We start from the raw sequence: 72,089 nt of genomic DNA, 5'->3' as shown, positions 1-72,089 counted from the left end.
CATGCTAAGTGTTGGTTCAGGGCTTGCAAACACTCGAGGTTCCTAAGTATAATGTAAAGATACACATTTGTATCTAATTAGGACTTAGATTTATTATTTGATAGGGACAATTGTTTCTAGTCGTGAAAACACCCGGATACAAGTGTTTGGAGGGACCTGGGTGGCGTTTAGGGACACATATAGCTAGGACAATGAGTTGGGACTTCAAAGGAACACTCCTTAAGGATTTTACATCCATATGACCCTCTTGCCATGAGTTTACGGCCGTAAACTCATGGTGGGGTGAGTGAAGGGCAAAAATGGCTTAAATCACTTAAGGGAATTTTCTAGTTTTGGATTTAAAGGCTTGGAATGGATTTAAATCATCAAAATGACTTATTTATGGGAGTTTACGGCATAGCATAGGCTCCTGGCCGTAAACTCCTTAATACTCATGAAAATGGTGTTAAATGATGCTAAAACAAATCACATGTGATTGGCAAAATTGTTTCAAGGCTTTACATGCATTTTCTTGATGTTTTGAAGAGGTTTTTGGAGTTTACGGCCTATGAGACCCCTCTCGTGGCCGTAAACTCTTTTAGAGAGTATTTCCATGTGTTCTAATGCCAAAAACTTGTTTGTAAGGACTTCTAAAATTCATTCCAAGGTTTTAGGGGTGTTATAGGGGTTAAACAACACTTTAAAATGAATTTTTACCATATTTTAAGGAGTTTACGGCCCAAGCTCTTGCCTTGGCCGTAAACTCACAATAACCCCTCAAAAATTATGTTTCAAGTGTCCAAATGCTAAAACCAATATTCTATAATTCATATCTAAGCCTTATTAGAGATTTGGAAGGGTTTAAGGTCAAGAAAACCCCATAAATATGAGTTTACGGCCCAAGCTTGTGCCTTGGCCGTAAACTCCTTCAAATCCATCAAAATCCATGTTTTAAATGTTATAATTTCAATTCATGAAGCCATTAAGCCATATCTAAAGTCCAAAATTGTCTAGGAAGGGGTTTAAGGGCTCAAAACCCTTCAAACTTAGTGTTTACGGCCTAGGTAGCTTCCTGGGCTGTAAACTCATATATTGTGTCCCATTTCATGTTTAAATCTTGAATTTGGAAGCCAAATATGCTATACAATGAAGTTAGGAAGGTACCTTAGGGATTTGAGGCCTTAAAATTAAGTTTTGGGCCCTTAAACTTGGATTTTAGGAGAGAGGTTACAGAGAGGGAAAAAGCTTCAAATGAAATGTTAAACACGTTTATATAGTTCCCAAAACTTGGACACCGTGGAATTCTACCCGATACCGGCCTTAAACGAGGCTTTAGGTCGCACCCGACTAAGTTCCCGTCACCCGGCGGGGACGTTTCTAAAAATTATGAAATAAATATTTTTGGGCTAAATTCATGAGTTTCTAAAGGGTTTGGACACTCATTGGATGAAAATAAACATATAACTTTAATTAACTTTAACCCAAAAACGACATCGGGACGTTTCGGTACACGACAAGTTATACGGGTAGAATGGGTTTTTCGGCGATGGAAAACTTCGGGTTGTTACATTATCCCCCGTTAGAGGGAATTTCGTCCCGAAATTCAAAGAATACGATATAGATCATGAATTGGAATAAGACACCAATGGATTTGTTGCCTCGGATCTTCACTTTCTCAAGTGGAATCAGGTCTCTACTGGGCGTTCTAACGAATTCTCATTATCGAGACGTGTCTTTGTCTCGCACATTGACTCTCTCTCAATCTATGATATCAATTGGTTTTCTCATGGAAGTTCCAACCCTGGACGACTTCGGTTTCCTCAAGGAATCACTAGGGTTTCGTTGGGTGGATGCTTCTAAGGATTCGAGACGTGGGGGTCTAGATAGATGTTATCAAGCTCTAAAGGCATCCGAAATCTAAAGATTGCAGAATCGATTTCTACGAAGATCTCGAAGGGTCTGATGTGAGACTAAACTAGACGCTCAAAAGAAACTCCCGGAAATCCTTCGGGATAGACATTTAGAGGGAGGAGCTGCTAACTTCCCGTTTCTCAATAATCATAGAAACGAGGGATGCGTGGTAATTTATATCGGGAAAACTTTTGAGTTCTAAGGTATGGAATGATACGAAAGTTTGATGCCGAAGATCACGAGAACCAGATCGAGAAAAGATCTAGACGAGCGACCCTTTCGAAACCAAGGATAACAACATGAATGAGGCTCAGTCAATTCATGTTAAACATAACATCAAAGTATTTTTGTAGAAAGTTTTCCCCCTATTTAATTTGAATGGAACAGAATAGTCCTCCAGACTGAGGATTTAATCTATAGGTACGAAGTTAGTGATCTCTATCTCACTGGTTAGTCGCCCCGACGGTACACATTTCGATTACATACGAAGGATTGAGTTTAGAAAATGTTCGAATAGATAGATAACAGGTTTCTCTTTTAGTAGGTATAAGAATTATCGAAGAGAAGTATACCTGTGGCGACAGAGGGATCAGTGGTTGTAGCTGCCTTGGGGCAATTCCTTTTGAAGTGCCCAGCTTCACCACAATTGTAGCAGGCCGGACTAATTCCCGCTCCGGATGATTGGTTCGTTGACTTGGCTGGTTTTCTGCAGGTTCGAGCAAGGTGGCCCTTATTGCTACAATTGTCGTAGATCCTTTCGTGACATGGACCAGGAATGCGGTGGTGGTAGTTGCACTTACTACACCAAGGAAGGGTACCAGTGTATCCACTGGCGGGAGTTTGGGCTGTGGAACCGATAACCGAAACAGCAACAGGGGCAGTAGCAGCATGGACTGCTACCGTTTGCTGTTTCTTAGAAGACCCTTGCATACCCTGGGCCTTCCGCTTGTTCCGGGATTTCTTTTTGCTTCCGCCTCCACTGGTAACTGGCTCGGGGGTGGTAGCTTCCTCATCAGAGCTGTCTTCGTGATCGATCAAGATTTTTGCAAGACATTTGGCACTGTCATATGTGTCTGGCTTTGCAGCCAAGACATTCCCTTTGGTTGGCTGGGTGAACCCCCAGATGAACCTCTCTATCTTTTTACTCTCCGGGGTAACCATTCCCGGACAAAGTAACGCCAGATCGTCAAATCTTGAGGTATAAGCAGCTATGTCGGAACCCTTCATCTTAAGGTTCCAAAGTTCGTGTTCTAGTTTCTGGAGTTCGCCCCGAGGGCAATACTCTGCGAGAAGAAGCTCTCTCATAGCTTCCCAACCCATAGCATTGGCTACAAGTAAAGTTAAGGATTTGACTCGGCCGTTCCACCAAGTCAGGGCTTTGTCTAGAAAGGTGCAGGCAGCAAACTTGATTCTATCAGACTCCAAACAGGCGCATATTTCAAAGATTGATTCGATTTTCTCGAACCATCGGGTTTAAGCAATGACACCCCCTGTGCCATCGAAGAATGTCGGCTTTGCGTTCATGAAGTCTTTATAGGAACCCCATTTTTGGTGTCCCTGGCTATCATCTGGGTTTTGGGTTCCACCCCCTGAACCACTAGGGTTCAGTTGAGGTAGAAGAGCTGATATGGTAGCAAAAATGGTTGCCTGAAGTGTTTCCAAATCGATTTGAATAGGAGTTGGTGGCGGAGGAGGAGGATTGTTGTTGTTCATTGAGCTGGGTCTCTTTCTTGGAGGCATCTTGATCTAAAAAGATCAGAAAAGAGAGGATCATAAGTCCTCTGAATTGAATCAAGAGATATGGGACAGGAGATATCTCATCAAGATAATATATAACATTATACTAAGCGATAAAGTAGAAAGGAGTTATCAAGACATAACATTTTATCGCTAGAGGAATGATCAAGGAATAATGCGTATACGAGGATTTCTACAAAGGATCGGCTCGAGAAACACTCCCATAGTATTTTATGGTTCGCTGCAGCGACGATTCGTTGTTTGGGATATTGGGTAAGTTTTAGGCATGCTACGTACTACAGTCACTGCCAAGCACATGTTGGTCGTGTCTCGAATGAATATAGTTGGCCATGCCATATTGATCCCAGACACGACTACATAACTGCCCAGGTTTAACCGCAGTGTACAACACCCATTTACTTATGTTTTGTTCTACTTGTAGTTACGGATTTCAACGGTTCGATATACTTGTATACTTTTGAAAATACTTATAGTTTTGAAGATACTTTTAATTCAAAGCACTGAGGCCCTTTAGTGTTTATAGTTTTATACCATGTAAGGTTTGGTATACTCTGTTCACTATAAACAAGGGCTCTGATACCAATATGTCACACCTCGAAAATCAAAGGCGGAAACATTTCTGGATGAGAAGGTATTGGTCTGTTGTTGACTTGTTCGAGAACTACCAGCTTGTTAATCACAAGCACTCCTCCTCAAGCATTATTTAGCTCCTGACCTAAGAGCTCCATAAACTTAGGTCGTTGCTGATCGAGCATTTCTTTCATAATTACACGAGCTTCATTCATTGGGATTTGAAAGATGGATGGTTCGGTGTTCTGAGGTGTTGGACCTCCTTTGTTATTGACGACTCTTCCATTCCTAGTGATTGTCATGTCATTCTATAGTCGTAGAGGCAAGAAGTTTTAGGATAACGATATACTATTTACTATATATATATATATATATATATATATATATATATATATATATATATATATATACACACACACAATTAGCACATATTCAACAATAAAGGTGTCACACCCCAAAACCAAGAACTGTGGAAACGTTCTGGGGTGGAGGACATCATGTAAAGTATCACAACACAGTATAACCGTAAATAAGCAAACAAAATCATCCATTGCATTAAATATATAATTTTAATACAAGTGTTCTGTACAGTTATAGACACCAAAAAGTAAATCAAAATAATAAGATGAGTCTTGGATGCGCTCCATCTTCTCAAAAGCTGGCCTCGGTACCTGTCTACTGATGACCTGAGAGTACAAGTTATTTTGAAAGAGTTTATCAGCATTAAGTTGGTGAGTTCATAAGTAATTTTGTGTCGGTGTTTGTATCAAAACGTTTGAACGTGGTTTTAAATATGAGTTTGTAAACATTGGTGATAAAAGTATGTGAATATTTGTAAGTGTTTGTAAAAGTTTGAATCTCTCAGAAAAACCTATATTTTCTATTAAAAGTAGCCTTCTACCAAGGCGTAACTGTTTTGTATGTTCGTTTATCGTAAAAGTGTGTAATTTTCCCAAGTGTAACTATCATTAACCAAAATATAGCTTGTACATTAATGTTTAAGTGAAATGATCACTAAATGTATATAAAGGGTAAATTATTGTAGTACTGTAGTGTTGTATTATAGGAACTACTGTTGTACTAACTACCTTAAACCGGATTTATATTAAGGTATCATGTGATTAATTCTACCATACTATCGACTAGGTAACAATGACAAATGTAGGTTGTAAAAAGGTATGACGGTTGGCACCCGCAGACCTGCAGGTCCGGCTGTAGCTAGCAGCAAGGTGTAGGATAGTCAATCCAGTATAGATCTATACGCAAACTCACGCTCTCCCTCCAAGAGATTCTGGCTACAACTCAGGCCATGACATTTAAGGCATGCTCCGATACAGTGGATCACAATTTTGTCAATGTATTCATGTATATGTAATGTATTGTAACTCGTTCTAGTATCGTTTTATATGTTCACTTTCTAGTATAGTTGTATATGTTCTTCCTCTAGTATAGTTGTATATGTTCTTCCTCTAGTATAGTTGTATATGCTCTTCCTCTAGTATAGTTGTATATGTTCTTCCTCTAGTATAGTTGTATATGTTCTTCTCCTAGTATAGTTGTATATGTTCTCATAGTAATGTAATGTATGTGTTCTCATAGTAATGTAATGTATATGTTCTCATAGTAATAAGTATTGACTCATGAATGAACTAACTCATTGATCTAGCAATAGTATAAGTATGATCCTGTGCTACCCCGATGGTAACTTACTAATGATGTAACTAGTACGCATGAATATGGAAGCACTTTTATGTCTATATATGTACACATGATATATAATTAATATTGAAACGACTTTCAGACGGCTACCCGATATCCCACCAGACCACATCTCAAGCGCGAAAAGGAAATAGGGTGGATGGCCTTCCGAAGCCTTTTAAACATTGCTTATATAAGTATACATATACGGGCATGTAATTTATAATAAGTGTAACAAAGTTTAAGTAAAAGTATTTGATAAGTAAAAGAGTTTGTAAAGCAGTTTGAAGTAGAACAATTTGATAAACAGTTTGAACAGTAAGAAACTCATTGGTTTTATAGTTATTAATCACATGTGATTGATGTAATAACTATAAGTATTCAACTTGTATCCCCCCCATTAAAGCATTTAAAACATTTAAAAGTATTTCAAAGGTTAGTTAAGGGGTATGAACTCACTTGTGGTGAGTGGATTGGATTGAAGTGTCGGGTACGGTGCTAGGTGACAAATGAAGACTTGTACACACGCACGAGCCTAGTTATCATATAATGAACATATATATATATATATATATATATATATATATATATATATATATATATATATAACTAATTAGCCAAATTATAACTAATAAAATAAGTTGGGACACTCTAGAACATGAAAACACTTTGTTTCAAGTGTTAAAGATCACAAGGGTTGCATCCAAGTGTTGGTAGGGTAAAGCTAGGGTGTTTAGGGTTCAAGGGTAAAATCCCTTGGATTATACGGTTTTGATGGTCATAAATCAAGGAGTTTACGGCAGTAAACTCTAGAGTTTACGGTCGTAAACTCTATTCCTAATGACCAAGTGTTGTTTTGTGGTCTAACAAGCCCTTTGAAGCATTTCTACTAAGTGGTTTGGTCTTTGGAAGGAACCAGGGCAACAAAACACCTCGTTTGAGGAGTTTACGGCCTCATGGCATTTCCCTTTGCGTTTACTTCCATAAACCCTTATGGAGAAGGGTATTGCCATGTTTTCAATTCCTTAACACAACAAGGTAATTATCTAAGCTAGTTTTTAAGCCTAAGGAAGGAAAATAACCCATTTATACACACTTTAGGGTGTTTACGGTTTTAGGAGATCCCCAAACCGTAAACACCTAATAATGTTGGATTTTGGTGTTTTTCAAGGCTTAAATACATCAAAGGAAGGTTTAAACATATCAAGGAGGGCTTAGACATCAAACTAGGGATTAGATAAGGACTTAGGCACACTTTGGTGCCCTTTATGGTGTTTACGGCCCAAGCATCTCCTTGGACCGTGAACACCTCAATCCTTGTGTTCTTGGAATAATTTCTTGATGTATAAATGTAATACTAGCTTAATAACACTCAAGTATGCAATTACTTACTATAATGAAGCTTGATTTGAGCTAAAAGTCCAAGAACACTTAGTGTGTGTTCTTGGTGTTCTTGGTGTTTTGGAAATCTAGACAAAATACATAAATGAATGGATGAATAGATGCACAAATACTAGATTAAGTGTTTTACTAATTTGAAATGGTTAGAACACTTACAACTTTGAAGATTTGGAATTAAATCTAGGATGATACTTGAAAGAGTTTTTGGAGTTTACTCTTTTGTGAACTTGGGGAGTAAACACAAATGACTAAGTTTTGGGGAGTAAACTCATACATAGGTATGAGTTTATGGTTTTTGGGTGACTTTTCAACCCAAAACATAAAAGTTTGGTCGGGAATTTCTAAGATGCGAGGTGTTTGCGGTTTTTAAAATTCAAAACCCGAGACGGCACTTTCTTTCACCCGTTCGTTTAAAAAAATATTAAAATAATCAAACGGACTTTATATTTCTTAAAAATAAGAAATAATGACATTAATTTATGATTCGAAGTGGTTGACTTTTAGGGTTTGACCGAATGGAAATTTCGGGTTGTCACATCATCCCCCTGTTAAAGGGAATTTTGTCCCGAAATTAAAGTCTAGACAAATAAAGTAGATACAAATAACTAAGCAAAAAGATGAGGGTATTTCAGTTTCATCTGATCCTCAGGCTCCCAAGTGAATTCCGGTCCTCGCTTGGGGTTCCAGCGAACCTTCACAATCGGGATACGGCTTTGCTTTGTCTGCATGACTTCTCGGTCCATGATCTCTACTGGTTCTTCCACGAAGTTGAGGCTCTCGTTGATCTCGATCTCGTCGAGTGGGATTACAAGAGTCTCGTCAGACAAACACTTTTTCAAGTTAGTTACGTGGAATGTAGAATGTACATTATGAAGTTCGTCTGGTAGATTGAGTTTGTAAGCTACAAGGCCGACTCTTGCGAGAATCTCAAAGGGACCTATGTATCTCGGATTAAGCTTTCCACGCTTACCAAAGCGTATCAAGCCCTTCTAGGGTGAGACTTTATGAAGGACTCGGTCTCCCACCTGGAATTCCAAAGGTTTCCTTCGCTTATCCGCGTAGCTCTTCTGTCGGTCTCTAGAGGCTTTCAATCGTTCACAGATCTGAACGATCTTCTCTGTCGTTTCCCGAATGATTTCCGGACCTGTGAGAGTACTGTCAGAAACTTGCCCCCTAGCTAATTGGGTATCACCCACTTCAGCCCAACACAGAGGGGATCTACACTTTCAGCCATAAAGGGCTTCAAATGGAGCAGCCTTGATGCTCGTGTGATAACTGTTATTGTAGGAAAACTCGACAAGGGGTAAATGAGTATCCCATGCCTTTCCAAAGTCAATCACACAGGCTCTCAACATATCTTCAGTGTTTGGATGGTCCTCTCACTTTGTCTGTCGGTCTGTGGATGGTAGGCTGTGCTCATGTCCAGCCTTGTTCCCAGGGAATGTTGTAGCGATTGCCAGAATCTTGAGGTGAACCTACTATCTCTATCGGAGATAATGGATATAGGTACACCATGCAGTCGTACGATTTCCCTAATGTATGTTCTCGTAAGCTTCTCCATCTTGTCAGTTTCTTTGATAGGCAGGAAGTGTGCAGACTTGGTCAATCTATCGACGATGACCCATATGGTATCAAGTCCACCCATTGTCTTGGGCAACTTGGTTATGAAATCCATAGTGATCCGCTCCCACTTCCATTCTGGAATCTCTGGTTGTTGTAATAAACCGGAGGGCTTCTGGTACTCGACCTTAACCTTTGCGTAAGTAAGGCATATACTTACGAAGGTAGCAATCTCTGCTTTCATATTAGGCCACCAGTATAGCTTTTTAAGATCCAGATACATCTTATATGAACCTGGGTGGACGGAATACCGAGTGTTGTGCACCTCGGTCATGACCAAGTCTCGAAAACCACCGCGCTTCAGTGTCCAGATCCGGTTCATGAAATGTAAGGCTCCGCTACCCTTGGCTTCTAAATTTTTATCCATTCCTCTAAGGGATTCACTCGTCACGTTTTCAGGTTTCATGGCTTCAAGCTGGGCCACCTGAATTTGCTTAGACAAATGTGAATGGATAGTCATTGTCAATGACTTGACTCTTCGACCAGAATATTCCTTCCGACTTAGGGCGTCTGCTACTACGTTGGCTTTACCCGAATGATAACGAATTTCGCATTCGTAGTCACTGAGTAGCTCGACGCACCATCGTTGTCTCATGTTGAGCTCCTTCTGATCGAATATGTGTTGTAAACTCTTGTGGTCGGTAAAGATAGTGCTTTTCATTTCGTACAAGTAATGTCTCCAGATCTTCAGAGCAAACACAACCGCTCCTAGTTCAAGATCGTGGGTCGTGTAGTTAACTTCGTGTGCCTTCAACTGTCTCGAGGCGTAGGCGATGACCTTACCTCGCTGCATCAGAACACACCTGAGCCCTTGATTCGATGCATCGCAATAGACTACGAAGTCTTCTATCCCTTCGGGGAGGGATAGTATTGGTGCGGTGCACAAAGCTTGCTTGAGCGTTTGGAAGGCTCTCTCCTGTTTCTCTTCCTAGTCAAAGGCCATGCCTTTCTGGGTCAGTGTTGTAAGAGGCTTCGCAATTCGGGAGAAGTTCTGTATGAACCTGCGGTAGTAGCCAGCGAGACCTAGAAATTGACGAATTTTTGTAGGCGTCTTCGGTGCTGACTAGTTCTCAATGGCCTTAATTTTGGATGGGTCCACATGGATTCTCTCTTCGCTTACTACGTGTCCTAAGAATTCGACTCTTCGGATCCAAAATTCACATTTAGAGAACTTCGCATAGAGCTTCTCCGTTCGTAAAGTTCGTAGAACTTGTCACAGGCGATTGCCATGCTCTTCCTTACTTCAAGAGTAGATCAGGATGTCATCGATGAAGATAATAACGAACTGATCCAAGTAAGGTCGGCATACTCGATTCATCAGATCCATGAAAACAGTGGGCGCATTGGTCAATCCGAATGGCATCACCACAAACTCAAAGTGTTCGTAATGAGTTCGGAAGGCTGTCTTCGGAACGTCCTCCTCAAGCACTCGTAACTGGAGATATCCGGATCTTAGATCAATTTTGGAGAAGTAGTTCGCCCCTTGCAGTTGGTCAAATAGATCGTCTATGCGAGGCAGAGGGTAACGATTCTTGACCGTCAGTTTGTTGAGTTCTTTGTAGTCGATGCACATACGGAATGATCCGTCTTTCTTCTTAGCGAACAAGACCGGTGCTCCCCAAGGTGAGAAACTTGGTCTTATAAAGCCCTTGCTGAGCAGTTCGTTAAGTTGACCAGATAGTTCCTGCATCTCTGCTGGTGCTAATCGGTAGGGCGACTTGGCTACTGGGGTAGCTCCTGGGACTAAGTCGATTCTGAACTCGACCTGTCGTTACGGAGGTAATCCTGGTAGCTCTTCTAGGAAGATGTCGGGAAAGTCGCTCACTACTGGGATGTTCTTTAGTTCTTTCGTTTCGAGGCTCGTATCGACGACGTGAGCAAGGAATGCATGGTATTCTTTACGTAGATACTTCTGTGCTTGAATACTTAATATAATACGAAGACTCGCACCGGTTTTGTCGCCGTAGACGATAAGAGTTTCGCTAGACGGGAGGTTTAGACGGACTGCTTTCTCGTAGCACATGATGTCAGCGCGGTGAAGACTTAACCAATCCATGCCGATGATAACGTCGAAGCTTTTAATCGAGACCGGCATAAGGTCGATTGGGAATGAATGGTTATCTAGAGTTAGGGTACAACCTAAGTATATGCTATTCGTGCTTTCAGTTTTTCCATTATCCATTTCTACTGTGAATTGTTCTTTAAGTGTGTGAGGTTGTTGTTTAAGCATGCGAGCAAATTTATGGTTCACGAAGCTTCGCTCCGCTCCACTATCGAACAGAATGCATGCATAGGAGTTATCGAGGAGGAACGTACTAGTCACCACTGTCGGGTCAGCAATTGCTTCCCCATGGCCTATTGCTCGTACCTTCCCTGCTCCGCTAACATTCTTCTCTTTGGGGCAGTCCCTCTTATAGTGGCCTGCTTCACCACATCCATAGCAGGTCGGGCTCACGCCAGAGCCGGGGACTTGGGCGATCGGCCTTGCCGGAGATTTACAGAAACAGAGTGTGTGTCCTTTCCTGTTGTAGTTAGAGCACTGCATTTCACGGCAAGGGCCGTTATAGTGGTAGTTGCATTTGTTGCACTTAGGCAACTTCCAGCATATTGTCCCACCGGAGCAGTAGCAGCAGTAGGGGTTATTGCGGCATGCACTGCCACAATTTGCTGCTTTCTGGCAGCTCGTTGTTTCTTCTTCTTTTCCTCCCAGAACTTCCGCTTAGCGTCAGAAGGTTTGGAGGGTTCCGAGATGGCTAAGGTTGTTGTTGCTGCTGGGGCTTTGACTCCATGGTCGATGAGTCGTTGTGCCAATCGCTTGGCAATGTCGAAGGTAGCAGGGTTTAATGATAGGACATTCCCCTGATATGGAGGCACTAGCCCCCATATGTACCTCTCGATCTTTTTCCCTTCAGTGGGAACCATATTGGGGCAGAGGACCACCAGTTCGCTGAACCTGGTGGTATATGAGACTACGTCGGAGACCTTCATGGTTAGGCTCCACAACTCCTGCTCCAATTTCTGGATTTCGCCCCTCGGGCAGTATTCCTCAATCAGGAGGTCCTTCATGGTATCCCAATCCATATCATTCGCCACTACGAGAGTTAGCGCTTTAACGTGGCCGTTCCACCACGTCAGGGCTTTTCCTTCAAAGGTGCATGCGACATATTTGACTTAACTCGCCACAGGGAACGAACAAATTTCGAAGACTATTTCAGTCTTCTCAAACCATTGCGAGAAGGAAATGACTCCGCCGGTTCCATGAAAGGACTTCAGCTTGCAGTTGGTGAAATCCTTGTAGGAGCACTCTCTCGAGCGCATAGGGATTTCAACAGGAATTGAGTCAACATAGGTTCCACCTCTGCTGGCATCAGTAGAGTGATACTGAGTCATGGCAGTTGCCACTGCTGCAGCCACGACAACATTCAAGGCTGCAGTATCGATGACTGGAGGAGGAGGAGGAGGTGGTGGTGCAGGGTTATTCGTGGGAGATTTGCGAGGAGGCATCTTTCAGCTATAAGTTTATAAAGATAAACAAAATGGTAAGAATCAATTGTAAGTAGGGTGAGAGTGACACATGGACTAACTAACCATAGCCCAACAGTTGAATGAGTGTTTGAGATCACAACAAAGAAGATTAGTAGGAAAACACAATTGTACAGATTTTTTCCACAAATTAGGTAGTTGTCAATAATACTGGTATTATTGATGTAATAAGTTCAGGGAAAATCGACCTAACAGTAGGTCTTACATCATACCATACGGAAAGTTTGACAGTTCCTAGATTCCTAGTTAGGGTACTGAAAGTTAGGAATATTTTACACACAAGTGCTACTTAGAGCACAGATATTAAAGGCTATTCCTTAACCAAAAGACAAAGATGTACTAGGCATCTTCTAACGGCGATGGGAATTCCTCGGGCGAACCTTGAGGTCTGCCACTTGACGAACCACTTCTTGAAGGTGTCGCTCATGAGCCCTTTGACGGGCTCGACGTTCCATGACTTCGGCTCGGGAGGCAGCCAACTGTTGTTGCACGATCTCATTGGTTCTCCTGGTCCGTTCCATTTCTTCCTCAAGACGGCGGATGTGGACTGTATTGACACCAAAGTTGGCATCAATCTCCATGACTCGGTCAATGGGTGCTCGACCTTGCTCAACATTACGAGCTATTCTGCGGACAATGACGGGCAGAGCTCGGTCCACAGAGCCACCTTCGCTGACGTTGTAAAAGCTTCGGTCCCCAAAGTAAGGTAAGGGTTGACCCTGTTCGTCACTCCAGCGATTCAAGTTGGTTGCCCACAAGGGAGTGGGACCTGGGAAAGCTGGTCGGGGATTGTTGTTTGGGGCTTGACCTACTGGTGGTAGGTTTTCGACTTCAGGCTCAGAGTCAGATCCATCAGAAAAGCCTTCTGCGAGGTGATCATCCAAAGGGATTGGATGCTCATCTTCGGGCTCTTCTTCGATCCACCCAGCATTGCCTTGATTTGGGAAGTACGGGTCGCCATGATGGAATCCAGCCATTTTAAATCTATGCGAGAAGAGAGGTATAAGAATATAGTATATAAGTAGCTTGTAGCAGCACAAAATACCCCTATAGTATTTTAAGTTTAGGTTCTACTGATCTCCTTGTGGTATTGCTGGTAAGTTTTTATACTTGTTAACATATCACAACCAATTTAAGGCATATGCTAATCACTCCTCGGACCAGCATAGTTGATCAGGCTATGCCATTCCCAGGACTGACCATACATCCCCGAGCTCACTTGTGATATTTAACAATCGTAATACTTTTGTTCTTGTCATTGTGACACTGATTTTGGTATGAATGCAGACTAGTATACTTATTTAAATATTTTAATATTTAAAGTATACACTCTTGGTCAGAGTGTTTTAATCCCAAATGGGTTTATAGTTAGTATATCTTTTATGGGTTGATATACTCAATTAATTATAAACAATGCTCTGATACCAATCTATCACACCCCAAAACCAAGAACGGCGGAAATGTTCTGAGGTGGAGGACGTCATGTAAAGTATCACAACACAGTATAACAGTAAATAAGCAAACAACATCATCCATTGCATTAAATATATAATTTTAATACAAGTGTTCTGTACAGTTATAGACACCAAAAAGTAAATCAAAATAATAAGATGAGTCTTGGATGCGCTCCATCTTTCTCAAAAGCTGGCCTCGATACCTGTCTACTGACGACCTGAGAATACAAGTTATTTTGAACGAGTTTATCAGCATTAAGCTGGTGAGTTCATAAGTAATTTAGTGTCGGTGTTTGTATCAAAACGTTTGAACGTGGTTTTAAATATGAGTTTGTAAACATTGGTGATAAAAGTATGTGAATATTTGTAAGTGTTTGTAAAAGTTTGAATCTCTCAGAAAAACCTATATTTTCTATTAAAAGTAGCCTTCTACCAAGGCGTAACTGTTTTGTATGTTCGTTTATCGTAAAAGTGTGTAATTTTCCTAAGTGTAACTATCATTAACCAAAATATAGCTTGTACATTAATGTTTAAGTGAAATGATCACTAAATGTATATAAAGGGTAAATTATTGTAGTACTGTAGTGTTGTATTATAGGAACTACTGTTGTACTAACTACCTTAAACCGGATTTATATTAAGGTATCATGTGATTAATTCTACCATACTATCGACTAGGTAACAATGACAAATGTAGGTTGTAAAAAGGTATGACGGTTGGCACATGCAGACCTGCAGGTCCGGCTGTAGCTAGCAGCAAGGTGTAGGATAGTCAATCCAGTATAGATCTATACGCAAACTCACGCTCTCCCTCCAAGAGATTCTGGCTACAACTCAGGCCATGACATTTAAGGCATGCTCCGATACAGTGGATCACAATTTTGTCAATGTATTCATGTATATGTAATGTATTGTTACTCGTTCTAGTATCGTTGTATATGTTCTCTTTCTAGTATAGTTGTATATGTTCTTCCTCTAGTATTGTTGTATATGTTTATCCTCTGGTATATTTGTATATGTTCTTCTCCTAGTATAGTTGTATATGTTCTCATAGCAATGTAATGATATGTTCTCATAGTAATGTAATGTATATGTTCTCATAGTAATAAGTATTGACTCGTGAATGAACTGACTCATTGATCTTGCAATAGTATAAGTATGATCTTGTGCTACCCCTATGGTAACTTACTAATGATGTAACTAGTACGCATGAATATGGAAGCACTTTTATGTCTATATATGTACACATGATATATAATTAATATTGAAACGACTTTCGGATGGCTATCCGATATCCCACCAGACCACATCTCAAGCGCAAAAAGGAAATAGGGCGGATGGCCTTCCGAAGCCTTTTAAACATTGCTTATATAACTATACATATACGGGCATGTAATTTATAATAAGTGTAACAAAGTTTAAGTAAAAGTATTTGATAAGTAAAAGAGTTTGTAAAGCAGTTTGAAGTAGAACAGTTTGATAAACAGTTTGAACAGTAAGAAAATCATTGGTTTTATAGTTATTAATCACATGTGATTGATGTAATAACTATAAGTATTCAACTTGTATTCCCCCCCCCCCCATTAAAGCATTTAAAACATTTAAAAGTATTTCAAAGGTTAGTTATGGGGTATGAACTCACTTGTGGTGAGTGGATTGAATTGAAGTGTCAGGTACGGTGCTAGGTGACAAATGAAGACTTGTACACACGCACGAGCCTAGTTATCATATAATGAACATATATATATATATATATATATATATATATATATATATATATATAACTAATTAGCCAAATTATAACTAATAAAATAAGTTGGGACACTCTAGAACATGAAAACACTTTGTTTCAAGTGTTAAAGATCACAAGGGTTGCATCCAAGTGTTGGTAGGGTAAAGCTAGGGTGTTTAGGGTTCAAGGGTAAACTCCTTGGAGTTTACGGTTTTGATGGTCATAAATCAAGGAGTTTACGGCAGTAAACTCTAGAGTTTACGGTCGTAAACTCTAGTCCTAATGATTAATTGTTGTTTTGTGGTCTAACAAGCCCTTTGAAGCATTTCTACTAAGTGGTTTGGTCTTTGGAAGGAACTAGGGCAACAAAACACCTCCTTTGAGGAGTTTACAGCCTCATGGCATTTCCCTTTGGGTTTACTACCGTAAAACCTTATGTAGAAGGGTATTGCCATCTTTTCAAGTCCTTAACACAACAAGGTAATTATCTAAGCTAGTTTTTAAGCCTAAGGAAGGAAAATAACCCATTTATACACACTTTAGGGTGTTTATGGTTTTGGGAGATCCCCAAACCATAAACACCTAATAATGTTGGATTTTGGTGTTTTTCAAGGCTTAAATACATCAAAGGAAGGTTTAAACATATCAAGGAGGGCTTAGACATCAAACTAGGGCTTAGATAAGGACTTAGGCACACTTTGGTGCCCTTTATGGTGTTTACGGCCCAAGCATCTCCTTGGACCGTGAACACCTCAATCCTTGTATTCTTGGCATAATTTCTTGATGTATAAATTTAATACTAGATTAATAACACTCAAGGATGGAAGTACTTACTATAATGAAGCTTGATTTGAGCTAGAAGTCCAAGAACACTTAGTGTGTGTACTTGGTGTTTTGGAAATCTCGACAAAATTCATAAATGAATGGATGAGTAGTTGCACAAATACTATATTAAGTGTTTTACTAACTTGAAATGGTTAGAACACTTACAACTTTGAAGATTTCGAATTAAATCTAGGATGATACTTGAAAGAGTTTTTGGAGTTTACTCTTTTGTGAACTTGGGGAGTAAACACAAATGACTAAGTTTTGGGGAGTAAACTCATACATAGGTATGAGTTTACGGTTTTTGGGTGAATTTTCAACCCAAAACATAAAAGTTTGGTCAGGAATTTTTAAGACGCGAGGTGTTTGCGGTTTTTGAAATTCAAAACCCGAGACGGCACTTTCTTTCACCTGTTCGTTTAAAAATAATATTAAAATAATCAAACGAACTTTATATTTCTTAAAAATAAGAAATAATGACATTAATTTATGATATGAAGTGGTTGACTTTTAGGGTTTGACCGAATGGAAATTTCGGGTTGTCACATAAGGCATCTTCCTATAATATACTAGTGTTAGTGTCTAAAATAACTAAGGCATGTATCCTAAAATATTCTATCGCACACCTCACCAATCATACTTAGCTTCTTATTTTAAGTCTAGAATTTTCCTAAATTCCTAGTTCGTTTAAAATAATGCTCTGATACCAACTATGACATCTCACATTTTTCAGAACCAATTAAAACATTTTCTTTACGCTTTATAAAATTGAGATGCAGAAAATTCCCAGTTAAACAAAACATTTTTGAGAGAACAAAATTTATTTCAATTATTTAAAACCTTGAAGATGCCATCGTTCATATCAAACATACATTACAGCGTAAATACTAAAAGGTCATGAAACTACTTATTACAGGCTCATCTCTTTATTCCACTAGGCATCCTAACTAGACTTCGGCAGACTTACATTCACTACTTGTGATGTAAAAAAATGAGTGAGTCAGGTTTTGGGAACACCTGGTGAGATACGTAGGGTTTTAAAACTGATAATAGTATAATGATAATAACTAATATCATTCATGCAAACAACGTCATCAGATAATTTATATAAAACCTAACCTAAGACCAACTACCCAACCCAACCGATCCTAAAGCAACGGTTATTTTGAGGATTCACCCAACCCGATAAATCATATGAGGCAACCAATGTTCAAAGATTTGATAAATATAGTATCCTGTTTTGTCTAAGTTGTGACAACCCGGAATTTTCATTCGGTCAAACCCTAAAAGTCAATCACTTCATATTATAAGTCAAGTTCACTTTTACTTGTTTTAGGGAAAAATAAGTTGTAGGGTCCGTTATGTGTTGCGTCTTGGGCTCGTTCTTTAGTCCAATTTTGTATCCGGATTGGGCATGTCCATCCGTGAATTATTTATTAGGGTTTAGTATTTATAGATGCTTGCATGCATATTAGTACGTAAGATTTGGAGTCGATCATTCATAGTTAATACTTTTATCGATTGTAACCCTAAACAGCCTCTACAGCGGATGTTCTTAGTCGAGCTCTGCTGAGGCGTGAATCTATTGAATCATTCAGTGTATTTTGATTCATTCTAGTGTTTGATATTTCTGTTCTTATTATTGTGATTAACCTATTTAAAGATCTAAATGATCAAAGATTTTTTCAATTCATCAATTGGTATCAGAGCCGGAGACTGTGTAATTCATACACATCTCTTCTGTGAAAGAAATGATTAGGGTTTATTCCGCATTCATTGATATTTATTGAGCCGTCACTCCATAATTGACGTATCTCATTAATTATTCATCTTGCCCTAATATTACGTATTACAAAGTCTGATCTTATAACAGGTTACTCGATCAAGCATGGACGATTCTCAATCCAATCCCATCAACATCTCTAATAGCATCAGATCAACCACCAAGATTCCAATCCTCTACACTCAAGACTATGAAGTATGGACGCACCACTTTGAAGACTACATTATTGGATCTGAAGATAACGGGTATCTGATATGGGAAGCCATCACATCTGGCCCTTTATCTCATTCAAGCACTTCTAGAATCATTACAACTCAAAAGGAGTATAATGATATATTAAAAGATGTGAAAGACGTCACTCAGGATGAAAAGGAGAAGTTTCAATGCAACATTAAAGCATTGAGACTAATTCGATTCGCTCTTCAATCCGACATGTTTCGATTGGCAAGTTCTTGTGGTCCAGCAAAAGAAATCTGGGATCAGCTGCGAGAGTTGTACTCCACAGATGAAGATCTAGAGCACTCAATTCAGACCTACTTCTCTCTGAATTTAGAGAATTCAAGCAGATGCTAGAGGAGGTTGTTACACAAACATTTGATTGGTTCAATCATCTTCTCAGCAAGATGATCAAGCATGACATTGAAAGAAAGCTCATCGAACAAAAGGTCACCTTCTTAAATGGCCTAAGACCTGAATGAAGGGCAATTGTGTCGACAGTTAAAGCGCATGAGCAGTTCAAATTGTATTCCTTGGCAAAATTGGTGGGGATTCTGAAATCCCAGGAAAAGATTGTGTTACAAGAGAAAAGCGTGGTTTCAAACTTGGGGTCTTTGGCGCTTCTGTCTAATGGTAAGAGTACAATAGAAGAAGAAGAAGAAGAAGAAGATTTGAATCTGGGAGATTACGATTTAACAGCTGAAGACTATGCTATGATGGTATCAAATCCCAGAAGGTTCATTAAGAAGAAGTTCCCTACCAACAAGAATCAAAATTGAAAGGGAAGCTACAACTCTGAAAAAGTGAAAGAGGAGTCGAAGGTTGAAGAATCAAAGAAGGAAGAGAAGGGTGAAGCTGACTCTGGTGTCAGTTGCTTCTACTGTGGTGGGAAAAATCACTACGCAAAAGATTGCGTGTTGAAGAAGATGGCAGAGAAAGATGAGGAGAAAGTTGAAGAAACAAGTCTCCTGAAAAGACTGGAAGAGATTAAGAGGAAGAAAGATGCTACTAATCCCTCTATGAATGCTCTTGTTGTGCAGGATTCGGTAGATGATGATGAATTCGGTGGAGTACAGGTGTGGTCAACCGACTTAGAAGATGATGAAGTGAGAAAGCCTTCTCAAGGAAAGGCATATGTGGCGAAGAATGGTGATGCTGGTGGAAGATGTATGATGGTGTCAGATGTATCCCATATGAGAGGATACAACACTGATGGTGGAAATTAAGAGGCTAAGGAGCGAGAGGATGTGTGCATTACAGCGAAGCCTCTCAGTGTGCAGATCAGTGAGCTAGATGAACTGATCAAGAAGGTCCAATCTATTTTTATTTCGTTTAAAATTCCACAAACATCAGATGAAAAGGAATTAAATAACTTGAATTCAAGAATTTCAAATCTAGATAGTTATTTAACTCAAATGCGTGTCACGAATTCTAATCTAACTGACCAAATAAGCAGGGTATCATCCAAGAGTGGGGAGCAAAGGATATGGATAGAGCAGAAGGAGTTGGAGTTAGTTAAGTCTAGGGATGAGAACATTTATTTTCAAAGAGACAATCTTAAATTATTAAAAAGAGGAATGTTTTTTGTTTAATTGCAAAAAGACTTTATACTAACATTACTCAGCTGCATTTAAACTGTGAAATTGGCCAAAAGATACATCGCATGATTCTGCCCTTCCTTGAGTTAAAGGAGGATGAAATTGATGCTGATGCATACAACTGCGAAAGTGTTGTATCTTCAGATGATGTTAATCCCACCTATATGTATGGTCTGGACAAAATTGAATCTTTTATAAAGTCCAAAGATCATAAGGACATGCTTAAGAATCTTTTGGATGAAAATGATAAGTTGAAACTCAGGGCCGAAACCATACAAAAAATTGACTCATTGAGTACCAAATTAAGTTCAGAAAATAAAATCGATGTTGAAAATACATCTGAACTTAATGAGGACGATGACTTGAGTGAAATTTCTATAGACGATGAGGTTGACTGTTCTGAGTTTATTAGGAGCGAAACTAAAAACCACAAAAACTTGATTTCTGAGAATTCTGTGGAATTCACTCGCTTGTCTAAACATAAGTCCCCAATCCTTACAGAAAAGGTCGTTGTATACCAAAAGGTTCGAACCACTCCCAATCAGGTTTATAAGGTCACAGGAGTAACCGAACATCAGACAGCCGAACTCACTGCCATAGTGAATGAAGATAACGCAGATGGCTGTGATGAGTTTTTCTGGTCTGCACCGATAGACAACGCAAATGAAACAGTTGGTTTGTCGGAGCGAACATCATGGAAGGCCAAAGGTAGATACGTGGCAGAACCACTGAATAAACCTACCAATTTTGACGTGTCCAGTTCCAGCGGCACAAAAGAGGTTCCAGTGGAATATGTCTCCTCAACTAGCGAAACCTCTTCAATAAAAAGTGAACCTGTTGCTAAGAAGCCAAAACAGAAGGCAAATATTCACAGACAACCGAAACAGGTGAAACATCAAAAGCAATAGAGAAATATGAGATACAAGAAAAATCTCTCAGAACGAAAGCAATTTTGGCGCTCCCAAAATCCCCACTATACTCACTTTGACAGGAATTCCAAGCCAAAAGGAGAAGAAAATAACAGTAAAAGGAGCTTCGGTCCATCAGATCAAAAGAACCAGAAGAAGACTTTCGGTTCCCCAAACAACAATTGACCGATTTTGTTTATGCTTTATAAAAATCAGAGTACTTCTTTTAACAAAAACGTTGTGGAATTTGTTCCCAGAAAAACATGATAAATACGTTAATAAAACATTTTCAAAGACACGTATTTATTTCATTTTAAAACGTTTGGGATGTCATCGTTAATACGGAAACATAAGTATAAACAGAACTTAAAAATATTTACACTAGTGATCTACATCTCTTTAAATCTCTCAGTGTAATGTCACTTCATATCGTCACCTGTGATATAAATAAACGGAGTGGGTCAGGTTGGGAAACCTGGTGAGTACATAGGGTTTTCAACCCACAATAATATAATTATTATGTTTAAACAATCAAACAATCAACCTAATTACCCATCCCCATTATCTTCTTTTACTCTTAAGGATTTATCCTAAGAGTCATCTATCCTGCCTTCGTTTATTCCGAAGTTCCTTACTTCCAGGGTTATAGGACTGGCACTAAATCCATAGCTGCCAATGTTCGTTTGTAAAGCACTAATTCCATAGCTGCTATATTTTACTCATCGAGTACTAAATCCATAGCTACCAGTGTTTAATAGGTACTAAGTCCATAGCTACCAATTCCTAACAGGTACTTAATCCATAGCTACCAGCGTCTAACTAATAAGTACTAAGTCCATAGCTACCAATTCCTAACAGGTACTAAATCCATAGCTACCAACGTCTAACAGGTATTAAGTCCATAGCTACCAGTGTTCGTCCCATAGGCACTAAGTCTATAATTGCCAATGTAAGCTCACATTATCTTCTATCTCTCATCATTCATCTACCCATCTCATACCCAACATATTCGTATATATAAAATACATATACAGTTTAAATGCTTTAAAACATGTATAAAACGTTCATCCAACATAGACAGCAAGTATTCAGATAATATGCACACATAGCACGTAGTTTATATAAAATACTTCATATCTATGTGTAAGATGAAAGGGACTATGCACTCACCTGAAAGGTGATGAATCAGCACTCGGACAGCGCTTCGATACTCTCAAAACGATTTTCCTTCGATAAAACCTAGTACCAATACCACTAGGGTTTAGTCTAACGATAACCGCGACAAATTAATTAGTCTGACTATAATTAAGCGTTAATAACACTCAATATATCTCATAATAATAGCCCAAATATTTATTTTAAGGATCTAATAACATTCCTATAATTATTTGAAAGCTATATTAAAAATTGCGTAAGCATAGCACACTTACAGCGAATTTTATCGAAAACCGGAAATTAATTGGAGCAGCGTTTCGAAACCGAAAGGCTCTTTTTCTCGGGACTCCGGGAGCCTCGGGGCTTCCCTCGGGAGCTAAGGAGTTTAACTAGGGCTTAGGGGTGGTTTGGAGCTTTAGAGAGAGAAAGTAATCTAGAGAGAGAGTGGAAAATGTGCAAGAAAGTCGGCAGCCTTCGCTGCCTTTTATAGTGCGAGCCTTCGGTCTACGTTGGGCGTATCGAAGGTTGTACACTGCGCGTTCGTCGGATAAGACTTCCAGATGTCAAAGCTTCGGTGGGGAGACGTGGCTCAAGCTGGACCGAGGAGTGCAAGGCGTACCCGAGCTCGGACGTTGGGCGTAATGCGAGGGTGGCATGTCGCAATCCGAAGCGACTTCTGAGACCATCATCGGACGGTTGTGGTGCTGCCACGTCATCGATTTAGCAACAGTCTTCGCAAATTTCACTCTCGACTTCTAAAAATTGTAAGTTTCGCATACGAGCTCTGTTTTTGACGTTCTTTATATCCACGCGAAGGTGGGAATGTACTCTACAACTTTCATTTAGACTTCGCTGGCTAATATTGGCTCGATTTTAAATTTTATATTATTAACAGGCCGGGACAGGATTGGTCCATTAAATCCTCATAACTTCTTCATCCGATGTCCGTTTTCGCCCATCTTTTTCTCGTTATGCTACTCTTAACAAGATCTTCAATTCTCGTTCAGGTCGTGTCGGCTAAAAACCCCTCTGTGCTGGGCTGAGGTGGGTGATACCCAATTAGCTAGGGGGCAAGCTTCTGACAGTACTCTCACCGGTCCGGAGATCATTCGGGAAACGACAGAGAAAATCATTCAGATCCGTGAACGATTGAAAGCCTCTAGAGACCGACAGAAGAGCTACACTGATAAATGAAGAAAACCTTTGGAATTTCAGGTGGGAAACCGAGTCCTTCTCAGAGTCTCACCTTGGAAAGGCTTAATACGCTTCGGTAAGCGTGGGAAGCTTAATCCGAGGTACATAGGGCCTTTCGAGATTCTCGCAAGAGTCGGCCCCGTAGCTTACAAACTCGACCTACCCGACACACTTCGTAACGTACATTCTACATTCCACGTATCTAACTTGAAAAAGTGTCTGTCCGACGAGACTCTTGTAATCCCACTCGACGAGATCGAGATCAATGAGAGCCTCAACTTCGTGGAAGAACCGGTAGAGATCATGGACCGTGAGGTCAAACAGAAGAAGCAAAGTTGTATCCCGATCGTGAAGGTTTGTTGGAATGCCAAGCGAGGACCGGAATTCACTTGGGAACGCGAGGATCAGATGAAACTGAAATACCCTCATCTTTTCGCTTAGTTATTTGTAACTTCTTATTTGCTTAAATTCTAATTTCGGGACGAAATTCCTTCTAACGGGGGGATGATGTGACAACCCGAAATTTCCATTTTGTACGAACATTATCAATTCAATAGAAGCTAGACCAGTTACAGTGAATTTCAGACTTTTTCGAATAAGTTTGTGTATATTAGGGTTTACGTTTAAGGAGATATCAGGAGAGTGGATGCACATGGGCTAGTGAAACTCGAGTATTTCAAAACTTCTTAATATTAGAGTTCATTTCCAGAATAAAAATATTTTCTGCCAAAAATATCCCAGTACTATAAATAGATTTCTGAACCAAATTCATTCATTATTCACATTTCCAACTAGAGAAAAGTCATTTTCTCTTTCACGGATCTTCGGGTTTTCGCCCCAAATCGGGAGTACACTTCTCTAGTTGTCTTATAATGCTTATTATATGCTTAATAACATAGATTACATGACAAATCTGTGAGATTCGGGAGTTTACCGCCCAAGAACGTTCTTGGAGAGTAAACTCCAAAATGAGGCTTAAATGCTACCTAGTCCCATTTCCTTGATAAGTAACTAGCTTAGGCTTGTATGTATGTATATTTGAGGCTAGAAAACAATCAAAAACACCAAGCTTAGGGTGTTCACAGCCCAAGAACTTCTTGGACCGTGAACTCCAAATTCAAGGGCCAAAAGGTGCCCTAATTACTCCTAAATCCTTGGACATTAACCCCCATTTAATCCTAGCTAATTTGTGGACTTTAAAACATCAAAGACACCTTCAAAAGGGAGTTTACGGCCCTATTATTGTGCTTGGGCCGTGAACATGAAGCAAGGGCACCAAAGTGTGCCTAGGACCTTCATTAGCTTAAAACAAATGCCTAGAAACTATCCTACTTGTGTTCGGAGCTTGAAAACATAAAAACACCCATCCCATGAGAGTTTATGGCCGTAAACTCTAAGGGAATTGGCCTGGGGGCCGAAAACTCCTCAAGGGAGTGTTTCTATGCCCTAAACTACCCAAAGAACTAAGGCACCAAGTAAGACTTATTCTAGAAATCAAATAATACTTCAAAACACCAAGTACCACCAAGTTGGGAGTTCACGGCCGTAAACTCAAGGGTTTACGACCGTAAACTCCTTGTGTGGAGTTTATTGAGTGGTAAACACATATATAAGGCCCTTGGAAACTTTAAACCCCCTTTAGCCTTGTCCCACAACAACCTAGAAGCAACCCTTAGGACTTATAACACTTATACAAAGTGTTTACATGTTCTAGAGTGTCCCAACAAATTTTATTAGTTATTATTTGGCTAATTAGTTATATATATGCTCATTATATGATAACTAGGCTCGTACATGTGAACAAGTCTCCGTTTGCCACCTAGTACAGTATCCGGCACTTCAATCCAATCCACTCACCACAAGTGAGTTCATACCCCTTTAATTAACCTTTGAAATACTTTTAAATGTTTTAAATGCTTTTATGGGGGGAGGGAATATAAGTTAGATACTTATAGTTATTACATCAATCACATGTGATTAATAACTATAAAACCAATGATTTTATTACTGTTCAAACTGTTTATCAAACTGCTCTACTTCAAAATGTTTTACAAACTCTTTTCTTACCAAATACTTTTATTTAAACTTTGTTATACTTCTTATAAATTGCATGCCCATATATGTATAGATATATAAGACATGTTTAAAGGGCTTAGGAAGGCCATCCGCCCTATTTCCTTTTCCTCGATTTGGATGTGGTCTGGTGGGATGTCGGGTAGCCGTTCGAGGGTCGTTTCAATATTAGTTATATATCATATATGCATATATAGACATAAAAGTACTTCCATATTCATGTGTATTAGTTACATAATTAGTAAGTTACCATCGGGGTAACACAGTATCATACTACTGCAAATTTCTAGATCAATAGTTCATTCATGAGTCAATACTTATTACTATGAGAACATATACATTACATTACTATAAGTACATATACAGCTATACTAGAAAGAGAACATATACAACTATACTAGAAAGAGAACATATACAACCATACTAGGAAGAGAACATATACAACGATACTAGAACAAGTAACATTACATTACATATACAAGAATACGTTAACAATTATGATCCACTGTATCGGAGCATGCCTTAAATGTCATGGCCCGAGTTGTAGCCAGAATACTCTTGGAGGGAGAGCGTGAGTTTGCATATAGATCTATACTGGATTGACTATCTTACACCTTGCTGCTAGCTACAGCCGGACCTGCAGGTCTGCGGGTGCCAAACGTCATTCCGTTTTACGACCATTCGTATGTCGTTGTTACCAGTCAATAGTATGGTGCAATTAATCACATGATACCTTAATATAAATCCGGTTTAAGGTAGTTAGTACAGCAGTAGTTCCTATAATACAACACTACAGTACTACCATAATTTACCCATTACATATATTTAGTGATTATTTCACCTAAACATTAATGTGCAAACTATATTTTGTTAAATGCTATACAAAACAGTTAAGCCTTGGTAGAAGGCTACTTTAATAGAAAATATAGTTTTTTCTGAGAGATTCAAACTTTTACAAACAATTACAAACATTTACATACATTTTACAAACTTACACTTGAGACATGTTCAAACGTTTTGATAACAAACACCGACACTGATACACTCTTTCAAAATAACTTGTATTCTCAGGTCATCAGTAGACATGTACCGAGGCCAGCTTTTGAGAAGATGGAGCGCATCCAGGACTCATCTTATTATTTTGATTCACATTATATTTTTGGTGTCTTTAACTGTACAGAACACTCTTGTATTAAAATTATATATTTAATGCAATGGATGATGTTGTTTGCTTGTTTACTTTTACTGTGTTGTGATACTCTACATGACGTCCTCCGCCCCAGAATGTTTCCGCCGTTCTAGGTTTTGGGGTGTGACAGATTGGTATCAGAGCAGTGTTTATAGTGAATCAAGTATATCAACCCATAAAAGATATACTAAACTATAAACCCATTAGGGATTAAAGCACTCTGACCAAGATTCTATACTTTAAATATTAAAATATTTAATTAAGTATACTAGTCTGCATTCATACCAAAATCAGTGTTACAATGACAAGAACAAAAGTATTACGATTGTTAAATATCACAAGTGAGCTCGGGGATGTATGGTCAGTCCTGGGAATGTCATAGCCTGATCAACTATGCTGGTCCGAGGAGTGATTAGCATATGCCCTAGAATGGTTGTGATATGTTAACAAGTCTAAAAACTTACCAACAATACCACAAGAAGATCAGTAGAACCTAAACTTAAAATACTATAGGTGTATTTTGTACTACTAGCTACATATATACTATATTCTTATACCTCTCTTCTCACGTAGATTTAAATGGTTGGATTCCATCATGGCGACCTGTACTTTCCAAATGAAGGCAATGCAGGGTGGATCGAAGAAGAACCTGAAGAAGAGCATCCAATCCCTTTGGATGATCACCTCGCAGAAGGCTTTTCTGATCGATCCGACTCCGAGCCTGAAGTCAACAACCTACCACTAGTAGGTCAAGCCCCGAACAATAACCCCCGACCAGCCTTTCCAGGTCCTACACCTTTGTGGGCAACCAACTTGAATCGCTGGAGTGACGAACAGGGTCAACTCTTACCTTACTTTGGGGACCGAAGCTTTTACAACGTCAGCGAAGGTGGTTCTGCTGACCGAGCTCTGCCCGTCATTAACCGTAGAATAGCTCATAATGTTGAGCAAGGTCGAGCAGCCATCGACCGGGTCATGGAGATTGATGCCAACTCTGGTGTTAATACAGTCCGCATCCGCCGTCTGGAAGAAGACATGGAACGGACCCGGAGAACCAATGAAACCCTGCAACAACAGATGGCTGCCTCCCGAGCTGAAGTCTTGGAACTTCGAGCCCGTCAGAGGGCTCAGGAGCGACACCTTTAGGGGGTGTTTCGTCAAGTTACAGACCTCAGGGTTCGCCCGAGGATTTCCCATCATCGTTAGAAGATGTCTAGTACATCTATGTCTTTTGGTTAAGGAATAGCCTTTAACATCTGTGCTCTAAGTAGCACTTGTTTGTAAAATATTCCTAACTTTCAGTACTCTAATTAGGAGTCTAAGAACTGTCAACCTTTTCCGTATGGTATGATGTAAGACCTACTGTTAGGTCGATTTTCCCTGAACTTGATACATCGGTAATACCAGTATTATTGACGTCTATCTTATCTGTAGGAAAAATATGTACACTTGTGTTTTCCTACTAATACTCTTTGTTGTGATCTCAAACACTCATTCAAACTGTGGGGCTATGGTTAGTTAGTCCATGTGTCACTCTCACCTTACTTACACATTGATTCTTACCACTTTGCTTATCTTTATAAACCTATAACTAAAAGATGCCTCCTCGCAAATCTCCGCGGAATAACCCTGCACCTCCACTGCCTCCTTCGCCTGCGGTCATCGATACTGCAACCCTGAATGCTGCCGTAGCCGCAGCAGTGGCAACTGCCATGGCTCAGTATCACTTTTCTGATGCCAGTAGAGGTGGAACCCCTGTTGAATTAATTCCGGTTGAAACCCCTGTGCGTTCGAGAGAGTGCTCCTACAAGGATTTCACCAACTGCAAGCCGAAGTCTTTCCATGGCACCGGCGGAGTCATTGCCCTCTCGCAATGGTTTGAGAAGACTGAATCAGTCTTCGAAATGTGTTCATGCCCTGCTGCAAGCAAAGTCAAATATGCCGCATGCACCTTTGAAGGAAAGGCCCTGACGTGGTGGAACGGCCACGTTAAAGCGCTGACTCTTGTAGTAGCGAATGACATGGTCTGGGAAACGATGAAAGACCTCATGATTGAGGAATACTGCCCAAGGGGCAAAATCCAGAAATTAGAGCAGGAGCTTTGGAGCCTGACCATGAAGGGCACCAACGTGGTCGCTTATACCGCCAGATTCAGCGAACTGGTGGCCCTCTGCCCCAATATGGTTCCCACTGAAGGGAAAAAGATCGAAAGGTACATATGGGGGCTAGTGCCTCCGTATTAGGGGAATGTCCTATCATCAAACCCCGCTACCTTCGACAGTGCCAAGTGACTGGCACAGCGACTCATTAACCATGGAGTCAAAACCCCTGCAACAACAACCACCCTAGCCATCCCGGAACCCTCTAAACCCGCTGACACTAAGCGGAAGTTCTGGGAAGAGAAGAAGAAACAGCGAGCTGCTAAAAAGCAGCAAGTTGTGGTTGTGCATGCCACGATAACCCCTGCTGCTGATACTGCTCCGGTGAGGCAGTATGCTGGTAGTTTGCCTAAGTGCAACAAATGCAACTTCCACCACAACGGCCCCTGCCGTGAAATGTAGTGCTCTAACCGCAACAGGAATGGGCACACCGTCCGTTTCTGTAAATCCCCGGCGAGGCCGATCACCCAAGTCCCCGTCTCTGGCGCGAGCCCGACCTGCTATGGATGTGGCGAAGCAGGCCACTATAAGAGGGACTGCCCCAAAGCGAAGAATACTGGAGGAGCAGGGAGGGTACTAGCAATAGGCCATGGGGAAGCAGTTGCTGACCCGACAGTGGTGACTGGTACGTTCCTCCTAGATAACTCCTATGCATGCATTCTATTCGATAGTGGAGCGGAGCGAAGCTTCGTGAACCATAAATTTGCTCGCATGCTTAAGCAACAACCACACACACTTAAGGAACAATTCACAGTAGAAATGGCTAATGGAAAAACTGAAAGTACGAATAGCATATACTTAGGTTGTACCCTAACGCTAGATAACCATTCATTCCCAATCGACCTGATGCTGGTCTCAATAAAAAGCTTTGACGTTATCATTGGCATGGATTGGTTAAGTCTTCATCGCACCGACATCATGTGCTACGAGAAAGCAGTCCGTTTAAACCTTCCGTCTAATGAAACTCTTATCGTCTACGGCGACAAACCTGGTGCGAGTCTTCGTATTATCTGTATGTAATTAGGATCTTTGTGCGTGTCTAAGTCTTCACTTGACACCAAGCACTTATCCAACACTTCCTTCTAATCCACTCGCAACAGGTGAGTTCATACCCCTTAATCAATGTTTTAAATGATTTTAAATGCTTTAATGGGGGGAATACAGGTAGAAAACTGTATGTTATTAAATCACTCATATGTATTTTATAACTGTGTTTTCATCCAGCAGATTTCACATACTTCAAAATGTGATGCATGAAATGGTTTTCTATCTTAAAATATCTTGGTAACAAAAGTATTAGTTTTGAAATGTTTATTAAAATGACATCAAGTCATTGTTTATTATTGTTCAAAACTCTTAGATGTCTTACAAAACCATTTTTACCTTCTTGAACAAAACTATATCTATACACTTATGTTCTTATATATGTATTAATGTTATAGTTTTCATCCTTCATTCAGTTTCCCACACTCTTGTGTAGCAAGGGTGTATAAACCTGCTTGGACAACCAATTACCTTCCAATTAACTATTATAAGGATAGTTAGAAGATACAAAACATTATTCCTATTACAAGGAATTACATCAGAGTCAATTCATTCATGAGTCTATACTATACATTACATGTTACATGAATACGCTTACATGAATACCTTACATGAGTACCTTTACGTAGATACATTTACCTGTATACACTTACATGGATACTTGTACCTCGATTCACTAGGCTGATTTATTAGTACCTTCTGTGTAAATTGTCCTGCCTATCCCAGTTCAACGGGATATCTAGACGGGACTAACCATTCCAAAACCCTCCTGTTAGCACCAGTGGTAGATGAACATCTACGGATGCCTACAGTTATTACTTATATTAGGGTATGTTTACAGGACTAACCATTCCTTTGGCCTACTGTTCTCTACAGAGGTAAATGACCATCTACGGATGCCTACGGTTGATACTTATATTAGGTGTACCTTTACGGGACTAACCCTTCCTTAAACCGGCTGTAGCTACAGAGGAAAATTGAACAATCTACAGATGTTCAAAGGTTATACATGTCACTATTCGTGATGTCGTGTTAATCTTAGTACAAAAGGATAACACTTACATGGTTATATTTTTCCTATTTCCTTATTTTGTGATACATTCACATAAACGATGAGTTAGACTAAGTACTGTTAATAATAGTCAAAAAGAAGGAAAATCATCTTTGTTTTAGTAAAACACACGAGTCTTGGTAGAAGAATACTTACAAAACATGAGTCTTGGTAGAAGACTACTTACAAAACACACGAGTCTTGGTAGAAGACTACTTACAAAACACACGAGTCTTGGTAGAAGACTACTTACATAACACACGAGTCTTGGCAGAAGACTACTTACATAATATTTAAGTCTTGGTAGAAGGCTACTCATTATACTAATAGAAATCATAGGGATTTGCTAGAGTATTCAAACATTTTCAACTGTTTTCAAACAATTCACACTTATATAGTCTTTTTCCAAAGGTTTCCAAGTCATTACCTTACAGTTTTTACAAATCAAAGACACATTAATACTTATGAATTCACCAGCTTTACGCTGATACTCTCTTTCAAAATAACTTGTATTCTCAGGTCACCAGTTAGACAAGTACGATGGCCAGGTTTTGAGAAGGTGGAGCACAGACAAGACTCGTATTTTATTTTGATTACATAATTTGATGTCTTATTACGATGAAAGAACATACATGTATTAAAACTTTACTTTTAATGCAACAGATGATGTTGTTGCTTGTTTACTACTTTACACTGTTATGATACTTCACATGACTTCCTCCACCTCGGAACGTTTCCGTCGTTCTTGGTTTTGGGGTGTGACAGATTGGTTTCAAAGCATTGTTTATAGTGAATATAGTATATCAACCCATAAAAGATATACTAACTATAAATACATTGGGATTAAAACACTCTGTCTAAGAGTATATACTTTTAAATAATAAAATATTTAACAAATTATATGTGTCTGCATTCATACTAAAATCCGTGTCACAACGACAAGAACAAAAGTATTATGATTGTTGGATATCACAAGTAAGCCTGGGGATGTATGGTCAGTCTTGGGAGTAGCATAGCCTGATCAACTATGTTGGTCCGAGGAGTGATTAGCATATGCCTAAGAATGGTTGTGATATGGCAACAAGTCTAAAAACTTACCAACATTACCACAATGAGAACATTATAACAAAGCCTAAGTCTAAAATACCATAGAGGTGTTTCGTGTTACTATAATTACTTACTTGAGAACTAAAAAAAAGGGTCTTCATTACTAAGTTGATAGTTGCTAAGTGGATACACTAAGGCTATATGTAACTAGGATGTTATAGACTTAGAATCGGTGAAATTTTTGCTTTACCCCTATTCCTTGTGAATATGGAGTTAAGGTCACTTATTCGAAGGCCTATCTTGTGTTGATTACATATAACTGGTATGCACTTTACAAATAGCGATATAACTAATGAAGATTTTCTAATAATTATCTAGATAGTTCGTCTAATAGTTATGTTCTTACCCCAATTCTCGCGTAGATAACATGGCTGGACTCCATCCCCACGGCAACCCGTACCTGCCGAACGAGGTCATTGCTGGATGGTTTGGAGAAGAACTGGAGAATGATCATCCTATCCTTTTGAATGATCACCATGATGAAGACCTTTCAGACGATGCTAACTCCGAACCCGAGGTTGAGAACCTACCCCAGACAGCTCCCTTTCCAATTCCTAACCCTCGTCCGGCTTTTCATGGTCCGACGCCTGAGTGGGTGGAATGTTTGGAAACATGGAGCTAGGGACAAGATCAGCCCATGCCATTTAATGGTGACCGAAGCTTCTATGACCTGAGCAATGGGGGCTCAGCAGACAGAATCTTGCCAATCTTGGTCCGCAGAGTGGCCCGAAATGAGATTCAAGGCAGGATAGCCCTACATCAGATCACTGAAGTTGTCGCCGATGCAAGAATGCATACCCTCCGCACCATTCGTCTAGAAGATGCTCGTGAGAGATCTGAGAGAAACCATGAAGCCCTGCTGCAAGCACTGGCTGAATCACGAGCCAAAGTCATAGAAATTCGAGTACGCCAAAGGGTGTACGAAAGACACCTACTTGATGTGGAACGCCAACTGGCTGAACTGAGTGTTCACCAGAGGGATGACCGTCGCCAGTAGTAGATACTTTACTTTATTTTCCTTGTTCGAAAGGAATCGTGTTTCTGTCTATGCCTGATGTGGCATTTTCTATGAAACTATCTTGTACTGTAGGTACTTTATTTAGATCTTTATGTTGTCAAGAACTATCTTCTCTGGATATGATGTAAGACCTTTTTATAAGGTCATTTTCCCGAACTTGTATGTCATGAATATCAAAGATATTGATAGTCGGCTAACTTCTGTGTCGTTCTTTATTCAAATACTCTTATCATACTTTCATTAGAGTCTATCTAAAACATACTCTAGTCAAGTCATTAGACTATAGCAATTTAACTCCGGAGACATCTCCAAGTCTCTTTTAATGGTTAGATCATGTTATTCACCAACCAACGATACCTCGGCTCGAACGACAAATGTCTTGAGACCACTGTATGAGCTTACTTCCACTTTTTATAGGACTGCATCATAGGGATGTAGCTTAAACCTTCGTGAACATGCTTCCATTCCGTACTAGGACTGCATCATAGGGATGTAGGTCGAACCTTAGAGAACATACTTCTATTCTTTACATGAGCGATCGAACTACATCTAGGTTCAACCATTCTCGCTCACAAATTCATTTTCTTTTCGTGTAACATAATCATGTCGCCAAAGAAAAACGATCAGCCAATCAACCAACCACCAACTCTTCAGATTGATGCAGCTGCCTTTCAAGCTGCAGTCTCAGCTGCCGTGTCAGCTATTATGACCCACTTTAACGCTAACAACGCAAATGTTAGCGGGATTGTTAACAACGATTCCAATCCGAGTAACAATCAAGCACCTCAACAAGCTACAAACAACCACGACACCCCGAGTCCCAAGACCAAGAGTAACAAACGGAAGTCTTGGGCTAAATCTAAGGACAAATCGCTTCGAAGGGCGAACAAGAAACAGCCACCAGTAACAACCTTCACAGCCACGACATCAGTACCTCCTACTACCATCCCTTCGGATATCCCGATTGTCCCTAACCCAGTCAGACAATATGCTGGAAATCTCCCAAAATGCATCAAATGCAGTTATCACCACCATGGACCTTGTCGGGAGATGCCGTGCTCAAACTGTGATAGAAAGGGGCACACCATACGCTACTGCAAAAGCCTAACAAGGCCGATCAACCAAGTGCCCAGCATCGGTGTGAACCAGGCTTGCTACAGTTGTGGCAAGGTGGGTCACTACAAAAGGAACTGCCCTGAGGTAGCAAATGCTGGCATAGAAGGAAGTATACTACCGACCACCGCCACAGGAGAGGCTACTCCGGACCCACGTTAATGTAATTTGGGCGTTTCGTTGTAACAGACTTATGAACCACCCAAAACTAGTGCAACCAGAGTCTTATCTTTTGCGAGATCATGTCCGTTATGGGATGCTCGTGCTGCGTATACTTGTCTTTTGTAATATACCTTGTTCGCAGCAATAGTCTTGTAGTAAATCTTAAGTTCAGTAACTCTGTTAAAGGTTGCACTATTGTGTTTTGCCTGTAACACCTTATGTTCAAATCTAATGTCTTTAGTTTCCATATGATTCCGACTTTATCATACGACTCGAGTAAATTCGATCCTCACAATACCTCTTCATAAGTACATCTATTTCTCAGTAAACGTCTTTTAGCGAAGCCGTCATATCAGAACACCGAAGTACTCATGCATGGAGTACCTTATAGTTCTTTTCCTTTCCAATGGAATCCCCGCAGCATCACTCGTACAGTACGTCAAGTTCGCTCCAAAGATTCATACGGTTGATCTATCACTAAAGAATGTATACATAGGGGTGATATATAATCAAGGTTCTACGAGTTTATAATTGATGATTCCATTTTAACTTCTTTTCTCTCAAGGGGATGTGAGCTTAAAGAATAGTCAGTTATTCGACTACGTTTTCAATCTTAATTATATACGACTCGTATACACGAAATTGTGATCGTTGAACCATGTATGAATTCTAATATGAACTTTAGGACAGAGACTGACCAAGACTATGAGTAATTGCATTGGCATGTGAACAAACTTAGAACCCAGTACGACTCTTTTAACCAAATCGCCTCACAGTCTAAACACCTACGGAGATACAAGAACAGCCCGGACAACACAACGAACTACTCAACAATAGAATTGGAAGACCAGGCTTCTCACCCTTGAGAGCTCCGGTCTTATTCTTCCAGAAGTCGAAGGATTTCATCATATGTACCTCGACGATCGGGGACTCCGTTAAGATTTCCTTTAGAAATTATTATCACTGCCTCACATAGATGAGTTGATTTAGCAAACACAAGGAAAAATTACTTTTAGAAATGGACCTGAGATCCGAATATCACCAGTTCGAGTGTTAGGGAAGGGTGTCTTGAAGACTACTCTCCAAACTCGATGCGGACACTTCGAGTCCGTAGTGATACCCCTCGGATAGGACCAATACGCCCATTGTATTCGTGAGCTAAATGAGTAGGCTACGTCTTTCTTACTAGGACCAGGTCGTCATTTCTCCATGTAATGACTTACTTATCTACCCTCGTAGTAAGAAGGAACCCATGGAAACTTTACCTTCAGAGGAAATTTCACGAAGTTCTCTAAACACGTGTTTTGAAATTGAAGAGTCAGATTCCTAAGATACACTGTTAGGGATGTGGGAATTTTTGAGTACTCTTTCAATTTGTCAAAACCGTTGAGAATTTGTCAACACCAGAGACGCCGACAAAAATTTACCAAATTCTAGGTTGTGCAGACCTACTATCGTAATCCATTCAGAACTCCTCGCAAATCACAGAAACCCTTTTCGACCTTGACCCGGCAAGGGGTGGCCCTTGACTGGGAAGTTAAGCAAGAGAAAGAACCATTGGAATTCCAAGTGAGAGACCAAATTCTTTAGGAAATCTCACTCTGGGAATGGCTTAATACGCTTTGTAAAGTGTGGAAAGCTAAATCCAATATAGTTAGGACCTCTGAGATTCTTACCAGAATCGGTCTTGTATCTCACAAACTAGACCTACTCCACGAACTCAGTAACATACATTTTACCCTTCGCGTCTCGATTTTCAAACCGTACCTTTCTGTTAGGACTCTCATAAGCCACTCGACGAGATTGAGATTAACGAGATCCTCGCCTTCGTATTAGAACCGTAGTGACCCTCGACCGAGTGGTCAAGCGGACGAAGAAGCGCCGCCTCCCTATAGTAAAGGTTTGTTGGGATACCAACCGAGGACCCGATTTCACTTAGGAGCGCGAGAACCAATCGATTAGGAAGTTCACACCTCTTGACTCGATCATTCATACCTACTTCCTTACCTAAATTCTAATTTCGGGACGAAATTCCCTCTAACAGGGGGATGATGTGACAACCCAGAATTTTCATTCGGTCAAACCCTAAAAGTCAATCACTTCATATTATAAGTCAAGTTCACTTTTACTTGTTTTTGGGAAAAATAAGTTCATTTGATTATTTTAATAATTAATCTTTAAACGAACGGGTGAACGGATGGGCCGTCTCGGGTATCGAAATTTCTAAACCGCAAACACCTCGTGTCTTAGAAGTTCACGGCCAAACTTTTATGTTTGGGTCGGAAAATCATCCAAAAACTGTGAACTGATGCATAAGCATGAGTTTACTCCCCAAACTAGTCACTTATGTTTACTCCCCAATTTCCAAAAGAGTAAACTCAAAAACTCTCTCAAGTATCATCCTGGTTTTCGCCCGATTTCCCGAAAACGTAAGTGTTTCTTGACTTGATTAGTTGATATAACATAACATATAGTGATTATACAACCTTTAATCCATCCATTTATGTGTTTTGACTAGTTTTCCAAAACACCAAGAACACACACTAGTTTTCTTAGGCCCTTAGCACCGTTTCAAGCTTCCTTATAGTAAGTACTTCCATCCTTGAGTCTTAATAAGCTTGTATTACATATTAACATTAAAGAAAAGTCCCAAGAACACCAAGATCAAGTTGTTCACGGTTTTAGGAGGCTCCCAAAATCGTAAACACCAAATATGGTGCAAAGTGGTGCCTTAGGGTGCTTAGATGCTTCACCATGCCTTAAGGACTTGTCTAGATTCATCCTTGATGAGTTTATCACACAAAAAGCACCAAAACCTTACATTTTTATGTGTTTACGGTTTGGGGATCTCCCAAAACCGTAAACACCCCAAAGTTGCATAAAAGTCCCATAAAAGTATCATGGTTATTCCTTATGTCTAAATCTAACCTAGACTAGTGCCATGATTGAGCTAAGGGCTAGAAAACCCCAAATACCATAAACTTATGAGTTTAAGGTAGTAAACTCATGAGTTTAAGGCATTAAAATCATGAAGAAATGGTCCTTAGACCGTAAACTCCATTTAGGAGTGTTTTGTTGCCACACAACACTTCCTAAGGCTTAAATATGAAGTAGGAATGCTTGGAATAGCTTAGAAGAGTTCAAAACAACAAATGGTCATAAGGTTAAGAGTTTACGACTATGAACTCAAGAGTTTACAACCGTAAACTCAAGGGGTGTTGGTCCTTAGGGAGTAAACTCATTTTAGGAGTGTTCCTTGTACCCCAAACACACTAGCCTTTTCCTACAACACTTAGATGCACTCCTTAACACTTATAACACTTATACCAAGTGTTTGTCATGTCCTAGAGTGTCTTGACTTGTTTATTAGTTGTTTAAAGACTAATTGGTTATATACATATCTCCTCGCATGTAATTAGGATCTTTGTGCGTGTCTAAGTCTTCACTTGACACCAAGCACTTATCCAACACTTCCTTCTAATCCACTCGCAACAGGTGAGTTCATACCCCTTAATCAATGTTTTAAATGATTTTAAATGCTTTAATGGGGGGAATACAGGTAGAAAACTGTATGTTATTAAATCACTCATATGTATTTTATAACTGTGTTTTCATCCAACAGATTTCACATACTTCAAAATGTGATGCATGAAATGGTTTTCTATCTTAAAATATCTTGGTAACAAAAGTATTAGTTTTGAAATGTTTATTAAAATGACATCAAGTCATTGTTTATTATTGTTCAAAACTCTTAGATGTCTTACAAAACCATTTTTACCTTCTTGAACAAAACTATATCTATACACTTATGTTCTTATATATGTATTAATGTTATAGTTTTCATCCTTCATTCAGTTTCCCACACTCTTGTGTAGCAAGGGTGTATAAACCTGCTTGGACAACCAATTACCTTCCAATTAACTATTATAAGGATAGTTAGAAGATACAAAACATTATTCCTATTACAAGGAATTACATCAGAGTCAATTCATTCATGAGTCTATACTATACATTACATGTTACATGAATACGCTTACATGAATACCTTACATGAGTACCTTTACGTAGATACATTTACCTGTATACACTTACATGGATACTTGTACCTCGATTCACTAGGCTGATTTATTAGTACCTTCTGTGTAAATTGTCCTGCCTATCCCAGTTCAACGGGATATCTAGACGGGACTAACCATTCCAAAACCCTCCTGTTAGCACCAGTGGTAGATGAACATCTACGGATGCCTACAGTTATTACTTATATTAGGGTATGTTTACAGGACTAACCATTCCTTTGGCCTACTGTTCTCTACAGAGGTAAATGACCATCTACGGATGCCTACGGTTGATACTTATATTAGGTGTACCTTTACGGGACTAACCCTTCCTTAAACCGGCTGTAGCTACAGAGGAAAATTGAACAATCTACAGATGTTCAAAGGTTATACATGTCACTATTCGTGATGTCGTGTTAATCTTAGTACAAAAGGATAACACTTACATGGTTATATTTTTCCTATTTCCTTATTTTGTGATACATTCACATAAACGATGAGTTAGACTAAGTACTGTTAATAATAGTCAAAAAGAAGGAAAATCATCTTTGTTTTAGTAAAACACACGAGTCTTGGTAGAAGAATACTTACAAAACATGAGTCTTGGTAGAAGACTACTTACAAAACACACGAGTCTTGGTAGAAGACTACTTACAAAACACACGAGTCTTGGTAGAAGACTACTTACATAACACACGAGTCTTGGCAGAAGACTACTTACATAATATTTAAGTCTTGGTAGAAGGCTACTCATTATACTAATAGAAATCATAGGGATTTGCTAGAGTATTCAAACATTTTCAACTGTTTTCAAACAATTCACACTTATATAGTCTTTTTCCAAAGGTTTCCAAGTCATTACCTTACAGTTTTTACAAATCAAAGACACATTAATACTTATGAATTCACCAGCTTTACGCTGATACTCTCTTTCAAAATAACTTGTATTCTCAGGTCACCAGTTAGACAAGTACGATGGCCAGGTTTTGAGAAGGTGGAGCACAGACAAGACTCGTATTTTATTTTGATTACATAATTTGATGTCTTATTACGATGAAAGAACATACATGTATTAAAACTTTACTTTTAATGCAACAGATGATGTTGTTGCTTGTTTACTACTTTACACTGTTATGATACTTCACATGACTTCCTCCACCTCGGAACGTTTCCGTCGTTCTTGGTTTTGGGGTGTGACAGATTGGTTTCAAAGCATTGTTTATAGTGAATATAGTATATCAACCCATAAAAGATATACTAACTATAAATACATTGGGATTAAAACACTCTGTCTAAGAGTATATACTTTTAAATAATAAAATATTTAACAAATTATATGTGTCTGCATTCATACTAAAATCCGTGTCACAACGACAAGAACAAAAGTATTATGATTGTTGGATATCACAAGTAAGCCTGGGGATGTATGGTCAGTCTTGGGAGTAGCATAGCCTGATCAACTATGTTGGTCCGAGGAGTGATTAGCATATGCCTAAGAATGGTTGTGATATGGCAACAAGTCTAAAAACTTACCAACATTACCACAATGAGAACATTATAACAAAGCCTAAGTCTAAAATACCATAGAGGTGTTTCGTGTTACTATAATTACTTACTTGAGAACTAAAAAAAGGGTCTTCATTACTAAGTTGATAGTTGCTAAGTGGATACACTAAGGCTATATGTAACTAGGATGTTATAGACTTAGAATCGGTGAAATTTTTGCTTTACCCCTATTCCTTGTGAATATGGAGTTAAGGTCACTTATTCGAAGGCCTATCTTGTGTTGATTACATATAACTGGTATGCACTTTACAAATAGCGATATAACTAATGAAGATTTTCTAATAATTATCTAGATAGTTCGTCTAATAGTTATGTTCTTACCCCAATTCTCGCGTAGATAACATGGCTGGACTCCATCCCCACGACAACCCGTACCTGCCGAACGAGGTCATTGCTGGATGGTTTGGAGAAGAACTGGAGAATGATCATCCTATCCTTTTGAATGATCACCATGATAAAATCTCATATCAGGGGTATGAACTCACCTGGTGTAAGTAGGTCCGACGAAGGTGCCGTTTGGGCGTTCGGTGTCATGCAAGGACTTGAACACACACAATGACCTATTTAACATATGATAACATATGTTCAGATACAATTAGCAGATTTAATACTAATTAAACAAATATACGCGCTCACAGGAGCGGAAAACACTCTGGTTAAGTGTTTGGGTGTCCCGAGTAGCGTTTAAGGGTGTCAATGGCTAAGGAATGGAGCTTACTATCCAAGAGTACACTCCCAATGTTGTGTTTACGGCCCAGGGACATCTCACCATGAGTTTATAGCCGTAAACTCATGGTGATGGGTTCTAGGGTGTTTAAAGCTTCTACTTGCATCATGGAATTATTCTAAGCACTTTTCCTAAAAGGCATGAGTAGGTTCAAGGCTCCTAAGGGCTTTATATTGGAGTTTATGGCCTAGGGACACTCCTAAGGGAGTTTACGGCCGTAAACTCTCACCCTTAGAGTTTTGTGAAGTTTCAAGCCCCTAATACCTTGCTAACAATTTATAATGAAGTGTGATGCTATTTTGGGGGTTTAAATTTAACATTTGGATGTGTTTTGGGGAGTTTACGGCCTTGAAACTTGCTTGGGCCGTAAACTCCTTTTAGTCCCTCCATTTCTTGTGTTTAAGCCCTTAAATCCTTCCTAGTATTTTATGGTAAATGTCTAAGGCCATTTGGGGAAGCAAAACCACACTTTGGGCATGATTTGGGGTGTTTACGGCCTTGGTATAGACCTGGGCCGTAAACTCCTTTTTATTCTTCATTTTGATGTGTTTAATTGATCCAAACCCCAAATACTAAGTCCCTAAATTATGTATGAAGCCTAAGGGTGATTTGGGAGTGTTTTGGGGGCATTTTGACATGGTTTAGAGGGGTTTACAGCCTAAGCATGTTCTTGGTCCATAAACTCTCTTTTATGCCCTCAATCATTGTGTTTTGATGATTAAACACTCCTAGGCTAGATCCCTAATTAGTTTCCAAGCTTAAGGGCAAGTTTAAAGGCATGTTTGGCACCATTTTAGGGGTTTACGGCCCTAGAGTGTTCCTGGGCCGTAAACTCCTTATCCCATGCCTTCTTGGATGGTTTTTTGGGCTATAACTATAGCTAGTAATGTTTAGAAAAGGCTAGGGTAAGCGGACTTACAATTTGGAAGCGTTTGGTTGCGGATTCAGGGCGAAAACGGGTCTAGAGAGAGAGTATAGAGAGAGAGAGTGTGTAAAAAGTCTCCAATGGACTCCACTCACCCTTATATAGGGTTCATACTCAGGGTTCAGTGGAATTTCACCCGATACTGCCGTTAAACGGGGCTTTTGGTCGCACCCGATTTAGTGGTCGTAATAATAAAACTTAACATTTTCCAAATAAATGGAAATATGTGTCCTGTGTTTTTATTTCTTTTTAACGGCATGTTAAATGTAACCAAATGGAATGTTTATTAAATTGACGCCCTCTAATTAACGGAACTTTTATACTGTGGAATACTCCGTTAACGATAACGGGGAAATGTAACAGGACAACTTGGGTTGTTACACTTATGATTTATGAAAATCCCCGTAAACTTTATGTTGTTAAATCCCTATGTGAGCCGCTATAATCATACTAATGACTGAATAAACCTGCCACAACGTTTCTCAGGCGTCGCGAAACTGAAATGACACTTGTCATCTCAGACCTGCTGGTCTAGCTGTTGCAAGCAGCTCTGGTGTGGGTTTGTCAAACCCAATATAGATCTATACACAACTATCACTCTCTCCCTCCAGGAGACTTTGACTATAACTACCAGGAATTTAGATTCCGCACTCGGACGTACGGAAGAGATTGTCTCACAATTTAGGTTAACAAGTTTACGTGTGGTGTGCGTGAGTGTAAAACCTTTTTGTATGAATGTACCTTTTTTGTACGAGTGTGTTATGTGATGAATCATAAACTATACCTATTATAGTTTATCCAAAACATTTGTAATGTATAAGAACTCTTTTATGAAAATGCATTAGTGTTATGAATCCATAAACTATGCTTATTATAGCTTAGTATACGTGTTCTAAATAAATGAATAATCTTATCATGAATGACTAAGTTTCAGTTTATGATGATAAACTAACAAGGAAACACATTCAATATTTAGAACTCATTATCTGTGCTCAACATAATACAAAGTGTTACGAAATTTATATGTTGTTAACTAAATTTAACCTTTCTGCGCTGTTTTAGAAAAGTCATAGAAAAATCATACGAAGTCAAAAACTAAATCCGTCAATTCTGAGAGTTCCCAAAATTTGTCTAGTTTACTCATAATTTTTATCATGATTTTTAATGACCTCCAACCTGGGTGAAAAAGTCCATAATCACAGACTGGTCCGGATTGGTGTTTGAAATGATAGGCAGTTTTGTAAAAATTACCATAAATTGTAGAAAAATCGTATGGAGATGTGCAAGTAGTCATTTTAAAGCTAAGAACTGGAACTACTTACACCTAAAACATTTTTGAAAACAAAAATGTTTAAGTTTCCCAAAACAGTACGTGAATGGAGTCCAACTTTTCTGATGAAAGCTGTTAGAAAAGTTGAGTTATATTCTTGGTGTTTTAACTTGTATTCCCCTCCTAAAAACGTAAGAAAACATGAAAATGTAGGGGTATGAACTCACCTTATGTGATTTTAGGATATGAGTGTTGGAGATGAGAAGTGTTCAACTCAAGAACACTTGAAGATTGCTTGAAGATTCAAGAATCTAGCACAATTTATGATGCAAATTTGTGTAAGAATCAATGATTTGAGTACAAGGAAATGTATTAATCATGAGAAAGGTGATAAATCTTACCACAATGAGAGAAAAACTTGATGATCAGCCCTTGAATCTCGAATTTGAGGGAGAGAATTCGAGAGAAAAGTGGGTTTGATCTTTGGTAGAAATGAGAGAAGTGAGTGAGAATGAAAGGTGAGAGAGGGGATTTCCCAACTCCTTTGGAAGTGATTTGCTAGAAAATGAGTGGGGTAGTACCATGAGGTGACTAGGAGTGGTGGAGAGTACAATAGTTGGTCAAAGGAATGGGTATGGGGTGGTGGTTTGAGCCAAATATTATGGCAAGATTTACACTCCACCTCAAGATCTCTCTTAAAAGATTTTATTCTTAAATATATATTTTCATGAAAATATGCCCAAATTGTGATTATTTAGGGTCTTAAATGTTAAAATATGATTTCTGGAGAAAATCCCACATTAAAATGATTAAAAACGGACATAAAATGGAGAAATGATCGAAAACCGGGTGAAATATGCCAAAATCTGAAGTTCTGGGCTGGAGATGCTAAGGCTCGGTCATCAGCAGCCTTGGAACCGGAGTGGCTCGGCTGCTGAGGAGGATCCGAAGTGAGCTCAGTCGCAGATGCTGAAGGAGAAGCGTTGCGGTCCGAAGGCGAGATCTGATGCGGTCCGAGTAGCTACCGCAGTGGCTTCATCAACAGGGAACTGAAGGCTCGCTGGCTGCGGTCGGTGGCTGCGACTAGCTTGCCTTGGCTCGTTGGCTGCAGCTTAGTCAAGGACCTCAGACTTGTTCTAGGCGGCCTCGGTTCTAAGAGGACTTGGCCCTTATGAGGAGGCTTCGGTCCTAAAGAGTTATTTTCCTTGTTTTTTCCCCTCTTTGAGTGATTTCTCATCAAACCAAGTATCGGGATGCCCCAATTGCTTATAAAAATTTCAAGAGAGGTTTTGAGAGAGATTTCACCTTCTTGGAGAGATTTGGGAGAGATTTCACATTCTTGGAGAGATTTCTCATACAAAGAGAGATTTGGGAGAGATTTCGCATTCTTGGAGAGATTTCTCATACAAAGAGAGATTTGGGAGAGATTTCACATTCTTGGAGAGAGTTCTCATACAAAGAGAGATTTGGGAGAGATTTCTCATACAAAGAGAGATTGAGTGAAAACGATTGAGAGAGGTTTCATGTGTGACATTTGTGAGTGTTTGGCTCTGTAACCCAAGGTCCGTAAGCACCGTTAAGCCATGTTTAAGGATCTTACACACTCCCAATGAGTATGCAACATTATTTTATCGGTTTGGTTTGTTACTTACCACAGTTTTAGGTTAAGGAAATCTAGATGTACGAACTTTCGATTTATGATCTCTCATTAGAATAGCGAGTTGTTTAGTAATTTACATAGCGTAAGCCCTAGTACACAAGGGTTAGTTCAGTCGATCGGTTTGACTTGTTGACTTTAGTTGACTTTGACTTGACCGGAAATTGACGGTTGTCACATAAACAAAGTCAAGACACCCTAGGACATGCTAAACACCTTATACAAGTGTTATAAGTCCCAAGGATTGCATCTAAGTGTTGTAGGGAAAGGCTAGTGTGTTTGGGGTTCAAGGAAAACTCCATTCGGGAGTTTACGGTTTTGTGGTCATAACCAAAGGGTTTACGGTCATAAACCCTTGGGTTTACGGTAATAAGCTCACCTACTTGTTGACCATTTGATGTTTGAAGCCTTAAGAGTCCCTAGAAGCTTTTCTACTTGATGTATGTGACCATGGAAGGTACTAGGGCACCATTTCACTCCTAATTGGAGTTTATGGTCCCTAAACCATTTTCCTTTGAGTTTACTACCGTAAACTCATAAGTTTTATGGTATTTGGGGCTTGTAAAGTCCTTAGCTCATCAAGGTAATAGTCTAGGTTAGATTCTAAGCATAAGGAATAAATATGGGACATTTATTCACTCTTTGGGGTGTTTACGGTTTTGGGAGATCCCCAAACCGTAAACACATATAAATGAGTGATTTTTGTGCTTTTTGTGTGATAAACTCATCAAGGAAGGATCTAGACAAGTCCCTAAGGCATTGTGAAGCATCTAGGCACCCTAAGGCACCCTTTGGCACCTTACTTGGTGTTTACGGTTTTGGGAGCCTCCCAAAACCGTGAACACCTTGTTCTTGGTGTTCTTGGGACATTTCCTTGATGTAATGATGTATAACAAGCCTTACAATACACTAGGGTAGGAATACTTACTAGTTGGAAGCTTAAAATGAGCTAAAAGTCCAAGAACACTAGTGTGTGTTCTTGGTGTTCTTGGTGTTTTGGAAATCTAATAAAAAGATGAAATTTGAGGGATTAAAAGATGTATAATCACTAGTTGTTATGATATAACAACAAATCAAGCCAAGAAGTACTTACGTTTTCGGGAAATCGGGTGAAAACCGGGATGATAGTTGAGAGTGTTTGGGAGTTTACTCTTGGGATTGCAAGAAAGAAATGAGGTACTTTGGGGAGTAAACTCATGCTTAAGCATGAGTTTACAGTTTTTGGGGTAGTTTACGGCCCAAACATAAAAGTTTGGCCGTGAACTTCTAAGCTACGTGGTATTCGCGGTTTTGAAATTTCAAGACTCGAGGCGTCACATCCTTTCACCGGTTGGTTTAAAGAATAATTATTATAATAGTCAAACGAACTTTAAATTTGCTAAAAACAAATAGAAATGAAATTGACTTATAATATGAAGTGATTGACTTTTAGGGTTTTACCGAATGAAAATTTCGGGTTGTTAGGTGGTGGTTTTGAGTTTCTTTCCATTATTCCATTTTTTTACAAATTCCAAAGCATAATTCAAAAATAAACACACACTAAAAATTATAAACACACACACACAACCACCATTGTGGTGGCCGGTGGTGGTAGAGGGTGGCAGCCACCATGGTTGGCAGCCATGGTGGTTTTTCCGTGGTTTCCATCCAAAACACACCCCCACCTGATCAGCAACACCAAAACACGCAACCACATGGGCTGAACACGAAGGGAACAAACCCCAACGACATTCTTGTGGCGGCATGCGGCGGGGTTGACGGCAGCAACCACCATGGGCGACTACCATGGTGATCCTTCACATCTTCAATCGACAAAAACCCACACACAACCAATAAACTTGCAACAACAGCATCCGAACACCAACACAATAGAATGCCAAAACCACATCCGACATGGCTGCCCTCCAGGTGGCTGCAGCAGTCGGAACACGGTAGCAGCACATCGAACATGGAGGGGAAGACAGCGACATCGGAACTTGCTACAACAGCAACGGTCACGACGTTTGGTAGCCGGCAACGCCTAACACAAGAAGAGGAGAAGAAGAATTGGTGGCAGCAGACTTCGACCAACGATAGGGGCTCCTCCCCAACTCGCTTCTCCAGCAGCAACGTCGCAATGGCGACCCTCAATGGCAGTGTAGCGGTCGGCGGTGCTAAATGGCGAGGCGGCAGGCATCCCCGCTTGATCGGACGAACAGAAGGTGGGTGGTGGTGGCTGACTTTACTCATGGCGACTGGAGCATCTCTTAGGTTTAGGGTTTGACACGGTGAGGGTGGCAGGTTATAACCCTGACCACTTTAAAACTTTTGCATAAATACAATTTTGGACCCTCCCCATTGGAACTTCTTCAAGTTAAATCCGATATCTACCCTTTAAACCCCAACTTCTAAAATCCTTTACATTTTAAGTTTAGAATTTACTTTTAGCCCCTTACTCCATAAAACTTTTCATCCTTAATCCAATACTTACCTTTCAGCCCTTGACTTCAAAATCCTTTATAAATTAATCTGAAAATTGTATTTTTAGCACCTTAAACTTTCAATTATGACTTTTTAACCCCTGTAACTAACTTCTTGCTACACTATTCCGCTTTTAGGGCTATTATGTATTTTTTACTTTATTTATTTATTAAATAAATAAATGGGGTATTACACACACTCTCTACCCCAGTCATGAGACCTAAACGATATCCAAGATAATCTCAACTAAGTAGTCTTTAAAAGCTATATTCTTAACCTAAGGCAAGACTTATATTTAAAGGCAATCAATTTCCAATATGGTTTATGATTCAATAATATTCTCCTTATTATACAAAAAGCATATAGCACAGATAATACAAGCAAACATTTAATGTCTCATATAAATAAATACTTTTATCTTAGATTAAGATCTTGATAATAACTACGCATTCACCTGACAAAGTGTCTTGTGATTAGTGAATCGGGAAAAGCTTCGCCTTACACCTTTTCCAAAAGACCTAGATGTACATAACGCTAAGTCTTAGTCTAATTTCATATTTAATGGAACTATTATGTAACGACCCAAAAATTATGAGGTAAAAAATTCATTTTTAATACAACAAAAACACCAATTCTCTTTTGTTTCAAAAATTTAAAAGTATTTGATAATAAAACAGTCATCAAAGTACAATCCCAAAATCATCACAATGCGGAAACATGGGTGGATGCACTGCGATCAAGTCGGTCCCTACCCTTTTGAACCGGAAGTACCTAAAACCATAACCATAAAAATCGTAAGCAAAAAGCTTAGTGAGTTTCCCAAAATACTCCATACCATACATACCCTTGGGCCTAGCCCGTCACAAAATTGGCCTAGCCCAACATATTTATGGGTCTAGCCCAATATACCATGCAAGAGTCATAAAGACATCTAACATATCAAAACCTAGTGGGCTGACATTGGTGCCTTCGACCCAAGAGTATAGTGAGGGGACTCACCTCAATCAGCTGATAACCAAATAACTGTTCGGGTCACTGAACCGGATAACCTCGCTCCAACTAACAATAAATACAGCCTTAATTAATAATTAACCCGATAACCCAAAAATCGAGGCCCACTCTAGAGTCCAATTTCCTAAATGGTAGAAGAACATTTTACCCTTTTCTTACTTGGCCCAAAACCAAGATCCAACCCAAATACACAAAAAGCCCAAATCCTTAAATGGCAATCCAAAGCACAACATGGCCGAACATCCTAATTGGGCTCAAAAATATCATGGAACCAATACCAAGAAAGCCCAAAGTCAGAAGTCTAACGACCCAACAAGGCCCAAACTCTAAATGGACCAAATTAGCCATCCTGGGGAGTACGCCTTGTGTGTGAGAAATGTACGCCCCGTATACTCTACCATGAAGCACATTGTACAATTTTATAATGCACGCTACACTCGCTGAGAATACCCCTATATGCCCAACGTACTAATCAGAAGGCCAAGACCCCACAAAAGCTCTTAATGATTAAGATAAGGACTTCCAAACTCATATACCCTAAGGAGATGACATAACATATAAAGTTGGCAACTTTACTCAATTACATGGCTTAATGGGACCAAAAATAAAATCCATAATAATCACCCAAAATCATGCATGGTCCAAAATAACTCATCAAGATGACATTTTTATGAACAAGGGACCTCCCAAATGCCCAGATCCGACATTCTAAGCTCTTGGAATAGCTCATACTCACAAGGATGACTCTAAAGACCAAAATGAACCAAAAATACTCCTTAAACTAGATCTAACAACTAGAGTCATCAAGTTAGAAGCTTTATACCTCCAAAAGATAGATCAAGATGTACAAAAGTTGGATACAAAAGCGTCAAGCAATCCCACATTTCTCCAAGAAGCTCGTTCTTTAATGTCACTAAAAAGCATGAAAACACTTCAAAAGCTCAAGAAACACACCAATGGAGGCTAAGGTTTTGGTTATAGGGTTTAAAGGGATGGAGGCTGAAGACAATACGGTTTAGTGTTGAGTTAAGGAACTTAAATAAGATACAAGACCCTAAATTAGGGTTTGGGTCTAATTGGAAAATGCCATGCATAACTCTGGTACAACCGGCATACTCCAAGGAGCACCCGCAATTTACTTGACTAGTACGCCCAACATACCTCCCAAGTACGTCCTGCATACTAGGATCGCCCTTAATCCTTCAAACATCTGAATGTCATATCTTCATCGTTCTAAGTCCGATTTCAACGATCCTTATATCCACGGAAAGCTAAAGATAATCTCTACAACTCATCCTCACCTTAAAACTTCCTGAACTAAAAACCAACATTCATAAAAACCTGCACTACCACTTTACAGTTATACCTGTGGGCTCCAAATCACAAACCGGACACCCGCATCATCTAACTTATCTTACCTAAACCCAATGGGTCTAAATCCCTCATTCCCAAAGGCCATAAGCCTTATGATAACCGATCTTCAGGTTACAACCCCAAATTAGGAAATGATTTGGAACATGGTGTTACAAATCTCCCCCACTTAAATTAGATTTCGTGCTCGAAATCACTCCGTACCACTCTTCTGGAAAACAAAGCTTCGAACAACACATCCTAATGTTGAACAAGTCACTGCTCCTTCATTTGTAGAACCAAAACGTTATTGCAATAATTCCGAAGTCCCATAACTTGTCTCACCTCCACACAGGTAGAACTATTCCAAAACACAATCACAGTGACCTTTTCCACCATCAGAACTAAAAACATCCTTTTTTACCCTGAACCTTCCAACTACTGGGCATACAGATCCCCTAATCCATAACTTTCTGAAGCAAAGATCTTGTATGTATACACTAATGACTCCCAATGCGATTCTCGACCAAAAGCTAACTCGGTACATAACTCATAACCTGAGATCCAAGGATTAGTACTTCATTTCAACTGAAATCTTCTGATTCACGGCGACCTCTCGCTAAACTGGAATATAAAAAAAATCCCCTATCCACCGTTGAGATTGCCAGTCTCATCCCCAGTCTAGCCAACAGGTTCCAAAGATTCCAACTGATAAGGCTATCTTATCCAATGAATCACTCTTATGCCACTCACTGGCCACATCATCATTCTATTCTAACCATGATCTAATACCTTGACCAAACTGATCCCTACCATGTGTCACTTGCACTGCCATAACCATACGGGCCTCACCCACATTTCTCATCCAATCTATATCAACAAAAGCCACACCCACGGGTCTCACCCCATCGAGAGCTACACATACCTAACCTTACCTCGAACTCCAATGATCCTCCTCCTATAACAGAGAGATACTCTCTGACAACACTGCCCGCCCTTGCCTTAGGCGCGAGCTGATCCTTGTTTATATCAACGACCACCACAATGATGGTCTATCTCAATATGGCGAATACTATGATCCCATCGCAGACTTACAACAATTCTACAACTGTCTAATATCCTGGTGAATGCTATGACTACCTCGTAGTCATACAATACTTCCATATTATTTTCCAATCCAATGAATGCTACGTCCACTCCCACCGTCTTCCGATACTCCTATTCCACCATGGTCAGCGCCCATGGTCTTACCACACCTCTACCATACCAACCAAAATCGTCCTGAGTTGAATATGCATATGACTTGTAACATCCCCCTCTAGCGCGTATGACAATATTTGCTGCTTTGGGTCACTCAGCACGAGGACTTCCCAAGGAGTCACCTATCCCGGTACTACTCTCGCCCAAGCACGCTTAAATGTAGAGTTCTTATGGGATCTGCTGTCCGTACGGCTTTGAAACGCGATGTGACAAGGAAGGTATCCACATCCCTTATAAGACAATGTTTCGTTCTCCTTCCAAGCCCATGTGGGATCAGGTGCAACCCAACTTATGATACCAACTATGACATCCCCAATTTCTCGGCCAGAAAAGACCGATTTAGTTTATGATTTTTAAAATAATATCAGAGTAATCTCTCCAATAAAAATATGTTGAATTTGTCCCAAAACAAAATATGATCAAAAAATTTATCAAAGTATTTCTTAAAGAATGTATTTTCATTTCATTATAAAACTCGGGATGTCCACATCGATACAGACCAAAATTATAAACAGTACATTATATGCCTTACAAAAGTTATTTATATCTACTGGCCTATAATCCACAATCCCTCGTCATCATCCAACTATGCACTTGTTCCACTACCTATAATATAGAAAATTGAGTGGGTCAGGCTTGGGAGCCTGGTGAGCATATAGGGTTTTCAACCCACAATAAATAAATTTATTTTGTTTAAACATCAAAGAATCAACCTAATTTCCCATCCCCATTATCCTCTTTATTACCCCACCCTATCGATCCTCACAATGACACGATCTATACTCTCAGATCTAAAATCAACCTCTTTACCTAATCCATACTCCCGGATTTAAAATTTACCTCTTTACCTAATCCATACTCCTGGATTAGGTATGTCTGATCCATACTCCAGGATCAATAATTGTGCCCGTTTCATACTCTCGGAGTGGGGACAATTAACTATGTCTTAATCCATACTCCCATATTAATAACAATTAACATATGTTTTAATCCATACTCCCGGATTAATAACAAATAAATTTGTCTTAATCCATACTCCCGGATTAATAACAAATGACTATTTCTTAATCCATACTTCCGTCGTTGTCTCATATTGAGCTCCTTCTTGTCGAATATGCGTTGAAGGCTTTTGTGGTCTGTAAAGATAGTGCTTTTTGTACCATACATGTAGTGTCTCCATATCTTCAGAGCAAATACAAATGCTCCCAACTCAACATCAAGTGTGGTGTAGTTGACTTCGTGTGTCTTTAGCTGTCTTGAGGCATAGGCAATGACCTTACGTCGTTGCATAAGAACACAGTCGAGTCCTTGGTTGGATGCATCGCAATAAACCACGAAGTCTTCTATCCCTTCTAGGATGGATAGTATCGTTGCGGTGCATAAGGCTCGCTTTAGTTTTTGGAACGCCTTCTCTTGTTTCTCTTCCCAGTCAAAGGCCACGCCTTTCTGGGTCAATGTAGTAAGCAATTTTGCTATCCTAGAGAAGTTCTGAATGAACCTACGATAGTAGCCATCGAGGCCTAGAAATTGACGAATTTCTATAGGCATCTTCGGTGTTGATGTGACAACCCGAAATTTCCAATTGTATGAACATCATCTATTCAATAGAAGCTAGTTCAGTTTCAGTGATTTTCAAGCTTTTCAGAACAAGTTTGTGTACATTAGGGTTCATGTTTTAGATGATATCAGGAGAGTGGATACTCCTGGTTTTGTGAAACTTGGGCATTTCAAGTTTCATACTGTTACAGTCCAACGTCAGGAATAAAAATATTTTCTGTCAAAATATTCCAGGACTATAAATAGTTTTCTGAATTAAATTAATTCATTATTCACAATTCCAAATAGAGAAAAGCCATATTCTCTCTGACGGATCTTCGGGTTTTCATCCCAGATTGTGAGTCTACTCTTCCATATGTGTTTCAATACTTGTTTAATGCATATTAACAACAATTACTTGTCTAGATATCAAGATCCGGGAGTTTACCGCCCAAGAACGTTCTTGGGGAGTAAACTCCAAAATGGAACTTTAATGCTTACTAGACCCATCCACATGTTAGGGGACTTATCAAGGACATTGTGTATGATCTTTATAGCCTAGAAATCATCCAAGAAACATAAGTTCTAGGAGTTTACGGCCAAGGAACTCCCTTGGGCCGTAAACCCCTTTTTAAGGGCAATTAGTGCCCTAAACTCCCCCTAAATGCTTAAAGACCTTTACCCTAAATTGCTTGTGCTTATTTTAGGCATCAAAAGACATCAAATACATAAGTTTCTAGGAGTTTACGGCCAAGGAACTCCCTTGGGCCGTAAACCCCTTTTCAAGGGCTTAAATGCCCTAAAACTTTCCCCAAATGCTTAAGGACTTTATCTACTAGTACTTGTGCTGGATTAGAACATCAACAACCCATAAACACCATAAGTTTTTAGGAGTTTACGGCCAAGAACCCTTCTTGGGCCGTAAACCCCTTTTTGTGGGGCAAAAATCATTCCAAGCTACCCTTAAGCCTTTAGACAATTTACCTTGCACCTTTGGGACTAGAATGGAGAGTAGAACAAATAGAAATCACTCCTTGGAAGGAGTTTACGGCCAAGGAACATGACTTGGGCCGTAAACTCCAAGTGAAGGCACCAAAGTGTGCCTCTTGTCCCCATTAGCCTTAGATAAATTCATGGATGCCATTCTTGATGTTTAAGTGCCTCAAATCAATTAATTTCCTAGAGTTTACGGCCGTAAACTCTAAGGTGAAGGACCTTAGGCCGTAAACTCCCTTATGGAGTGTTCTAAAGCCTTAAAACTACTTCATGTGTTATTCCAATAAGGATATAAGTGTTCTAGATGCAAGTTAACACCACAAAACACCCAAAAACACCATTTGAGGAGTTCACGACCATAAACCTATGAGTTTACGGCCGTAAACTCCAAGGTGTGGGGTTTGTTGGTTGGTAAACTCCTATACAAGGCCCTTTGATGTTTCAAACCCTTTTGCCTTGTCCCGTAGCAACTTAGATGCAACCATTTGGACCCTAAACACTCACAAAAGTGTTTAAATGTTTTCTAAGTGTCTTAACTTATTTATTTAAGTTATTATTTGTCTAATTAGTTATATATATGCTTATTATATGATAACTAGGCTCGTGCGTGTAAACCAGTCTCCGTTTGTCACCTAGCACGGTAGCCGAAACTGCAATTCAGACGACTCACCACAAGTGAGTTCATACCCCTTGAATCAACCTTTGAAATGATTTTTAAGTGTTTTAAATACTTTATGGGGGGGGGGATACAAGTCAAATACTTATAAGTTATTGCTTCAATCACATGTGATTGCATTTAATCACATGTGATTAATAACTAGGAAAACAACGATTTTTACCACTGTTCAAACTGTTTATCAAAATGCCTTACTTTGAAATGTTTTACAAACTGTCTTACTATCCAAACTTACTTATAGACTGTGACTCAATCAAATGCTTCTTTTACTTAAACTGTTTTATCAACTTATGCTTTCAAAATGATTTATAGATCGACATCAAATCAATCTTCTCTTGAAATTATATTTACGCTTCAAAATGTTTTATGAAAACTTATTTATGCTTTATATATACAATTACATGCCCATATATGTATAGATATATAAATAATGTTCAAAAGGCTTAGGAATGCCATCCGCCCTATTTCCTTTTCCTCGATTTGGATGTGGTCTGGTGGGATTTCGGGTGACCATCCGAAGGTCATTTCCATATTACTTATATATCATATATACATGTATAGACATAAAAGTACTTCCATATTCATGCTCATCAGTACATCATTAGCTGGTTACCATCGGGGTAACGCAGGATCAATACATATACAGAAATACGAGAAACAATACATATACAGATATACTAGAAACAATACATATACAGAGATACGAGAAACAATACATATACAGATATACAAGAAACAATACATATACAGATATACTAGAAACAATACATATACAGAGATACGAGAAACAATACATATACAGATATACGAGAAATAATACATATACATAAATACGTAATAATTGTGATCCACTGTATCGAGCATGCCTTAATTGTCATGGCCCGAGTTGTAGCCAGAATTCTCTTGGAGGGAGAGCGTGAGTTTGCGTATAGATCTATACTGGATTGACTATCCTACACCTTGCTGCTAGCTACAGCCGGACCTGCAGGTCTGCGGGTGCCAAACGTCATTTCTTTTATTACGACCATTCATTATGTCGTTGTTACCAGTCGATAGCATGGCGCAATTTATCACATTATGCCTTAATATAAATCCGGTTTAAGGTAGTAGTATTTAGTACAGCAGTAGTCTTATTATACAAAGCTACAGTACTACAATGATTTACCCATTACATATTTTAGTGATAATATCACTTAAGCATTAGTGTACAAACTATATTTTTAACAAATGATAGTTATACTTGGGTAATTACATACTTTTACAACAGACAAGTTTACAAAACAGTTTAGCCTTGGTAGAAGGTTACTTTTATAGAAAATATAGGATTTTCTGAGAGATTCAAACTTTTACAAACACTTTCAAACATTTGCTTACATTTTTACAAACTTATACATTGAGACAGGTTCAAACGTTTTTACAAGAAACATTGACACTAAAATACTTATGAACTCACCAGCTTTATGCTGATAAACTCTTTCAAAATAACTTGTATTCTCAGGTCATCAGTAGACAGGTACCGAGGCCAGCTTTTGAGAAGATGGAGTGCGTTCAAGACTCATCTCATATTATTTTGTGTTTCATTATTTTTGGTGTCTATAGCTGTACAGAACACACTTGTATTAAAATTATATATTTAATGCAATGGATGATGTTGTTTGCTTATTTACATTTACTGTGTTGTGATACTATACATGACGTCCTCCGCCCCAGAACGTTTCCGCCGTTCTTGGTTTTGGGGTGTGACAGATTGGTATCAGAGCATTGTTTATAGTGAATCAAGTATATCAACCCATAAAAGATATACTAATCTATAAACCCAAAGGGACTAAAACACTCTGACCAAGAGTCTATACTTTAAATAATAAAATATTTAATTAAGTATACTAGTCTGCATTCATACTAAAATCAGTGTCATAATGACAAGAACAAAAGTATTACGATTGTTGAATATCACAAGTGAGCTCGGGGATGTATGGTCAGTCCTGGGAATGGCATAGCCTGATCAACTATGCTGGTCCTAGGAGTGATTAGCATATGCCCTAGAATGGTTGTGATATGTTAACAAGTCTAAAAACTTACCAACAATACCATAAGAAGATCAGTAGAACTTAACCTTAAAATACTATAGGAGTATTTTGTGCTATCAGTTACACGTATACTATATTCTTATACCTCTCTTCTCGCGTAAATCTAAATGGCTGGATTTCATCATGGTGACCCGTACTTCCCCAATGAAGGCAATGCCGGGTGGATCGATGAAGAGCCTGAAGATGAGCATCCAATCCCTTTGGATGATCACCTCGCAGAAGGCTTTTCGGATGGATTAGACTCCGAGCCTGAAGTCAACAACCTACCGCTTGTAGGTCAAGCCCCGAACAACAACCCTCGACCAGCGTTTCCAGGTCCTACTCCCATGTGGGCAAACAATCTGAATCGCTGGAGTGATGAGCAGGGTCAGCCCTTACCATACTTTGGGGACCGAACCTTTTACAACATCAGCGATGGTGGCTCTGCTGACAGAGCTCTGCCGGTGATCATCCGCAGAATAGCTCGTAATGTCGAGCAAGGTCGAGCAGCCATCGACCGGGTCATGGAGATTGATGCCAATTCAGGCGTCAATACAGTCCGCATTCGCCGTCTCGAAGAAGACATGGAACGGACCCGGACAACCAACGGAACTCTGCAGCAACAGCTGGCTGCCTCTCGTGCTGAAGTCTTAGAACTTCGAGCTCGTCAGAGAGCTCAGGACCGACACCTTCAAGAGGTGTTTCGTCAAATGTCCGACCTCAGGGATCGCCCGAGGAATTCCCATCGCCATTAGATGATGTCTAGTACATCTCTGTCTTTTGATTTAGGGATAGCCTTGAACTTATGTGCACTAAGTGGCACTTGTCTGTAAAATATTCCTAACTTTCGGTACTCTAATTAGGAATCTAGGACTGTCAGTCTTGTCCTTATGGTATGATGTAAGACCTACTGTTAGGTCAATTTTTCCTTGAACTTATTACATCAGTAATACCCGTACTATTGAAATCTACCTAATCTGTGGGAAAAATTTGTACACTTGTGTATTCCTACTAATATTTCTTATTGTGATTTCAAACACTCATTCAACAGTTGGGCTATGGTTATTTAGTCCATGGGTCACTCTCACTTTGCTTACAAATTGATTCTTATCATCCTTCTTGTTTTTATAAACTTATAGCTGAAGGATGCCTCCTCGCAAGTCTCCCAGAAATAGGAATAATCCTGTACCTCCACCGCCTCCACCACCTGTAGTCATCGATACTGCAGCCCTGAATGCTGCCGTAGCTGCAGCAGTGGCAACTGCCATGGCTCAGTATCACTCGTCTGATGCTAGCAGAGGTGGAACCCCTGTGGAATCTATCCCAGTTGAAATCCCTGTGCGCTCGAGGGAGTGCTCTTACAAGGATTTCACAAACTGCAAGCCGAAGCCTTTCTATGGCACCGGCGGAGTCATTGCTCTCTCGCAATGGTTCGAGAAGACTGAATCAGTCTTCGAAATCTGTTCGTGCCCGGCTGCATTTAAAGTGAAATATGCCGCGTGTACCTTCGAGGATAAAGCCCTAACGTGGTGGAACGGCCACGTCAAAGCCCTAACTCTCGTCGTGGCTAACGACATGGGCTGGGCAACGATGAAGGACCTCATGACTGAGGAGTACTGCCCTAGGGGCGAAGTCCAGAAGTTGGAACATGAACTCTGGAATCTGACTATGAAGGGCACCAACGTGATCGCTTACACTGCCCGCTTTAGCGAACTGGTGGCCCTATGCCCCAACATGGTTCCCACTGAAGGGAAAAAGATTGAACGGTATGTATGGGGGCTAGTGCCTCCGTACCAGGGGAACGTCTTAGCATCCAACCCTGCTACTTTCGACAGTGCTAAGCGATTGGCATAAGGACTTATTGACCATGGAGTCAAGACCCCTGCAACAACAACCACCCTAGCCATCCCGGAACCCTCTAAACCCGCTGGCAACAAGCGGAAGTTCTGGGACGAGAAGAAGAAGCAGCGAGCTTCAAAGAAACAACAAATCGTAGCAGTACATGCTGCGGTAGCCCCTACTACTGTTACTGCTCCGGGGAAGCAGTATTCTGGAAGTTTGCCGAAGTGCAACAAATGCAACTTCCACCACAACGGCGCCTGCCGTGAAATGCAGTGTGCTAACTGCCACAGAAAAGGACACACCATCCGATTCTGTAAGTTCCCGGCGCAACCGATCTCCCAAGTTCCTGGCTCTGGCGTGAGCCCAACTTGCTATGGATGTGGCGAAACAGGCCACTTTAAAAGGGACTGCCCTAAGGCGAGGAATACTGGAGGAGCAGGGAGGGTACTAGCAATAGGCCACAGGGAAGCAGTTGCTGACCCGACAGTGGTGACTGGTACGTTCCTCCTTGATAACTCCTATGCATGCATTCTGTTCGATAGTGGAGCGGAGCGAAGCTTCGTAAACCACAAATTTGCTCGCATGCTTAAGCAACAACCACACGCACTTAATGAACAATTCACAGTAGAAATGGCCAATGGGAAAACTGAAAGTACTAATAGCATATACTTAGGTTGTCTTCTAACCTTAGATAACCATTCATTCCCAATTGACCTTATGCCGGTCTCGATAAAAAGTTTCGATGTTATTATCGGCATGGATTGGTTAAGTCTTCATCGCGCCGACATCATGTGCTACGAGAAAGCAGTCCGACTAAACCTCCCGTCTAACGAAACGCTTATAATCTACGGCGATAAACCTGGTGCGAGTCTTCGCATTATATCTAGTATTCAAGCACAGAAATATCTGCGCAAAGAATACCACGCATTTCTTGCTCACGTCGTCGACACGAACCTAGAAACGAAAGAACTGAAGAACCTCCCAGTAGTGAGTGACTTTCCCGACATTTTCCTAGAAGAACTACCCGGGTTACCTCCACAACGACAAGTCGAGTTCAGAATAGACTTAGTCTCAGGAGCTACCCCAGTAGCCAAGTCGCCCAACCGTTTAGCACCAGCCGAGATGCAAGAACTCTCTGGTCAACTTAACGAACTGCTCAGCAAGGGCTTTATAAGACCAAGTTTCTCACCTTGGGGAGCACCGGTCTTGTTCGTTAAGAAGAAACACGGATCATTCCGCATGTGTATTGACTACAGAGAACTCAACAAGTTGACGATCAAAAATCGTTACCCTCTGCCACGCATAGATGATCTATTCGACCAACTGCAAGGGGCGAACTATTTTTCCAAAATTGATCTGAGATCCGAATATCACCAGTTACGAGTGCTTGAGGAGGATGTGCCGAAGACAGCCTTCCGAACTCGTTACGGACACTACGAGTTCGTGGTGATGCCATTCGGATTGACCAATGCGCCCGCAGTCTTCATGGACCTGATGAATAGAGTTTGCCGACCTTACTTAGATCAGTTCGTCATCGTTTTCATTGACGACATCCTGATCTACTCCCGAAATAAGAAGGAGCATGGTGATCATCTGCGACAAGTTCTAGAGACACTATGAAAAGAGAAACTTTATGCGAAGTTCTCGCATTGTGAATTTTGGATCCGAAGAGTCGAATTCTTAGGACACGTGGTTAGCAAAGAAGGAATCCACGTGGACCCATCCAAAATAAAAGCCATTGAGAACTGGTCAGCACCAAAGACACCTACAGAAATTCGTCAATTTCTAGGTCTAGCTGGCTACTACCGCAGGTTCATTCAGAACTTCTCCCGAATAGCGAAACCTCTTACGACCCTGACCCAGAAAGGCGTGGCCTTTGACTGGGAAGAGAAGCAAGAAAGAGCGTTCCAAACGCTCAAACGAGCCTTGTGCACCGCACCAATACTATCCCTTCCGGAAGGAATAGAAGACTTTGTACTCTATTGCGATGCATCCAATCAAGGACTCGGATGTGTTCTGATGCAGCGAGGTAAGGTCATCGCCTACGCCTCGAGACAGTTGAAGACACATGAGGTTAACTACACGACCCACGATCTTGAACTAGGAGCAGTAGTGTTTGCTCTGAAGATCTGGAGACATTACCTGTATGGAACGAAGAGCACTATCTTTACCGACCACAAGAGTTTACAACACATTTTCGATCAGAAGGAGCTCAACATGAGACAACGACGGTGGGTCGAGCTACTCAGTGATTACGAATGCGATATTCGTTATCATCCGGGTAAAGCCAACGTAGTAGCAGACGCCCTAAGTCGGAAAGAATATTCTGGTCGCAAAGTCAAGTCATTATCAATAACCATCCATTCACACTTGACTGAGCAAATTCAGGCGGCTCAACTTGAGGCCATGAAACCTGAAAATGTGTCGAGTGAAGCCCTTAGGGGAATGGACAAGAACTTCGAAGCAAAGGGTGACGGAGCTTTTTATTTCATGAACCGGATCTGGACACCGAAACACGGTGGTTTCCGAGACTTGGTCATGACCGAGGCGCACAAACACTCGGTATTCCGTCCACCCAGGTTCAGATAAGATGTATCTGGATCTGAAAAAGCTATACTGGTGGCCTAATATGAAAGCAGAGATTGCTACCTTTGTGAGTAAATGCCTTAGTTGCGCGAAGGTTAAAGTCGAGTACCAAAAGCCCTCTGGTTTACTGCAACAACCAGAGATTCCAGAATGGAAGTGGGAGCGGATCACTATGGATTTCATAACCAAGTTGCCCAAGACGACGGGTGGACTTGACACCATATGGGTCATCATTGATAGATTGACCAAGTCTGCACACTTCCTGCCTATCAAAGAAACCGACAAAATGGAGAAACTTACGAGAACATACATTAGGGAAATTGTACGGTTGCATGGTGTACCTATTTCCATTATCTCCGATAGAGATAGTAGGTTCACTTCAAGATTTTGGCAATCACTACAACGTTCCCTAGGAACAAGGCTGGACATGAGCACAGCCTACCATCCACAGACCGACGGACAGAGTGAGAGAACCATTCAAACATTGGAAGACATGTTGCGAGCCTGTGTGATTGATTTTGGGAAGGCATGGGATACTCATTTACCCCTTGTCGAATTTTCCTATAATAACAGTTATCACATGAGCATCAAGGCTGCTCCATTCGAAGCTCTCTACGGCCGCAAGTGCAGATCCCCTCTGTGCTGGGCTGAGGTGGGTGATACCCAATTAGCAAGAGGGCAAGCTTCCGACAGTACTCTCACTGGTCCAGAAATCATTCGGGAAACGACAGAGAAGATCGTTCAAATCCGTGAACGATTGAAAGTCTCTAGAGACCGACAGAAGAGCTACGCCGATAAACGAAGAAAACCTTTGGAATTTCAGGTGGGAGACTGAGTCCTTCTCAAAGTCTCACCCTGGAAAGGCTTGATACGATTCGGCAAGCGTGGGAAGCATAATCCTAGGTACATAGGGCCTTTCGAGATTCTTGCCAGGGTCGGCCCCGTAGCTTACAAACTGGATCTACCTGACACACTGCGTAACATACATTCTACATTCCACGTATCTAACTTGAAAAAGTGTCTGTCCGACGAGACTCTCGTAATCCCACTCGACGAGATCGAGATCAACGAGAGCCTCAACTTCGTGGAAGAACCTGTAGAGGTCATGGACCGTGAGGTCAAGCAGACGAAACAAAGCCGTATCCCTATCGTGAAGGTTCGCTGGAACGCCAAGCGAGGACCGGAATTCACTTGGGAACGCGAGGATCAGATGAAGTTGAAATACCCTCATCTTTTCGCTTAATTGTTTGTAACTTTTATTTGCTTAAATTCTAATTTCGGGACGAAATTCCCTCTAACAGGGGGATGATGTGACAACCCGAAATTTCCAATTGTATGAACATCATCTATTCAATAGAAGCTAGTTCAGTTTCAGTGATTTTCAAGCTTTTCAGAACAAGTTTGTGTACATTAGGGTTCATGTTTTAGATGATATCAGGAGAGTGGATACTCCTGGTTTTGTGAAACTTGGGCATTTCAAGTTTCATATTGTTACAGTCCAACGTCAGGAATAAAAATATTTTCTATCAAAATATTCCAGGACTATAAATAGTTTTCTGAATTAAATTAATTCATTATTCACAATTCCAAATAGAGAAAAGCCATATTCTCTCTGACGGATCTTCGGGTTTTCATCCCAGATTGTGAGTCTACTCTTCCATATGTGTTTCAATACTTGTTTAATGCATATTAACAACAATTACTTGTCTAGATATCAAGATCCGGGAGTTTACCGCCCAAGAACGTTCTTGGGAGTAAACTCCAAAATGGAACTTTAATGCTTACTAGACCCATCCACATGTTAGGGGACTTATCAAGGACATTGTGTATGATCTTTATAGCCTAGAAATCATCCAAGAAACATAAGTTCTAGGAGTTTACGGCCAAGGAACTCCCTTGGGCCGTAAACCCCTTTTTAAGGGCAATTAGTGCCCTAAACTCCCCCTAAATGCTTAAAGACCTTTATCCTAAATTGCTTGTGCTTATTTTAGGCATCAAAAGACATCAAATACATAAGTTTCTAGGAGTTTACGGCCAAGGAACTCCCTTGGGCCGTAAACCCCTTTTCAAGGGCTTAAATGCCCTAAAACTTTCCCCAAATGCTTAAGGACTTTATCTACTAGTACTTGTGCTGGATTAGAACATCAAAAACCCATAAACACCATAAGTTTTTAGGAGTTTACGGCCAAGAACCCTTCTTGGGCCGTAAACCCCTTTTTGTGGGGCAAAAATCATTCCAAGCTACCCTTAAGCCTTTAGACAATTTACCTTGCACCTTTGGGACTAGAATGGAGAGTAGAACAAATAGAAATCACTCCTTGGAAGGAGTTTACGGCCAAGGAACATGACTTGGGCCGTAAACTCCAAGTGAAGGCACCAAAGTGTGCCTCTTGTCCCCATTAGCCTTAGATAAATTCATGGATGCCATTCTTGATGTTTAAGTGCCTCAAATCAATTAATTTCCTAGAGTTTACGGCCGTAAACTCTAAGGTGAAGGACCTTAGGCCGTAAACTCCCTTATGGAGTGTTCTAAAGCCTTAAAACTACTTCATGTGTTATTCCAATAAGGATATAAGTGTTCTAGATGCAAGTTAACACCACAAAACACCCAAAAACACCATTTGAGGAGTTCACGACCATAAACCTATGAGTTTACGGCCGTAAACTCCAAGGTGTGGGGTTTGTTGGTTGGTAAACTCCTATACAAGGCCCTTTGATGTTTCAAACCCTTTTGCCTTGTCCCGTAGCAACTTAGATGCAACCATTTGGACCCTAAACACTCACAAAAGTGTTTAAATGTTTTCTAAGTGTCTTAACTTATTTATTTAAGTTATTATTTGTCTAATTAGTTATATATATGCTTATTATATGATAACTAGGCTCGTGCGTGTAAACCAGTCTCCGTTTGTCACCTAGCACGGTAGCCGAAACTGCAATTCAGACGACTCACCACAAGTGAGTTCATACCCCTTGAATCAACCTTTGAAATGATTTTTAAGTGTTTTAAATACTTTATGGGGGGGGATACAAGTCAAATACTTATAAGTTATTGCTTCAATCACATGTGATTGCATTTAATCACATGTGATTAATAACTAGGAAAACAACGATTTTTACCACTGTTCAAACTGTTTATCAAAATGCCTTACTTTGAAATGTTTTACAAACTGTCTTACTATCCAAACTTACTTATAGACTGTGACTCAATCAAATGCTTCTTTTACTTAAACTGTTTTATCAACTTATGCTTTCAAAATGATTTATAGATCGACATCAAATCAATCTTCTCTTGAAATTATATTTACGCTTCAAAATGTTTTATGAAAACTTATTTATGCTTTATATATACAATTACATGCCCATATATGTATAGATATATAAATAATGTTCAAAAGGCTTAGGAATGCCATCCGCCCTATTTCCTTTTCCTCGATTTGGATGTGGTCTGGTGGGATTTCGGGTGACCATCCGAAGGTCATTTCCATATTACTTATATATCATATATACATGTATAGACATAAAAGTACTTCCATATTCATGCTCATCAGTACATCATTAGCTGGTTACCATCGGGGTAACGCAGGATCAATACATATACAGAAATACGAGAAACAATACATATACAGATATACTAGAAACAATACATATACAGAGATACGAGAAACAATACATATACAGATATACAAGAAACAATACATATACAGATATACTAGAAACAATACATATACAGAGATACGAGAAACAATACATATACAGATATACGAGAAACAATACATATACATAAATACGTAATAATTGTGATCCACTGTATCGAGCATGCCTTAATTGTCATGGCCCGAGTTGTAGCCAGAATTCTCTTGGAGGGAGAGCGTGAGTTTGCGTATAGATCTATACTGGATTGACTATCCTACACCTTGCTGCTAGCTACAGCCGGACCTGCAGGTCTGCGGGTGCCAAACGTCATTTCTTTTATTACGACCATTCATTATGTCGTTGTTACCAGTCGATAGCATGGCGCAATTTATCACATTATGCCTTAATATAAATCCGGTTTAAGGTAGTAGTATTTAGTACAGCAGTAGTCTTATTATACAAAGCTACAGTACTACAATGATTTACCCATTACATATTTTAGTGATAATATCACTTAAGCATTAGTGTACAAACTATATTTTTAACAAATGATAGTTATACTTGGGTAATTACATACTTTTACAACAGACAAGTTTACAAAACAGTTTAGCCTTGGTAGAAGGTTACTTTTATAGAAAATATAGGATTTTCTGAGAGATTCAAACTTTTACAAACACTTTCAAACATTTGCTTACATTTTTACAAACTTATACATTGAGACAGGTTCAAACGTTTTTACAAGAAACATTGACACTAAAATACTTATGAACTCACCAGCTTTATGCTGATAAACTCTTTCAAAATAACTTGTATTCTCAGGTCATCAGTAGACAGGTACCGAGGCCAGCTTTTGAGAAGATGGAGTGCGTTCAAGACTCATCTCATATTATTTTGTGTTTCATTATTTTTGGTGTCTATAGCTGTACAGAACACACTTGTATTAAAATTATATATTTAATGCAATGGATGATGTTGTTTGCTTATTTACATTTACTGTGTTGTGATACTATACGTGACGTCCTCCGCCCAAGAACGTTTCCGCCGTTCTTGGTTTTGGGGTGTGACAGTTGACCAATTCTCAATGGCCTTTATTTTGGAAGGTTCCACATGAATTCCCTCTTCACTAACAACGTGACCCAAGAATTCGGCTCTTCGAATCTAAAACTCGCATTTAGAGAACTTCGCGTAGAGCTTCTCTTATCGTAATGTTTCCAAGATCTGACGTAGACGCTTACTATGCTCTTCCTTACTACGAGAGTAGATAAGTATGTCATCAATGAACACAATGAAGAACTGATCCAAGTAAGAACGGCATACCCTATTCATTAAGTCCATGAATACTGTGGGTGCATTAGTCAATCTGAATGGCATCACTATAAACTCGTAGTGTCCATAACGAGTTCGGAAGGCTGTCATCAGAACATCCTCCTCTAGGACTCGTAACTGGTGATACCCGGATCTCAGATCCACCTTTGAAAAGTAATCTGCCCCTTGCAGTTGATCGAACAAATCGTCTATGCAAGACAGAGGGTAACAATTTTTAACGGTTAGCTTGTTTAGTTCTCTGTAGTCGATACACATACAGAACGATTCGTCTTTCTTCTTCACGAACAAGACCGGAGCTCCCCGGGGTGAGAAGCTTGGTCTAATAAATCCCTTGATGAGCAGCTCGTTAAGTTGACCGGATAGTTCCTGCATCTCAGCTGGTGCTAGACGATAGGGCGATTTGGCTACTAGGGTAGCCCCTGGAACTAAGTCGATTCTGAACTCAACTTGACATTGTGGAGGTAATCCTGGTAGTTCTTCTGGAAAGATGTCGGGAAAGTCACATACTTTTGGGATGTCCTTTATGTCTTTCGTCTCTTGGCTCATATCAATCACATGAGCAAGGAATGTGTGACATTCCTTTCGCAAGTACTTATGGGCTTGAATACTCGAAATGATGCGAAGGTTCATGTCAGGTTTGTCGCCATAGATAACGAGAGTTTCACCAAACGGCGGATTAAGGCGAACGGCTTTTTCATAAAACATGATGTCAACACGATGAAGACTCAACCAATCCATGCCGATAATGATGTCGAAACTTTTAATGGAGACCGGCATGAGGTCAATTGGAAATGAAGGGCTATCTAGAGATAGAGTACATCCTATGTATATACTGCTAGTGCTCTCAATCTTTCTGTTAGCCATTTCTACAGTGAATAGTTCTTTAAGTGCACGTGATTGTTGTTTAAGTAAGTGAGCAAATTTATGGTTCACGAAACTCCTCTCCGCTCCACTATCAAACAGTATGCATGCATACGAGTTATCGAGTAGAAACATACCAGTGACTATTGTGGGGTCGGCAACCACTTCGTGCTGGCCTATAGCCAAAACTCCTCCCATTCCGCTAGCGTTCCCTTCCTTCGGGCAGTTCCTCTTATAGTGAACCACCTCACCACATCCGTAGCAAGCCTGACCCACACCAACGTTGGGGACTTGGATGATTGGCCTTGTCGGAGCCTTGTAGAAACAGGCAGTGTGCCCTTTCCTGTTGCAGTTTGCGCACTGCATTTCCCGGCAGGGTCCGTTGTGATGGAAGTTGCACTTGTTACACTTGGGCAAGCTCCCAGCATACTACTTCACTGGCGCAGTAGCAGTAGGTGTTATCGCAGCATGAACAGCCACTACCTCCTAGTTTTGGCAGAGTTCTGTGCCGCGTTCTTCTTCTTGTTATCCCATAACTCCCGCTTGTTTTCAGCGGCTTTGGAGGGTTCTAGGATGGCCAAGGTTGTTTTTATAGTTGGGGTGCGGACTCCATGATCGATGAGCCGTTGTGCCAGTCGCTTGGCACTGTCGAAGGTAGTGGGGTTTGAAGCTAATACATTCCCACGAAATGGAGGCACCAGCCCCCAGATATACCTCTCTATTTTCTTTCCCTCAGTAGGGACCATTCCCGGACATAGTGCCACCAGATCGTTGATTCTGGCAGTGTAGGCCACTATGTCGAAGCCCTTCATGGTTAGGCTCCAGAGTTCCTGTTCAAGTTTCTGAACTTCGCCCCTCGGGCAGTATTCTTCTATCGTGAGCTCCTTTAGATCTTCCCAGCCCAAAACATTAGCCACTATTAGAGTTAGTGACTTGACATGGCTATTCCACCATGTCAGGGCTCTATTCGTGAAGGTGTAGGTAGCAAATTTAACTTTGCTTCCTTCCGGATAGGAACAGATCTCGAAGATCGATTCCGTTTTCTCGAACCATTGGAAGAGGGAAATGATTATGCCAGTCCCGTTGAAGGACATGGGCTTGCAGTTGGTGAAGTCCTTATACGAGCACTCTCCAGAGCGCATTGGAGCATCACTTTGAGTGGAATGCATAGTCGTTCCACTCCCGTTAGTTCCACTAGCACTGAATTGGGCTAAGGCTGTCGAAACAGCCGCGACCGTTGTACCTTGAATAGCTATCATAGATTGTATTGCGGAAGAGGTGGAGGTGGTTGCATTGGAGTTATCGGAGGATTACGCCTTGTCACTCTCGATGGAGGTATCGATCAACTAAAAGTTTACAAAGATGAAGATGATAGTAAGAATCATATGCAAGTATAATGAGAGTGGTCCATTGACTAACTCTCCATAGTCCAACAAAATAATTGAGAGTATGATGGATATAGAGATCTAGCAGTAGAAGTCTGAAAGTACTTGGATATGGATTTCCCAAAAGATTAGATAAGTGTCAATAATATTGACATTAATGATGTAACGAGTTTGGAAAAAATGACCTAGAAGTAGTTCTTACATCAAACCAGAATAAGAAAATTTTGACAGTACTAAGACCTTAATAGACTAACAATTTCATAGTCTTATCAAAGTCAGGAAACTAAAACTAGAGCTTTTACATAGACCTAAGTTATATCCAAAAGAGAAAGTTGAGTAGGCTCTATCTGCGACGAGAACCACTAGAATGAGTCCTTGATTCTGCCAGACGGCGCTCCATGTCTCTCATGCGCCTTTCAAATGTTCCCTGACGGGCTCGAAGTTCCTCGACTTCGGTTTGGGTTGTAGTGAGTTCTCTTTGTAGGGCCGCATTCTGGTTCTGAGTTCTTTCATGAGCAGTTTCCAGATGGCGAATATGAACGGTATTGACTCGCTATATATCCAAAACCCAACTCCCCTTCTTCTTTAAGCGGATCACACCCTGAAAACCTGAAGTTCTCACCAGAAACAGAATCATAAATCATATGTGGTTGTCATTAATTCTTGGCTTCTGAGCTGACATGATAATGCTTCCTTTAGCTCTCGAACCAACATACATAAACAACCAGCTAACAAGCATGAACACTCATACCTAGCCCAATCAGCCTTGGGCTGGAATAACAGGCATGCCCACGATGAGTCCAGCCATCTCTAGGATGGAATACCCTCGTATCACGCACATGTTTGGCCCAATCAACCCTCGGGTTAGAATACCAAACATGTCAGGTCCAATCAATCATAGGGTCCGGTCATCCTCATGATGGAATATCCTAGATTAGAATACCACTATATACATAACTTAGGTGTAAGCCCATAACTTGAGATCCAAGGACCTATCCTTGCATCTCATCCAAAATCCTCTGATTCATCGCAATCGATTACAACTCACCTGAACCTCAACAATACATCCATTCCAAAAGCGCTCCAACAGGAGTGATAAACCATTACGATTTCTAACCCCACAGCCACTGGCTGGAATGTTGCTGATAATCTATCGATGATGTGGTCTTCTCGTCAGTTCCCTGATCCTTCGGGCCTGAAGGTACCCACCTTCCTCCATCGCCCAAAAGGCCTAATCTACGTTCCTCACGTCACCATACAAGCACCGCAATACTGAAACTCTATCGTGCATGATTCCCTTTTGGAGCAAGTTGCTACCCAAGTGTTTCTAGGCTCTCCTACATGACCACCGACAGTCCCTAAGGGAACTTTATAATTGATAACCCATAAGCACAGATAATGTACGGTTCTACATGTTATTATCACAAAGCAGCATGCGCAATACCAAAATGTAGATCTAACAGAATACACACAGAGTCTTCAGCATGAATGGATCGCCTCACCGAGCCTTCAGCCTATCTCGACCACTCTCAGAACCTTCAGCATGTCTAGACCGCCTCTCCGGGCCAGCATATCTAGACTGGTCCTCGGGCCTTCGGCCTGACTGGTACTCCCCGTTGGCCTTCAGTCTATCTGGGCCACCCTAGGTCTGTTGAGCAAAACCTTGAACTCACCCTGGTGCCCTTTTCATAAATAACCAGCTCTCCCCTACTTTAGGTTCGAACTCTTAATCCTATTCACAGACTTTAATCCCGACCTAACCATACACGTAAGTCGAACCAAACCACAATGCTACCTTAAACACCTACAGATACACTCAAAAACTCTCCTCCATGTGTGTACTTGGAGAAACCCTTGAACTCATGTTTGATCGGCCAACCTCTCTGGTGTCACACCCCCAAACCTGAACGGCAGAAACGTTCGGGGGCGGATGACTTCATGTGGTAACGTAACAAATGAATACATAGTAAAGAAAGCAATACAACCATCATATATATAATTGAAAGTTTACATTTGTCAAAGTTACATGTTCAAAACTCAATTACAATATGATGTCAAAATACGAGATTAAACTGGCGCCGCAGCATCCCTTCATCAAAAGCGAAATGAATACCTGAAATTACTGATTTCCTGGGACATACAAGTAATTTTGAAAGAGTAGATCAGCATTTAAGCTGGTGAATTTCATAAGTATTTAAGTGACAATGTTTGAATGAAATGAAATGTTTTATCTTTGTTTGTTTGTGTTTAGAAAATCCTATATTTTCTACTAGTATAAAAGTAGCCTTCACTCAAGACCAATGTTTGTTTCCAAAATGTATGTAAATGTAAAATAACCAATGAGTTTGAAAACCTTGTAAATCAATGCATTTTTAATACCCCTTGTGAGTTTTATAACCATACTATTGACTCAGAATGCCTATACACAACGTTCTTCAGGCGTTGGAATGTTATGACGTTTGTCACCCCAAACGGTGGACTGCAGCTAACAGTCAGGGCGCGGGTTGTCAAGCCCGTATAGATCTATACACAAACACCATGCTCCCCCTCCAAGGGATTCTGGTATATAATACAGGACTTGAAATGTGTACTCGAACGTACATGAAGTTAGTGTCTCACAAAACCGTGGTATAAAAACAGATCTACTTGTTAAAATGTTACGTTTGTTCTTGTATACGAAAGTAAACTTCTTGAAATTCATGTTTCTAGTACATAAGAGTTAGAAATTTGTTCGTAAAACTATACCTATTATAGTTTTCTAAAAGTGTGCCTTGTTTGTTTAGAAATACCTAGAAAAGAAATCACTTGTTTATGAAAGCATAGATTTTTGGTGTAGAGTCTAAGATAGACAAGAATAATCTAAGAAAAGTTTAGTTTATACATGCATTACAACAATGTATATTTCAAAAGATAGAATGCTATTTTAACATATTATATATATATATATATATGAAAATTCCTTATAAAATTTGTAAATCGCATGTGATTTGGATATATAAAAGCATATAAAAGAGTTTCTTTATGTAACACACGATAATACTCGTGTGTTTTACTTGTAATCCCCCCCTTGAAAGCATATAAAAGCATTTAGAATATTTAAAAAGGTTGATTAAGGGGTATGAAACTCACTTGAAAGTTTGAAGATAGCGAGATGGAAAACCGGGCAGAGTTTCGTCTCGGGAAACGGATTTTCCTCGAGATTCTCGGGAATCTCGGGAGTAAAATCGACCTTCGGGACTTGAGCCAAAAAGACCAGAGCTTCGGGTTTGAACGGACACGGAAAACAAGGCAAGGTTGTGAGAGAGAGGAGAGAAATGAGCCCTTTTCTTAGAAGCCCTCGCATCCTATTTATAGTAAGGCTGGTCTGCCTCGGTACGCGGGGCGTACGCTCGTACGCAGCGCGTACGCGTACGTCATGCATGACCGAAGCCTCGACTGCCTCGGCTTCGGATGGGACGGGTTGCTGGGTACGCGGTTCGGATGGGACGGCGGGTCGGATGGGACGGCGGGTCGGACGGGTCGAAGCTTCGGACGGGTTGGACGGGTCGGATTCCTCGGATAGTGCGACGTGGACGATCAGAGGCCAATCCTCTCGGTTACGCAGGGCGTACAGGGGTACGCAGCGCGTACCTCGGATGAGGACGCTGACTCCCCTTCGGATAATATCCGAATTTTGATTAAAATAAATAATTTATTTATTTAATAAACTTCAAAAATTCATATCTTCTTCATACGCACTCCGTTTTCGATGGTCTTTATATCCACGCGTAGGTGAGACTACGCTCTACAACTTTCGTTTAGACTCCGTCGGCAAATTCCGAAATTATTTTTTTTTATTATTTATTATAAACTCATCGTGTTTAAGGAATTTCTTTGAAAATTCATAACTTCTTTATCTGATGTCGGTTTTTGCCAGACTTTTTACCGCTGGAATACTAATGTCGAGACCTTCGATTCTCGTTTAGGTCATTCCGGCCAAAAGTCGCTCGAGTTCCGATTCGGGTTTTTAGCTGTCTGTTGCTAAGCCGAACTTGGAAAAATCATAACTTCGCTATATGAAGTCAGATTTGGGCGTTCTTTTCACGTACGATCATGGTTCAAAGACATTTAATCATAGAAGGAAATTAAATAGAACTTATTTGTACATTTTATTATGAAAGTAAATTTTATTACTCAGAAGTGGTTACAATACTTGACCCATTTTGGTCGTTACAAAGAGTTGAAATATCGGGTTGTCACATCTGGAAACCGTTATCTGGACAGCAATAGACAAAACCTTCAATCGTTGATGCTCCATCTAATAATTCTCAATTCTCCGCCACTTAGGGCACTAACCACTACCCACTGTGGTGAAACCAAAACACGACTTAACCATCCCAACCAGGTATTACCATACTTAACCATGGAATGATTAACCGTGGAATGAATAACCTACGCAGAACAATCCTCCTGCCACGGAGCAACTGAACTTCAAGAGAAACCAGAATCCTAGCTGAATACTTTTGAATTTCCGAACTACAACCACTGACCCTGGAATGACGATTCTCTATCCTAACTTCCCATCCTTAAATGCATCCCTGGATCCTAACCATCTACAACCCTTCGATACTAAATTTCCCCTGGCCCTCGTATGTCCTAGC

This window comes from Lactuca sativa, chromosome 5 (assembly GCF_002870075.4).
Source record: "Lactuca sativa cultivar Salinas chromosome 5, Lsat_Salinas_v11, whole genome shotgun sequence".
NCBI classification, from domain to species: domain Eukaryota; kingdom Viridiplantae; phylum Streptophyta; class Magnoliopsida; order Asterales; family Asteraceae; genus Lactuca; species Lactuca sativa.
Note: the sequence above shows the minus strand (reverse complement) of the source record.